The sequence below is a fragment of the Coregonus clupeaformis genome, chromosome 21 (genome assembly GCF_020615455.1).
Source record: "Coregonus clupeaformis isolate EN_2021a chromosome 21, ASM2061545v1, whole genome shotgun sequence".
Lineage (NCBI taxonomy): Eukaryota > Metazoa > Chordata > Actinopteri > Salmoniformes > Salmonidae > Coregonus > Coregonus clupeaformis.
The window spans coordinates 5,376,025-5,445,974 of record NC_059212.1 but is presented as its reverse complement, the minus strand read 5'-3'; the positions used below and the strand labels follow the sequence as shown (position 1 = coordinate 5,445,974).

The 69,950-nt window shown below is 42.4% G+C and overlaps 2 protein-coding genes across 2 annotated transcripts; one reads left to right on the top strand and one right to left on the bottom strand.

Annotated features, from left to right (window-relative positions):
* The first annotated feature begins 9,496 nt into the window (after positions 1–9,496).
* Positions 9,497–15,277, top strand: LOC121539042 (GTPase IMAP family member 9). The gene is made up of 3 exons (XM_041847244.2): positions 9,497–9,578; positions 11,433–11,471; positions 13,181–15,277. Exons 1-3 carry the CDS (start codon positions 9,551–9,553, stop codon positions 14,089–14,091), a joined length of 978 nt encoding a protein of 325 aa, XP_041703178.1. The 5' UTR covers positions 9,497–9,550; the 3' UTR covers positions 14,092–15,277.
* Positions 15,278–16,677: 1,400 nt separating this feature from the next.
* Positions 16,678–53,903, bottom strand: LOC121539043 (probable phospholipid-transporting ATPase IA). The gene is made up of 34 exons (XM_041847245.1): positions 53,591–53,903; positions 51,431–51,545; positions 51,206–51,305; positions 50,884–50,982; positions 50,619–50,664; positions 50,416–50,456; positions 49,971–50,044; positions 49,423–49,492; positions 49,067–49,194; positions 48,451–48,728; positions 44,212–44,339; positions 43,652–43,818; positions 41,759–41,831; positions 41,562–41,667; positions 39,238–39,320; positions 39,027–39,076; positions 38,837–38,906; positions 30,973–31,057; positions 30,385–30,524; positions 29,874–30,012; positions 29,227–29,291; positions 28,795–28,967; positions 27,544–27,727; positions 26,751–26,861; positions 26,221–26,295; positions 26,001–26,123; positions 25,634–25,712; positions 25,475–25,536; positions 25,209–25,265; positions 25,006–25,113; positions 24,733–24,821; positions 24,560–24,652; positions 24,320–24,414; positions 16,678–18,091 (listed from the first exon to the last, which is right to left on the bottom strand). The coding sequence occupies exons 1-34, from the start codon at positions 53,634–53,636 to the stop codon at positions 17,988–17,990; spliced, it is 3,456 nt and encodes a 1,151-aa protein (XP_041703179.1). The 5' UTR covers positions 53,637–53,903; the 3' UTR covers positions 16,678–17,987.
* Between the last annotated feature and the right edge of the window lie 16,047 nt (positions 53,904–69,950).

Sequence of the window (69,950 nt, the reverse complement as noted above, 5' to 3'; positions counted from 1 at the left end):
AGTTAAGTTGTAAACACATCTTACATTATCTGCTACCTTCTCAGACATGAATAAATCTAAAGGTATTGGTGCCAATGGCAACTTACAATATAACAATTATAATTTTTAAGTAATCAATGTATGTTATTTTACTGCATTGATAAAAAAAAAAAAATCTCTGTCCTGGTTTGGGGAGTATAAATGGATGGAAAATTAAGAAACTTGTTTTCCAAATCCACAATGAATATTTTCCTACTTCATATTTGGTCTTAAAAGTCCAATGCAGCCGTTTGTATTTCAATATCAAAATCATTTCTTGGTAACAATTAAGTACGTTACTGTGATTGTTTTCAATTAAAATGGTCAAAAAGAAACAAAAATAGCTTCTTAGCAAAGACCAATTTCTCCGTCATAATTTGCATTGCATTATAAAACGTATCCTAATAAACAAATCGTATTTTATTTAGGTTGTTTATTGTGACACTTGGACATTTTATTCATTATACTGCTGACAGTTTTTCAGAGATGAGGCAGCTATTACTAGAGTTTCTCAACAGGACGCTCTGAGGTTTGGTTTCTGCAACAGGTTGGAAAGAACATGAGGCTGTTGCAATCGTTTATTGCTGGGCTGCAGAGACATAAACACATAACCACAACGCCTTAGCAGAGACATAAACGCAAAGACATAAACACAGAGAAAGAGAGTTGGGAAAGTACAGAGAAACACAGATCTTATTTTGAAATGATTTGGCAGTACAGTAGTAGTGGCGTTCCACAAATAGTGCCTGGTAGTGTAATTTGGTCAAAATGTAACTATTTATTTAACCTAATTGTAACATTTTGTCATAAAGAGCACTTGTTCAACTTCATAACATGACATATTATGCTTGATGCAATCAGTTTTCCACCACAAAACACTAGAAAATGGCCAAATAGAGTAGAACCACCTCCCCTGCTTTTACACGATGGTTTGACTATTAGATGTTCAATGTTTCTTTAGATAAATAAAAAAAAAGTAATCGTTTTACCATATTCAAACGAGAGTTCAGTTCAAGTTACATGGTTGACCTTGAACCTGAGAGACCAATGTAAATTAACCGCTAATCACAATAAATAAACAGAAACCTTCAGGAATTACTTCCCCAAAGAAAGGAAATTACTTTTTACAATGATAGTGAAAACTTGGGGGGAAATTGTGGCATTAAGTGGGTTAAAATCTTCCTAGAAGTTGGACAAACGTGACCTGGGACATGCCTAAATTGGGATTTTGAGAGAAAACAAAAACACACTGCTATTGGAATTTTTAGTTAGACATGTACCGTGTGTGATCCAACTGTTGTGTTTTATAAAAATGTACAAACATTATGTCGTTGACTGACCCAGTAATAGTGACTGTTTTAGGTAGGCCTGTAATGAGGTAAACATGGGTGGGTCTCTTTTCCTGTGTGGTTAGTGAGTGTGGTGTTGTTATTGTTTGGTTCTGAGGGTTGGAGAGAGCTGGGTGGCATAAAGTCTTAGAATGTATTTTTTGTTAATGTCGAGTGTTTCCTTAAAAAAAAAAGTGTATTTTCTATGTTGGGGGTGGGGGGTGGGGGGGTGGGGGGGGTGGAGAGAGAGAAGGATGGGGGAGGGAGATAAAGGGACATTGTGTGACCTAAAAGCATTAACCTCTACGGGATCGGTGTCCCGTATACGGGACGGTTGAGCTAACGTGCGCTAATGTGATTAGTATGACTGTTGTAAGTAACAGCAAGCTTTCCAGGACATATTACAGTGAAAAATAGACCATGCTATTGTTTGAGGACAGTGCACAACAACAAAAAACGTATCACGGCAACTGGTTTGATACATTCACCTCTGAAGGTAAATAATGTACTTACATTCAGTAATCTTGCTCTGATTTGTCATCCTAAGGGTCCCAGAGATAAAATGTAGCAGTTTTGTTTGATAAAATCCATTTTTATATTCAAATGTAGGAACTGGGTTCTACAGTTTGAACCCCTGCTGTCTCTGGCTCCACACCCACCCCGCCCGGCCATCTAGATGTGTGAAAGTTAGTGTATAAGCTAATGACCCATCATGTATGACATTCCTGGGAGTGTGTAAACTAAAATTTTGTATTACCATATCATTTTTGTATGTTCTCTATAGTTATGTACTTGAAAATGTATCAATTGACCAATTCGGCACATTTGGGCAGACTTGATACAAAATAGTCCAGTATTGCAATGCTTCACTGGATCAATCTGAAACTTCGCACACACACTGCTGCCATCTACTGGCCAAAATCTAAATTGCGCCTAAACTGCAATATTATATTGTGGCCTTCCTCTTGCATTTCAAAAATGATGGAACAAAAAAATAAAAAAATACGCATGTTGTTTTGTTTTGTGTTATCTTTTACCAGATCTAATGTGTTATATACTCCTACATTAAATTCACATTTCCACAAACTTCAAAGTGTTTCCTTTCAATAATAATAATAATAATATGCCATTTAGCAGACGCTTTTATCCAAAGCGACTTACAGTCATGCGTGCATACATTTTTTTTTTTGTGTATGGGTGGTCCCGGGGATCGAACCCACTACCTTTCAAATGGTATCAAGAATGTTGATATCCTTGCTTCAGGTCCTGAGCTACAGGCAGTTAGATTTGGGTATGTCATTTTAGGCGAAAATTGAAAAGCAGGGTCCGATCCTTAAGAGGTAAAAAAAAAAACATAAAAAGGCAGAGGCTGTTTGTGGATCTGAAGGTAAACACTCCATTCCACCCTCGTCCCTCCCCCCATGAAGCCTCTTTCCCAGAACTGAAGATCCGAGTCAATTACTGCGCATGTATTTCTTTACCTCTACTTTACGCACACATTTTTGTGGTCACTCTCCCTTCAAAGTCAAATCAAGTTGTTTTCGTCACATGCTTCGTAAACAACAGGTGTAGGCTAACAGTGAAATGCTTACTTACGGGCCCTTCCTAACAATGCAGAGAGAAAGAAAATAGAGAAATAATAGAAAAGTAAAACACATAACAATAAAAGTAATAATAAGTACACAATGAGTAACAATAACTAGGCTATATACAAGGGGTACCAGTACCGGTCGAAGTGCAGGGGTACGAGGTAATTGAGGTAGATACAGTGGGCTCCAAAATTACTGGCACCACTGACTGGCAATGTACAAACAATACTTTAAAAAGTATAAACAATATCATTATAGAGATAAACTCAAAATACCAACATGTGAGAAATACTGTACTATATTAATGTTCCAATGAACCCACCAAAATCATTTATTGATTTAATTAAAAATCTATGTCCTCCAAATCAAGGTTTCACAATAAATGGCACCCTTAAAGATTATTGTAAACAACATCTACCAAAATTAAACCAGGAATTAAATTCCACTTATTTAAGTTGATCTAAGTCTTAAGGAACTATATTGAGCCAATACATCACTTCCTGTTTCACTAGGGTATAAAAATGAGGTAACACGCATGCAATATCCCTTTGTCATCCAACACCATGAAGAAAACAAAAGAAATGGCAGTTCAAAAGAGACAGATGGTCGTAGACCTTCATAAATCTGGTGGCTACAAGAAGATCCACAAACGATTGAATATATCACTGAGCACTGTCAGGGCAATTATAATAAAATAAAAAAAAGATATGGAACAGTTGAAAACCTCACGGGTAGAGGACACAAATGCATTTTGCCCCCCAGGATAGGGAGGAGGATGGTGAGAGAAGCAACAAAATCCCCAAGAATCACTGTGAAAGAATTGCAGACCTTGGTGGCGTCTTGGGGTCAAAAAGCACCATCAGACGCCACCTCCACAACCACAGGCTCTTTGGAAGGGTTGCCAGAAGAAAGCCCTTTCTGACCCCAAGACACAGAAGCAAGCGCTTGGAGTTTGCCAAACATAATTTAAATTATGACTGGAAGAAGGTGCTTTGGTCAGATGAGACCAAAATGGAACGTTTTGGTCAGATACAGCATCGGCATGTTTTGCGTCGAAACAGAAATGCATACAAGGAGAGGCACCTCATACCCACGGTGAAATATATGGTGGTGGGTCAGTGATGTTTTGGGGCTGTTTTAATTCCAGAGGTCCAGGGGCACTGGTTAAGATTGATGGCATAATGAATTCCACCAAGTATCAGGCAATTTTTGGCTGACAATCTGGTTGCCTCTGCCAGAAGGCTGGGACTTGGCCTTAGGTGGACTTTCCAACAAGACAATGACCCAAAACATACCTCAAGATCCACACAGAAATGGTTCTGTGACAACAAAATCAATGTTCTGCCCTGGCCATCTCAGTCGCCGGACCTCAATCCAATCGAAAATCTGTGGGCTGAGTTGAAGAGGGCAGTTGATAAGCGCAAACCCAAGAATGTGAAGGATCTTGAAAGGATCTGCATAGAGGAATGGTCCAAAATCCCTCCAAATGTGTTCCTTAACCTTGCCAAACATTACAGGAAAAGAATCCATGCTGTTATCCTTGCCAGAGGTGGTTGCACTAAGTACTAAATGAGGAGTGCCAATAATTATGAAACCTCGATTTTGGTGACATTTATTTTGAATTAAATAATTGAATGATTTTGGTTGGTTCCATTGAAATATTAATAAAGTACAGTATTTCTCACATGTAGGTATTTTGAGTTTAATTATATTGTTTATTTTGTTTATTTTGTTTATTTTTAAAAGTATTTTTAAAAGTATTTTTAAAAGTATTTTTAAAAGTATTGTTTTAAAGTTTTTGTAAAGTATTTTTTAAAGTATGTTTAAAGTATTTTTAAAGCATTTTTAAAAGTATTTTTTAAAGTATTTTTTAAAAGTATTTTTAAAAGTATTTTTTAAAAGTATTTTTTAAGTATTTTTTAAAGTATTTTTTAAAAACCTGCCCTGTTCGGGTAGGTTTCGCCGTTCGTCGTCGCCGGAGTACTAGCTACTGCCGCTCCCATTCTCATCACTCCACTTGTCTCGTCTTGTCAATCACACACACCTGGTGCTCATCCCCTAATTAGTCTGTGTATAAGTGTTCCCTCTGCCCCCTTGTCTTTGTGAGTGATTGTTCTATGTGGGAGGAGAGTAGCACGGTTGAGACACACTCTCGTTTATTTTGCCAGGGTTGATTTTCCCCTGTGTCATAACATTTATTGTATTTTCTGAGACTGTGTTTGGTCAGGGAGGATTGTTTCCCCTGTACCTGTTTCGATTGCCGTTGTAGGCGCATTGAATGTCTGGAAGGAATAAATCTGCATCCGGTTATTTTACTCCTGCGCCTGACTCCGTCCATCATTCACCACACTGGGTATCTATTTGGTTAACTATTTAACTAACTATTTAGCAGTCTTATGGCTTGGGGGTAGAAGCTGTTCAGGGTCCTGTTGGTTCCAGATTTGGTGTATTGGGACCGCTTGCCATGTGGTAGCAGAGAGAACCTCCCGAGAATCTCCCGAGTGGCGCAGTGGTCTAAGGCACTGTCGTAGCTGGCCGTGACCGGGAGACCCATGGGGCGGCGCACAATTGGCCCAGCGTCGTCCAGGGTAGGGGAGGGAATGGCCAGCAGGGATGTAGCTCAGTTGGTAGAGCATGGCGTTTGCAACGCCAGGGTTGTGGGTTCGATTCCCACGGGGGGCCAGTATGAAAAAATAAAAAAATATGTATGCACTCACTAACTGTAAGTCGCTCTGGATAAGAGCGTCTGCTAAATGACAAAAAAAAAAAAAAAAAAAAAAAGAACAGTCTATGACTTGGGTGGCTGGAGTCTTTGACAACTTTTAGGGCCTTCCTCTGACACCGCCTGGTATAGAGGTCCTGGATGGCAGGGAGCTCAGCCCCAGTGATGTACTGGGCCGTACGCACTACCCTCTGTAGCACCTTGCGGTCGGATGCCAAGCAGTTGCCATACCAAGTGGTGATGCAGCCAGTCAATATGCACTCGATGGTGCAGCTGTAGAACGTTTAGAGGATCTAAGGGCCCATGCCAAATCTATTCAGCCTCCTGAGGGGGAAGAGGCATTGTCGTGCCATCTTCACGACTGTGTTGCTGTGTGTGGGCCATGATAGATCCTCAGTGATGTGGATGCCGAGGAACTTGAAGCTCTCGACTTGCTCCACTACAGCACCGTCGATGTGAATGGGGGCGTGCTCTGCCCTCCGTTTCTTGTAGTCCACGATCAGCTCCTTTGTCTTACTGACGTTGAGGGAGTGGTTGGTGTGCTGGCTCCACACTGGCAGGTCTCTGACCTCCTCCCTGTAGGTTGTGATCAGTTGATTAGTCCTGTCACCGTTGTGTCGTCTGCAAACTTAATGATGGTGTTGGAGTTGTCTCTGGCCATGCAGTCGTGGGTGAACAGGGAGTACAGGAAGGAACTAAGCACGCACCCCTGAAGAGCCCCCGTGTTGATGGTGAGCGTGGCGGATGTGTTGTTACCTACCTGGGGGCGGCCCGTCAGGAAGTCCAGCATCCATTTGCAGAGGGAGGTGTTCAGTCCCACGGTCCTTAACTTAGTGATGAGCTTGGAGGGCAATATGGTGTTGAATGAACGCTGAGCTGTAGTCAATGAACAGCATTCTCACATAGGTGTTCCTCTTGTCCTGGTGGGAAAGGGAAGTGTGAAGTGCAATAGCGATTGCGTCATCTGTGGATCTGTTGGGGCGGTATGCGAATTGGAGCGGGTCCAGAGTGTCTGGGACGATGGCGTTGATGTGAGCCATGTCCAGCCTTTCAAAGCATTTCATGGCTACAGATGTGAGTGCTATGGGGAGATGCGTGGTTCAGTTTTGTTTGCCTTGAAGCATAAAAGGCACACGAGAGAAAACTGTGACCATTCGCACAATCATCCTAAAATCCCATTAAAAGATGGTGGTGTTTTTTTTGTCCCACAGAAACGTTAAATATGCTATTATATTCGGTTCTGTTAAGCAGAGACTGTGCGTAAAGTAGAGAATCCTGCACATTTGCAGAAGCTTCAGAATTTTCAGCTGTCGGGAAGAGGGTTCCAGAGAATTCAGATCGGCAGCCAAAGAAAGACTGTGCTCTCCCAGTATCTGCCTGCACACACCCTCCTCCTCTCCTGTCTTCACCATGCAGGACAACACCATGCAGGACAATAAGCAGAACTGCAAGGCTGTTATGGGTTTAGGTATTCTTTTGTTAATTAGGGTGCCACATGTCTTTAAATGTAAACAAATTATCTAAATTCCTACGCTTTTGCTTGCAGGTGTGGATAGTTGTGCACCTTTCTGTCCAATTTCTGGGACCCTTTTTAGATCACAGCTGCCTGACCAAGGGGGGTAGCAGACCAACATTACAGAGTCAGAGGGCTATGTACTGTATGAGGACCAGGAAGACAGAGAGGCCCAGGGGGACGCAGACCAGAGTCTAATGACTGACCTTTCCTGTAAACAAGCTCCTTTACTAGAGAAAAATACTTCACCTCTTTCTTATCTCTTTGGTTTCAAAGAGCTGTGGTGTTAAATTGCAGAAAAACAACAACTAAAAATGACATTGAGCGTCACCGACCATCCAGTCCATCACACAATACTGCATGACAATACTGCATGACGTACCACACCAAACAAGAAATCCTCCGCCTTCTGAAGACTGCATCAAAAGTAATTGTGCTACCTGTGGAACAGTGCTTCAACAGTAGTTACATCAAGAGCATGAACAGACTGGCATCAAAAATCTCCACTGACCCCAACCATGTCCTCCACTCAGAATACAAAGTCCTGCCCTCAAAAAGACGCTACAGAGAACCACTATGCAAAGTAAACCGATACAAGAACTCATTCAACCTCCAGTCAATCAAACTATTGAACTATGGGGTCAGATTAGGAAAAAGACCTAGACACCAGACACTGCTACATGATTTAAATCCTTCCTGATGTGATTCCTGATATGTAATGTTCTTTTATCACTTGTATAGTCCCCAACCGTCTATACAGTGCCTTCAGAAAGTATTCATACCCCTTGACTTATTCCACATTTTGTTGTTACAGCCTGAATTCAAAATGAATTAAATTGATTGATAGATGTTTTTTCTCACCCATCTACACAGAATACCCCAATGACAAAGTGAAAACATTGTTTAGAAATTGTTTCAAATTTATTGAACGTGAAATACTGAAATATCTCATTTACATAAGTATTCACACCCCTGAGTCAATACATGTTACACCTGTGAGTCTTTCTGAGTCTCTAAGAGCTTTGCACACCTTGATTGTACAATATTTGCACATTATTATTTTTAAAAGTCTTCAAGCTCTGTCAAGTTGGTTGTTGATCATTGCTAGACAGCCATTTTCAAGTCTTGCCATAGATTTTCAAGCCAATTTAAGTCACAACTGTAACTTGGCCACTCAGGAACATTCAATGTCATCTTGGTAAGCAACTCCAGTATATAAATTACCTTGTGTTTTAGGCTATTGTCCTTCTGAAAGGTGAATTTGTCTCCCAGTGTCTGTTGGAAAGCAGACTGAACCAGGTTTTACTCTAGGATTTTGCCTGGGCTTAGATCTATTCTGTTTATTTTTATCCTAAATAACTCCCTTGCCAATGACAAACATCCCCATAACATGATGCAGCCACCACCATGCTTGAAAATATGAAGAATGGTACTCAGTGATGTTTTATGTTGGATTTGCCCCAAACATAACGCTTTATATTCAGGACATAAAGTTAATTATTTGCCACATTTTCTGCAGTTTTACTTTAGTGCCTTATTGCAAACAGGATGCATGTTTTGGAATACATTTATTATGTACAGGTTTCCTTCTTTTCACTCTGTCATTTAGGTTAGTATTATGGATTAACTACAATGTTGTTGATCCATCCTCAGATTTCTTCTATCACAGCCATTCGTCACTATTGGCCTCTTGGGGAAATCCTTGAGCAGTTTCCTTCCTCTTCAGCAACTAGAATCACTATTATCACACAATGTATGTCCATACAATGTATTATGTGATTTATTAAGCAAATTTTTACTCCTGAACTTATTTAGGCTTGCCATAACAAAGGGGTTGAATACTTATTGGATAGGCTCTCTGCAAGGTTTTGTACAGCTTACCTATCATATGAATATCATTTTCTGACTCAAATAGGGTTCCCTCAAGATTGCTCTGATGTCCAAAAGATTTAAAATAGAAATGTCTTGATATGAAACTTTTAAAGTTGCATGTATTTGAAAATATCTACATTGTTCAATCCAAAATTGCATGAGAGATCTGTGTTGATGTGTCATCATTAAGGATAAAAAGGAGGAGGAAGACAAAGATGATGAAGAAGATGATGATGATGATGTTGATCATGTTGATTATTGTAAAAAATTATTACTAAGACGTTAGGACAATGAAATAAACCTTGTCAACATCAAGTGTTCACAAAACTGAAACTAAAACCTCTGCTTTGTACATATTTGTCTCTCTGCACCTGCATTGAAACACGGGGTTGGCCACAATAACGTCACATGCCAGTTCTGATACCATACAGTATATCTATAGAGGAAGGAATGAGTCACATCCTTCATTATTATTACCTTGGTGTGTGTTGAATATCGGAGATAAAGAATGGCTGAGAGAATGGCTGAGGACGAGAGTGAGTACTGAACAGCAACTGTACATAATAAATATTTACATTTCGCAATATTATCAGTGTTAAACTGTATCAATGACGTCAATGGTTCCACATGTACTGAACTGAATGGTTTAAATGGGATCTCTTATATTGAGCATAAAACAGAGCCGAAAGTCAAGCCAGGACATGTTCAACTTATCTGATTCTGAGTATTGCCATGTGTAATGTATTTAAAATGTAATAAGATTTTATTCATGTTTTTTTGTTTTGTTTTTTACAATACAAAACATACACCTACGACAACATACAGACGCACACAAGCATCATCTACATCATCCCTGCACAGACCCACCTGCTCACATCCCCATATTCAGCGCCCGTATCACAGTCCGCAACATGGCCTCAAACTTCACCGTTTTGTTTCTCTCCGTTGCCCACGTTTTTTTTTCAACATATAGATAATAAAGCATTTACCTTTCCATTGTGTTTATGATGGAGGATTCGTTTTTCAAGATGATTGACGAGAAAAGTATCGCCCAACACATCCGGTATTTCACTGCACCCTCATATGCCATGTCTTGAAATATGCAGACAGACACATTAAAAGTAGGCTACATTTGCATTGTAATACTTATTGAGTCATTGTTAGTTTTACACTTAAGACATAACTCAGCCGTTGTGCTGTAGAATTTGTGAATGTTGCGTCTTCTGTAATGAATTATATACATTAGTTTATACTGGATTAAGCAACATTTTCGTTAACTGTAATTTCGTTAGTTTTTTCTAGCATTCCCCCTATCTTGTGCCAATATCTTTTTAAGTCTTGGTTCCAGTAGTTTATATATTTTTTCTAAGAGATTGTCAGTTGGATAGGCTCTCTGCAAGGTTTTGTACAGTTTACCTATCATATGAATATCCTTTTCTGACTCATATAGGGTTCCCTCAAGATTGCTCTGATGTCCAAAAGATTTCAAATTGAAATGTCTTGATATGAAACTTTTAAATTGCATATATTTGAAAATATCTACATTGGTCAATCCAAAAATTGATTTTTAATTCTGTCTTGGAAATAAATGTATTTCCTGTTACCAAGTCATTTACGGTTTCTATACCTTTAGTTTTCAATGTGGACCAATTTATCGGTGAATTCTGAAAAGCTATCCAAGGATTGTTCCATAGGGTTGTGTTTTTATGGAGTGATATTGGTTCTTGTAGAATACGTTTCATTTTCTTCCATATTGTTTTAGTGTTATTAGCTATGAAGTCGGTAATGTTCTTAGCTTTATCCTTTGAAAACAGATGCCATGAAAAATATTATGTGGATGAGCATGCGCATCTTTAATATGTACTCATTGTTCCTCTTTAGTGCATTTAATGATATGTCGCAAGTAAAAGCCCTGGGAGGCGAGTTGATACAATTCCAAGTCTGGAAGGTTAAAACCACCCTATGACGTAGGAAGATGTACATTTGTCCTTTTTAGTCTACGAGTTTTATTTGCCCATATAAAGTCTGTTATAACCGAGTATACTTTTTTAAATAATGTCCTAGGTGGGGTAATTGGTATTACCGAGAAACAAATATAAACACTTTAGAAGTCACGCCATTCATGATGAGGTTTATTCTACCTGTAAGATATACTGTATGGGAAGATTGTTCCATTTAATTACATCTGCTTTAGTATTGTTGAGTGATGGGATAAAGTTATCTTTATATATGTGTTGCTTGTTGTCACTTATTAAGCATCCTATGTATTTGATATTTGTTGTGATCCACATAAAGGATTGCTGTAGATAATGAGTTATTATTTTTATTTTTCCTATTGCCATTATATAAAAAATGTCTCACTGTGTATTATTTTGTCTTACACCATTCAGTTGTTCCCTTGGTAGACCAAGACAAGACCTCAACTACAGGTGAGTAAATTCATCTCCAAAAATACCACCCCAGATTATAAGGACTTTAATATTTTCCATTGCCATCAACTGAGCAGATTCAGATCTATGCTCAATCTACAGTACATTCGGAAAGTATTCAGATCCCTTGACTTTTTCCACTTTGTTACGCTACAGCCTTATTCTAAAATGGATTTTTTTTTTTTAAATCCACATCTACACACAATATCCCACAATGACAAATTTATTAAAATAAAAGATAGAAATACCTTATTTACATAAGTATTCAGACCCTTTTCTATGAGCTCCGAAAATGAGCTCAGGTGCATTCTGTTTCCATTGATCATCCTTGAGATGTTTCTACAACTTGATTGGAGTCCACCTGTGGTACATTCAATTGACTGGACATGATTTGGAAAGGCACACACCTGTCTATATAAGGTCCCACAGTTGACAGTCCATGTCAGAGCAAAAACCAAGTCATGATGTCAAAGGAATTGTCCGTAGAGCTCTGAGACAGGATTATGTCGAGGCACAGATCTGGGGAAGGGTACCAAAAAATGTCTGCAGCATTGAAGGTCCTCAACAACACAGTGGCCTCCATCATTCTTAAATGGAAGAAGTTTGGAACCACTAAGACTCTTCCTAGAGCTGGCCCCCCGGCCAAACTGAGCTATCGGGGGAGAAGGGCCTCGGTCAGGGAGGTGACCAAGAACCGGATGGTCACTCTGACAGAGGTCCAGAGTTCCTCTGTGGAGATGGGAGAACCTTCCAGAAGGACAACCATCTCTGCAGCACTCCATCAATCAGGCCTTTATGGTAGAGTGGCCAGATGGAAGCCACTCCTCAGTAAAAGGCACATGACAGCCCGCTTGGAGTTTGCCAAAAGGCAGCTAAAGGACACTCAGACCATGAGAAACAAGATTCTCTGGTCTAATGAAACCAAGATTGAACTCTTTGGCCTGAATGCCAAGTGTCATGTCTGGAGGAAACCTGGCACCATCACTACGGTGAAGCATAGTGGTGGCAGCATCATGCTGTGGGGGTGCTTTCAGCGGCAGGGAGACTAGTCAGGATCGAGGGAAAGATGAACGTAGCAAAGTACAGAGAGGTCCTTGATGAAAACCTGCTCCAGAGCGCTAAGGACCTCAGACTGGGGCAAAGGTTCACCTTCCAACAGCACAACAACCCTAAGCACACAGCCAAGACAACGCAGGAGTGGCTCCGGGGGACAAGTTTCTGAATGTCCTTGAGTGGCCCAGCCAGAGCCTGGACTTGAACCCAATCGAACATCCCTGGAGAGCCCTGAAAATAGCTGTGCAGCGACGCTCCCCATCCAACCTGACAGAGCTTGAGAGGCTCTGCAGAGACGAATGGGAGAAACTCCCCAAATACAGGTGTGCCAAGCTTGTAGCGTCATACCCAAGAAGACTCAAGGCTGTAATCACTGCCAATGGTGCTTCAACAAAGTGCTGAGTAAAGGGTCTGAATAGTGAATATTTCCGTTTTTTTAATTTTTAAACTAAACTCCTGTTTTTGCTTGTCATTATGGGTTATTGTGTGTAGATTGATGAGGAAAAAAAACAATTTAATACATTTTAGAATAAGGCTGTAACATAACAAAATGTTGAAAAAGTCAAGTGGTCTGAATACTTTCCGAATGCAATGTACTTCTCTAAGGAAGCATAAAACAACAGAACACCTTTATGTGAACAGTCCTATGTTTTTAGATGTGTTTAGGATAGTTCTGGTGGGTAAGACTGGAGCAGGGAAGAGTGCAACCGGAAACACCATCCTGGGGAAAAAGGTGTTTGAAGTGGACCCCTCCCTTAATTCTGTGACTGACAAGTGTCAAAAAGAAATGGGAGAGGTTTGTGGGATGCGGGTGCATATCGTTGACACTCCAGGCATCTTCGATACAGCGAAGACGGATGAGGAAGTGAAAAAGACAATAGAGGAGTGTGTCAACATGTCTGTCCCGGGCCCCCACACATTCCTGCTGGTGATCAGGCTGGGGGGGAGGTTCACAGAGGAGGAGAAGAATGCCGTGAAGTGGATCCAGAAGAACTTTGGAGAGGACGCCTCCTTATACACCATCTTGCTGTTCACCTGTAAAGATCAGCTGATGGGGAAAGAAGTGGACAACATTCTGAAAGAGTGCAAGGAGCTCCAGAAAGTGCTGAACGTCTGCGGGGGCAGATATCACTCGTTCAATAACAACGACGATGACGATCCAGGTCAGGTCACAGGCCTTCTGAAGAAGATAAAAGACATGGTGGAGTTTCGCGGAGGAGATTACTACACCAATGAGATGTACAAGAAGGCTCAGGAAAAGATCAGAGAGGAGGAGAAGATGAGGAAAGCTGAGGAAGAAAGGCAGAAGCAGGAGCAGGAAAGAATGATAGAGCAAAGAATAAGAAGGCAGGGGGAAGAGAATGGGAGAAGAAAGATAATGTTCTGTTTGTTATTGGCTTTTGCAATTCTGTTAATCATAGTAGGGGGGTATATACTAGGTCATGTAAGGGGAACAGTGGGAAATGCTATTGGAATACCATTAATTCTTGTAGGAGTCGTAATGGCAGGTGTCATGATAGCTATGATTTTCAAGACACAAAGAAGTGGAGCTGACACAAATGTGTAACATTGGGCCTGGTCCAGACAGATCTGAAACCTGGCGCCTATGAACCTAATGAGAGCCAGTCAGAGTTGAGCCCTTGCAGCTTTGGTTTAGCGAATTTAGAATTATAATGAATTTCTTTGGTCCACATTAATTTTTCCAACAACACAAGTAATCAACTGCAAAATCAGACAACCCCATAGTAGAATAGTTCACCTATTCAATTGGTCAGCTTGTCGCATTCTATGTGAGAAAATAATATTTATCTTGAGGCGCTTTCAAATTGAGTGCCACAAGGAGAGAAACATGCATGCCCAGTCATTACACAACATTCAGCGTTGATGGCTACTGTTAAAAGAGGAGGATCACAGCTTTCTAGTGCTTTTACATTTATTTCTCAACTGCGAAATGCACACTTTTAAAACCTGAGTTTTTAGCCGCAGCATGGATTAGCTGTTTTAGCGCTCACCAATGGCGTTGAATGCATAGCGGAGACCGATGCTAAATGTAACTTGACTGAGTGCCAGTGGAACATTTTTTGGGGACATTCAATTCATCAATATGTTGCTAACTAGCAATAAGATAAGGTTTATAGTTTGTGACCTAGCTAATGATATAGCCACTATGCTGCATCAGTTGGGCTACAGGTAATACTTGTTATTGATAAATAGCACACCTGCTTGATAATATGGACCAATATGTTATTGGCAAATTTCTGGAGGGGGTATTTATATATTAGATGGTGTCAGAATAATTGTATTTTCATTCATTTTGGAGTAGAATGTCCTTTTGAAAAAGTCACCAGAACGGACCTTCGTTCTACAAAACATTTTTTAGGTCCCTCTGTGACCTTGCCATCATTGCTACAAAAAATCCAGGGAAACACTGACCAACGATGTTTTAGTTGTTACAGCTTGGATACTTACTTTTGTTTACCACTATGTTAGATTATTCTTTAATCCTTTACCAGTGCCTTCATTTTAATAAAAATAATAATGAACATATTTTGGGTGTAGAAGCTTAAATAGCAATGAAGTTACCAAGTAAACATCCCTGTGTGCAAATAGTTTAGTAAAAACAGGAAATTCATCATTATTTTTTAACAAAAGGGAATTATGAACATGTTTGTAACTTTAGCTGAATTTCCAGTGGACTATGTTTCATATATCTAGTTGCAAATGGTTAAAAACAAATAAAAAGTGAAACTGTTTCTGTTGTCTCCTGTGTAAAACTCCTGCTACTGAGCTTTCAGGGGTCAAGATAGGTCCCTGTACAGGTCAAAAGGTCAACATTGGTGACAGTTCTATTCTGTCCCCAGGTGTAGCCTTGATGTAGTTGTAGCCAGGATTAAGGATACACCATTGAACATTCAAGGCCAGATGTGGGTAGCTTTCACTGCCGTTACAGGTGGCCATACAACAAAAACAAAACACCTAGAATTAGTACATTCGTACGTTAGTCGCACGCAATATTTCATACAGCACCAGCCCGATTTTGACGAAACTTATGTGAATGATGCGTCTTGCCATAGATATCCGGCATTTACAAAATTACACTGATTGGTCAGACGGTGGCGCTATAACAAGAGATTTAAAATGCTACCTTTGAAAGGTCACGCCGCTCACCCCGTTTGACCTTAAGTCATGAAATTCAGTATGAAGGTCCTTCTACTCATAAAGGAATACATTTTCCTCAGGGACCCATGATGGATATTCAGGCATTTAGAATTTTGTGAAAAACACTTAAAACGCTACTCTTCTGGCACCGAATGACCGATCTGCACAAAACTTTATATGTGGCATCTATGGACAGTGGTCTCTCAATGCAATATTTTCCAGACTAGTACCTATAAGCATTCACGTGGGCGTGGTCTGGCACATAACTGCATATAAATCAGTGGTCTGGCACATAACTGCATATAAATCAGTCAAGGATATTCTTATTGTAACAAAATTCGGTACTCGTGTTGCAAACACTGTCAAGACTCAACATATAACATTCCTATCGACCACACGGTGGCGCTATAACGGGCACGTTTATATCTCTTGGTCTGTTTGACTCAGTAACGAAATGGCACACATGCTCAGGGATATGAGTCTAGCTAACCCACGTGATATGTCAGACACTATTGGCCTGATTTTGATGAATCTTGGGTGAATGTGTCTTGCCGTAGAGATCCGCCATTTACAAAATTATACTGATTGGCCCAAGGGGGTGCTCTGCATCATTCGTGGGTGACGACATGTTTGCTGTTGCCTTGGTTTAAAAATCAATTCACTGTTTTGCAAAAGGCCAGTGAGTTCTGTGTCTTGTGAAAAACGTTTTCGAAAATTGACATTGTTTGGTTCAATGCTTGTACGCGATTGAGAAAAACTAACAATGAATGTTCACACTATAAAAGTTAAACTAAACTCTACTCTGTACAGGTTCTGGGCTAAACATGTGGTTGGATAATGCCACATCTTGTGCAAGCACAGCATACCTCCCACTCTATCAGCACACACTGCTTATACAACATATGTGAGTGAGGGATGCTCGTATACTTCATCGTTATAGTGTTTTAAATATCAGTGAAAAGTGTGAGCAAAGAAAGTCCACACAGACTAGAAGAAAGGTTGCATTTTAGTGTAGCAGTGGTTTTATTCAGTAGTCCCTTATGCATCTGAGAATGAAATATTAAAAAAAGTAAACTTGTTAAATTATGAATTCCTTATTTGGACTCAAGGAACACAAGAACACATTAATACATTAATACATTTTTTTTTCTCTGAACGAAAACCAAGCTATATCCAGCTTTCACGGACATTCAGTTTGAGTGGTATTTCTGTGTAAATGGGTATCCATTTCCCCAAAAATACTCTGATCTATTCAAGTCACAAACACTCACTCACACAACATGGATAAAATTCAAATGAACCAATTAATGCATACTTCCTTTTCCTCGGTCAGTGAGAATATATTTGCATTGCAGTGAAAAGAGCCATGGACGGATTTTAAACCATTTTTTTACTAAGAACATGCACACATGCTATAGCATTACTGGATGAGAGAAACTTTTTGAAAGGCACTGTTGGGATGGATCGACTGGAGAGAGAAACATGGAATGCAAAGAATCTTTCAGAGATATATTCTTAAAATGAGAAGCCCATCATCAAGTCAACAACCTGTAACGCATGCGATATCATTCTGGAGTGCAATGATCGAGTGCAAATGGCATTCAATCATCATGGACTACATTCATAGCCCCCGCCCATTGGTTACACACATTACTCTTTGGCAAGCAACATCACAGGGTTTCCCATTCTCTTACACAGTTCAGGTTTAGGGATGATTTGTGGATCATTTTGGTCCAACATGGCTCTTTATGTGGCATGTACACCTTGTTGAGTTTGGTCTTACGCCACACCCAAAAATAAAATATGAGACGTTCCTTTTCCAAGGCCACCCCCGTTGCTTAGAATTGAACTCTTCCGCAGACAAATATAAAAACAGGTAAAGTCTTCAGGACAAAGACACATTAAAAAGTCAGTGCTTGGGACAAACTTAAAATGAATAAACACTTTCTGTAAATGTTTTTTTCCTCTCTTCGGTGCTCTCCAGAAACAGCCCTTAGCTCCTCCTCCTACCTCCTCTTGTGTAGATCTGATAGGACAGGTAAAACCAATATGATATACATACCACCTTTCCCTGAGTGGAATTCGCCCCATATTGCTGACACCTATCCAGTCTTCTCAGATCAACAGAAGTTCCTCAGGGGGTTCTGGGCTTTGGGGGTTGTTTCTGGACGAGGCCTTCACTCCAGACTTTCTGGAGGAAGTTGACCGGCCCACTTTGTGGGGTGACTTCCTGTCAACCTCCTCCAATAGGGAGGGCTGTGTGCAGCATGTGATAGGAGGGCATCGCTGAGGAGGAGAGAGGCTTCACCACTGGGGCTGATCGGGCCTCTGCTTGGTGGTGTCGTACGACCGGATCACGTCGGACTGTGACACCGCTCCGTTTTCATCCTGAGAGAAGGCATAGCCGTCTAAGGGAAAACAAGCATATTATACTTATATTCATCTCAGACGCCATTACAAAATCTCACGCTGGCCACCTAGTGAGGTTTTCAAATCTGGACTAACTAGTAGGAAGTATAACCCCACCCCCCTCTCAAAGGGCTTGTTCAGCCGACTGCCTACTGACTGATCTACAAACCACCTTGCATAATAAATAACTACTCATTGTTATTTGTAGATCAGTCAGTCTGTCACAATTTACCCACAATGCATCACAGATGCAGTCAACTCAAACACACTCAAAGCCCGTACCAAAGCTTGTTCCCTGCAGACGAAGCACTACTGCACACACTACATTATCACAAACTGAAGGTGCACAAAGCCAGGACAGTTAGATCAACAACCCACAACTAAATTACAGATATAATAACAAGCTCAATATTAGGTCAAGGGAAATGTCTCTAACACAGGATGTGATGGATGGGTCGGTTAGGAAAGAGATCAGGACTGGGGACGGATCCAGCAGCTACCTACCCAATATACACTACATGACCAAAAGTATGTGGACACCTGCTCGTCGAACATCTCAGTCTAAAATCATGGGCATTAATATGGAGTTGGTCCCCCCTTTGCTGCTATAACAGCCTCCACTCTTCTGGGAAGGCTTTCCACTAGATGTTGGAACATTGCTGCGGGGACTTGCTTCCATTCAGCCACAAGAGCATTAGTGAAGTCGGGCATTGATGTTGGGCGATTAGGCCTGGCTCGCAGTCGGCGTTCCAATTCATTCCAAAGGTGTTCGATGGGGTTCAGGTCAGGGCTCTGTGCAGGCCAGTCAAGTTCTTCCACACCGATCTCGACAAACCATTTCTGTATGGACCTTGCTTTGTTCATGGGGGCATTGTCATGCTGAAACAGGAAAGAGCCTTCCCCAAACTGTTGCCACAAAGTTGGAAGCACATATTCGTCTAGAATATCATTGTATGCTGTAGCGTTAAGATTTCCCTTCACTGGAACTAAGGGGCCTAGCCCGAATCATGAAAAATAGCCCCAGACCATTATTCCTCCTCCACCAAACTTTACAGTTGGCACTATGCATTGGGGTAGCGTTCTCCTGGCATCTGCCAAACCCAGATTTGTCCATCGGACTGCCAGATGGTGAAGCGTGATTCATCACTCCAGAGAACGCGTTTCCACCGCTCCAGAGTCCAATGGTGGTGAGCTTTACACCATTCTAGCCGACGCTTGGCATTGCGCATGGTGATCTTAGGCTTGTGTGCAGCTGCTCGGCCATGGAAACCCATTTCATGAAGCTCCCGACGAACAGTTATTGTGCTGACGTTGCTTCCAGAGGCAGTTTGGAACTCGGTAGTGAGTGTTGCAACCGAGGATAGACAATTTTTACGCGCTACATGCTTCAGCACTTGCCGGTCCCGTTCTGTGAGCTTGTGTTGCCTACCACTTCGCGGGTGAGCCGTTGTTGCTCCTAGACGTTTCCACTTCACAATAACAGCACTTACAGTTGACCGGGGCAGCTCTAGCAGGGCAGAAATTTGACAAACTGACTTGTTGGAAAGGTGGCATCCTATGACGGTGCCACGTTGAAAATCACTGAGCTCTTCAGTAAGGCTATTCTACTGCCAATGTTTGTCTCTGGAGATTGCATGGCTGTGTGCTCGATTTTATACACCTGTCAGCAACGGGTGTGGCTGAAATAACCGAATCCACTAATTTGAAGGGGTGTCCACATACTTTTGTATATATAGTGTATATCCCAAACAATACTTATCCTACATAATACATATTCTACACAATAGTTTATTCTCATATTAAGAACAATTAATTTTATTCTAGCCCGGGGACTACAGTAAGGTCCGTCTTTCAATCTACAGGGAAGATTCTAACCTAACCACGGTCAAAGCTCTATGACTCTAGGGAAGTTTTCAAACTAAAGGGAAGATTCTAACCTAACCACTGTCAAAGCTCTATGACTCTAGGGAAGTTTTCAAACTAAAGGGAAGATTCTAACCTAACCACTGTCAAAGCTCTATGACTCTAGGGAAGCTTTCAAACTAAAGGGAAGATTCTAACCTAACCACGGTCAAAGCTCTATGACTCTAGGGAAGTTTTCAAACTAAAGGGAAGATTCTAACCTAACCACGGTCAAAGCTCTATGACTCTAGGGAAGTTTTCAAACTAAAGGGAAGATTCTAACCTAACCACTGTCAAAGCTCTATGACTCTAGGGAAGTTTTCAAACTAAAGGGAAGATTCTAACCTAACCACTGTCAAAGCTCTATGACTCTAGGGAAGCTTTCAAACTAAAGGGAAGATTCTAACCTAACCACGGTCAAAGCTCTATGACTCTAGGGAAGTTTTCAAACTAAAGGGAAGATTCTAACCTAACCACTGTCAAAGCTCTATGACTCTAGGGAAGTTTTCAAACTAAAGGGAAGATTCTAACCTAACCACTGTCAAAGCTCTATGACTCTAGGGAAGCTTTCAAACTAAAGGGAAGATTCTAACCTAACCACGGTCAAAGCTCTATGACTCTAGGGAAGTTTTCAAACTAAAGGGAAGATTCTAACCTAACCACTGTCAAAGCTCTATGACTCTAGGGAAGTTTTCAAACTAAAGGGAAGATTCTAACCTAACCACGGTCAAAGCTCTATGACTCTAGGGAAGTTTTCAAACTAAAGGGAAGATTCTAACCTAACCACGGTCAAAGCTCTATGACTCTAGGAAGTTTTCAAACTAAAGGGAAGATTCTAACCTAACCACGGTCAAAGCTCTATGACTCTAGGGAAGTTTTCAAACTAAAGGGAAGATTCTAACCTAACCACGGTCAAAGCTCTATGACTCTAGGGAAGTTTTCAAACTAAAGGGAAGATTCTAACCTAACCACGGTCAAAGCTCTATGACTCTAGGGAAGTTTTCAAACTAAAAGGAAGATTCTAACCTAACCACGGTCAAAGCTCTATGACTCTAGGGAAGTTTTCAAACTAAAGGGAAGATTCTAACCTAACCACGGTCAAAGCTCTATGACTCTAGGGAAGTTTTCAAACTAAAGGGAAGATTCTAACCTAACCACGGTCAAAGCTCTATGACTCTAGGGAAGTTTTCAAACTAAAGGGAAGATTCTAACCTAACCACTGTCAAAGCTCTATGACTCTAGGGAAGTTTTCAAACTAAAGGGAAGATTCTAACCTAACCACTGTCAAAGCTCTATGACTCTAGGGAAGTTTTCAAACTAAAGGGAAGATTCTAACCTAACCACGGTCAAAGCTCTATGACTCTAGGGAAGTTTTCAAACTAAAAGGAAGATTCTAACCTAACCACGGTCAAAGCTCTATGACTCTAGGGAAGTTTTCAAACTAAAGGGAAGATTCTAACCTAACCACGGTCAAAGCTCTATGACTCTAGGGAAGTTTTCAAACTAAAGGGAAGATTCTAACCTAACCACTGTCAAAGCTCTATGACTCTAGGGAAGTTTTCAAACTAAAGGGAAGATTCTAACCTAACCACGGTCAAAGCTCTATGACTCTAGGGAAGTTTTCAAACTAAAGGGAAGATTCTAACCTAACCACGGTCAAAGCTCTATGACTCTAGGGAAGTTTTCAAACTAAAGGGAAGATTCTAACCTAACCACGGTCAAAGCTCTATGACTCTAGGGAAGTTTTCAAACTAAAGGGAAGATTCTAACCTAACCACGGTCAAAGCTCTATGACTCTAGGGAAGTTTTCAAACTAAAGGGAAGATTCTAACCTAACCACGGTCAAAGCTCTATGACTCTAGGGAAGTTTTCAAACTAAAGGGAAGATTCTAACCTAACCACGGTCAAAGCTCTATGACTCTAGGGAAGTTTTCAAACTAAAGGGAAGATTCTAACCTAACCACGGTCAAAGCTCTATGACTCTAGGGAAGTTTTCAAACTAAAGGGAAGATTCTAACCTAACCACGGTCAAAGCTCTATGACTCTAGGGAAGTTTTCAAACTAAAGGGAAGATTCTAACCTAACCACGGTCAAAGCTCTATGACTCCAGGGAAGTTTTCAAACTAAAGGGAAGATTCTAACCTAACCACGGTCAAAGCTCTATGACTCTAGGGAAGTTTTCAAACTAAAGGGAAGATTCTAACCTAACCACGGTCAAAGCTCTATGACTCTAGGGAAGTTTTCAAACTAAAGGGAAGATTCTAACCTAACCACGGTCAAAGCTCTATGACTCTAGGGAAGTTTTCCTACTTTACCTTACATTACGTACACCGAGATCCAACCTTGTGAGGGGCTCACTAACCTTCACACCTCGAGTGACAATGACAATCTCACCCCCTCCATGCCTGCGTGTGTATGGGGGCAGTGAGGGAGGGACAAATGGCATTGTGGGAAATTTTGTCAAAAATGTTGTCAAAGACAGTACAGTATGAAGATGGACATAAACTGCTTCTCCAATAGAAATCCCTGATCACGCTTGTAGGCGATGTCATGGCGACGTTGGGTAGCTAAGCTCATGCGTAGAAACACGTCATCGGGTCTAACAGTCGTCTATCTATCCCATGTGCAGGCCGTCAAATCAAAGGCACTCCTTCGATATAAAGTTTTTTTTTTTGGAAAATTAAAACGTGTCAGTTTGTCACTTTCACGACGTTGGAGTAATAACATGTTCAACTACTTAAGACATTGTCTCGAATCTAAGTTGTGCCTTTAGATTTCGAGAAAATGAACTACTAAGGAAGCATTTTTCACTTCTCTCATTGACTTCTCAAATCCCAAATCCCAAACCCCTGCTTGGTCTGTTTGGTCTGCTTGGTCTGCTTGGTCTGCTTGCTCTGTTTGGTCTGTTTGGTCTGTTTGGTCTGTTTGGTCTGTTTGCTCTGTTTGCTCTGTTTGCTCTGTTTGGTCTGTTTGGTCTGTTTGGTCTGCTTGGTCTGTTTGGTCTGTTTGGTCTGCTTGCTCTGTTTGGTCTGCTTGGTCTGTTTGGTCTGTTTGGTCTGCTTGGTCTGTTTGGTCTGCTTGCTCTGTTTGCTCTGTTTGGTCTGCTTGGTCTGTTTGGTCTGCTTGCTCTGTTTGGTCTGCTTGCTCTGTTTGGTCTGCTTGCTCTGTTTGGTCTGCTTGGTCTGTTTGGTCTGCTTGGTCTGTTTGGTCTGTTTGGTCTGTTTGGTCTGCTTGCTCTGCTTGCTCTGTTTGGTCTGTTTGGTCTGTTTGGTCTGTTTGGTCTGCTTGCTCTGCTTGCTCTGTTTGGTCTGTTTGGTCTGTTTGGTCTGTTTGGTCTGTTTGGTCTGTTTGGTCTGTTTGGTCTGTTTGGTCTGCTTGCTCTGTTTGGTCTGTTTGGTCTGTTTGGTCTGTTTGGTCTGCTTGGTCTGTTTGGTCTGTTTGGTCTGCTTGCTCTGTTTGGTCTGCTTGGTCTGCTTGCTCTGTTTGGTCTGCTTGGTCTGTTTGGTCTGTTTGGTCTGTTTGGTCTGTTTGGTCTGTTTGGTCTGTTTGGTCTGCTTGGTCTGCTTGGTCTGTTTGGTCTGCTTGGTCTGCTTGGTCTGTTTGGTCTGCTTGGTCTGTTTGCTCTGTTTGGTCTGCTTGGTCTGTTTGGTCTGCTTGCTCTGTTTGGTCTGCTTGGTCTGTTTGGTCTGTTTGGTCTGCTTGGTCTGTTTGGTCTGCTTGCTCTGTTTGCTCTGTTTGGTCTGCTTGGTCTGTTTGGTCTGCTTGCTCTGTTTGGTCTGCTTGCTCTGTTTGGTCTGCTTGCTCTGTTTGGTCTGCTTGGTCTGTTTGGTCTGCTTGGTCTGTTTGGTCTGTTTGGTCTGTTTGGTCTGCTTGCTCTGCTTGCTCTGTTTGGTCTGTTTGGTCTGTTTGGTCTGTTTGGTCTGCTTGCTCTGCTTGCTCTGTTTGGTCTGTTTGGTCTGTTTGGTCTGTTTGGTCTGTTTGGTCTGTTTGGTCTGTTTGGTCTGTTTGGTCTGCTTGCTCTGTTTGGTCTGTTTGGTCTGTTTGGTCTGCTTGGTCTGTTTGGTCTGTTTGGTCTGCTTGGTCTGCTTGCTCTGTTTGGTCTGCTTGGTCTGCTTGCTCTGCTTGGTCTGTTTGGTCTGCTTGCTCTGTTTGGTCTGTTTGGTCTGTTTGGTCTGTTTGGTCTGTTTCGCAAGCGTTTCTGGAAGTCTTGCAATGTTGTGCCTCTGGGTTTAGAAAGTGTGGTGTTGTTGATGTTAATGTTCTACAGTACAACTGATGAACACATAGAAGGAACACAAAGAGATGGACAATTGTGTGTGACTCACGTAGCATGTTCTGAGGGACGGACTCAGTGCTGTACGCTGACGATATGCTGTTCTTCTTAAATGTGTTCTTCAGGAGCTGAGCTCTCTCTGACAAGCTGCACACACACAGAGAAGAGTCAGACAAACACACCACACACACACACAGAGAAGAATCAGACAAACACACCACACACACACAAGTATGTCAAACAAAAAGCATGCACACACGCACAATAATACAGTTAGACGGTATAAAAACACCTTTTCCCATGAACCACTACTCCAGGGTCCTGAGCATTAGCCTCCAGCTCCTGCACCTCATCCACCAGGTTCTTCCAGAAAGACCTCTTCACCCTGAGAGAGAGATCGAAGTTATCTTAAAGGGTAGTTGTTCCTCAGATGCTAGTACTGTATGCTTTAAGGTCTGGACTCACACTCTGAACGCCACGTCAAACAGCAGCGAGGTGACTGGGATGAAGAGGAGACTCATCCAGAACACTCCTGAGGTGAACAGCATCTCTGCCTGCAAAACACACACACACACACAACACACACACACAACACACACACAAAACACACACACACACACACACATACATTTAAAACTTTCGACAGGTGAATAGTAAGTTTGCTTCTTTGTTGCAAATTGTGCAACATATTTATCCGACAAATGCATATTGTTGGAAATGGAGCGATCAGTACTTTACCTGCCCAGACATGTCTGGTGCAATAGGTATAACTGGCCACAAGGTGGAGTAGAGCCAGAAGAACAACACCCACAGGCAGACACTGCCCCAGATGGCTATGTGACTGAACTACGGAGGAGGAGGGAGCACCAGAGAGTGTCAGGTAAACATCACACTTGCCAACTGTTTCTGAATGACAGAAATGGGAAGCCTATTGAACCCACCAGTGTCCAGGATGAAGTCTCCAGTCCAGCTTTGAGACAAACGGTTATCACCACAAACTGGGGACGAAGAAGAGAGAGAACGCTAAATCACTTTACATGAGGATATGGAAAATCAGAGGTATCTCTATTGAACTCTTGCTGCTGTGTGTACACGAAATTCAGTGACAATTTTACCAAAGTGTTTTCAGACATTTCATTGAGAGCTGGGAAGGCTATCCAAAAACAAACCAGACTTTTTTTTTGGGGGGGGCATTCAGTCAACCTACCGTGTAAACCATATTTCCTAATAGAAGATAGTCTGGAGTCTTCCCGTTCCAAGACACAGTGTCTGGAATAAAGAAACCAAACATGCAGGACTGCTTAATACTAGAACGGACTGAGACAGACAGCCAGACAGACAGACAGGACAGACACACACAGCGTACCGTGCTGGAAGGCCTGCAGGGGGAGCCAGAAGAGGATGACAGAGTGGAGGAGGCCGTTGAGACAGTGAGCCCAGAACACCTGCAGCGGGACAGGGGAAACATAACTAAGAGGGCCTAGCTCCAAATACCAAATGGACCTTTAGCCCCTAACGCTATGCACATGTTTTTATTGTACAGGCATTGTCCGGTTATCTGTTTAGCTTTGAAAACTTGGTAAATGCCCAAATGTTGAACTGTGAAATAGATTATGCGAACGTTACACGCCCAAATTCGTGCTGCTCACGATTGATAAATGAGTAAGGCCCCCCCCCCGTCTCCTTTACACAAGGCATTAATGAAGACAGGGGTTAAGGAGTGGAGGGTGTACCTTAGTGTTGAAACCCAGTGCGTTCTGGGAGGTCTTGTAGAGTTCTGGGTATTTTAGCATGTTCTCTTTCCTGCAGCAGCGCTCAAATATACCCAGGGCCAGAGGAGGCATCGCTGTGAAGATCTGTCACACACACACACAATACATAGACAAAAAATGATACATTCACGTGTACCAAGCGGTAAATCAGGGAGTGAATAAGGAGTGTACACACACTTACCACATTATAAAGACCAATGCACCAACGTTCGAATAGAATCTGACCAGAGAATCCGTTCACGATCGCAAACCAGATCTGAAATACAGGATGAATGAGTGAGTTTCTCTATTATGCACTGATATCCAGGTTGATGACATAGGGTTGCACAATTCCGGTAACTTTCTCAAAATTCACAGGTTTTCCCCAAAATCCCAATCCCAAATTTAAAACTCATGGTTGGAGGATTTTGGATTTCCTGCTTATTCCTTCCTAATTCTGGGAATCTTCCAAACGGGACTTCTGGAAAACCTGGGAATTTTGTGAAAGTTACCGGAATTGTGCAGCCCTACTGAAGCAGCCCTACTGAAGCAGCCCTACTGAAGCAGCCCTACTGAAGCAGCCCTACTGAAGCAGCCCTACTGAAGCAGCCCTACTGAAGCAGCCCTACTGAAGCAGCCCTACTGAAGCAGCCCTACTGAAGCAGCCCTACTGAAGCAGCCCTACTGAAGCAGCCCTACTGAAGCAGCCCTACTGAAGCAGCCCTACTGTACCTCTATGATGTACAACACTATGTTCTTGTAGAAACAGTACAGGATGCATTTGGACACTCGGTTGTAGTTCCACGCCCCATGGACTAGGAGCAGATTCCTCAGGTACTTAAACTGAAAAGACAGGGAACGAGACAGAGAGAGACAGCGAGAGAGAGAGAGACAGAGAGAGAGAGAGAGACAGAGAGAGAGACAGACAGAGAGAGAGACAGAGGACACAGAGAGACACAGAGAGAGACAGACAGAGACAGAGAGAGAGACAGACACAGAGAGAGAGACAGAGAGAGAACGAGAGAGAGAGAGACAGACAAAGCGAGACACAGAGGACACACAGAGAGAGAGAGAGAGAGACACAGGGAGAGACACAGCGACACAGAGAGAGACAGAGACAGAGAGAGACACACAGAGCGAGAGAGAGAGAGAGAGAGAGACAGAGACAGAGACACAGAGAGAGACAGAGAGACACAGGGAGAGACACAGCAACACAGAGAGACACACAGAGAGAGAGAGAGAGGGAGAGAGAGAGAGAGAGAGAGACAGAGACAGAGAGAGAGGAGAGAGAGAGAGACAGAGAGAGAGAGAGAGAGAGAGAGAGAGAGAGAGAGAGAGAGAGACAGAGAGAGAGACAGAGACAGAGACAGAGAGACGCCACTTATTAGGGTTGGGTGATATCCACATTATCATACAGTCGATTTGCCTTTGTTAAATAATGCGATAAATGATATTATCGCCCCCTAAAAACCGGTCCTCAAATACATTCAGAAGCAATGCTACGTTAAAGGGATAGACGGGTTACCTGGGCGATGGAGTAGTCGGAGGAGTTAGCGGCCTGCAGGCCCTCGTTGCCAGAGATGCCCACACCAACGTGAGCCGTCTGGATCATGCCCACGTCGTTGGCACCGTCACCGACGGCCAGGGTGATCACCTTCACCTGCCTCTTGACCAGGTCCACCACCTCCGACTTCTGCAGTGGAGACACCCTGGGGACACACGTGATATTGTATCATGACTGAATATGATGGTTTATAGCAGGGCTCTCCAACCCTGTTCCTGGAGAGCTACCCTCCTGTAGGTTTTCACTCCAACCCTGTTCCTGGAGAGCTACCCCTCCTGTAGGTTTTCACTCCAACCCTGTTCCTGGAGAGCTACCCTCCTGTAGGTTTTCACTCCAACCCTAATCTAGTGCACCTGATTCTAATAATTAACTGGTTGATTAGCTGAGTCAGGTTAGTTACAACTGGGGTTGGAGTGAAAGCCTACAGGAGGGTAGCTCTCCAGGAACAGGGTTAGAGTGAAAGACTACAGGAGGGTAGCTCTCCAGGAACAGGTTGGAGTGAACACCTACAGGAGGGTAGCTCTTCAGGAACAGGGTTAGAGTGAAAGCCTACAGGAGGGTAGCTCTCCAGGAACAGAGTTGGAGTGAACACCTACAGGAGGGTAGCTCTCCAGGAACAGGGTTGGAGTGAACACCTACAGGAGGGTATCTCTCCAGGAACAGGGTTGGAGTGAACACCTACAGGAGGGTATCTCTCCAGGAACAGGGTTGGAGTGAACACCTACAGGAGGGTATCTCTCCAGGAACACGGTTGGAGTGAACACCTACAGGAGGGTATCTCTCCAGGAACAGGGCTAGAGAGGCCTGGTTTATAGTGTCTCATTACTCTGTCGTCTGTCTGTCAGATGTTGTTATATGGAGGAGGAGTAACATTTACATGAACTTTGCTGCTATTTATTGTCTACTCTACAGCCCAGTGTTAGTACTGTCCTACTGACTTTATTATGTTTATGGAGGGTTCTCATTGGTTGAAATTGCTTGATTGTCATTTTGAATCCTTGAAACCGTGAGATGACCACACCACTTGAAGTAATTGTTTGGCTGTTTATGACTGATTAATAACTAATCTTTGAACCAATGATTTGGTCTATAAACTGCTTATCAACTTTCTATGAACCCTTTGTAAAGTACTGTACCATGCTACTGTAACATCTTTAGTTGTAATTCATAGCAGCTGTCTGAATGGAGGGCTACTTTGCTGTGATTGGCTACCTGCAGCAGATGACGGCCTTGCAGGATAGGGCCAGGTCCAGGAAGTACTGGCGCACCTCGAAGCTGAGGGCGTACTTCAGCGTCTCGCCGTCCATCACCAAGGCAACGTCGTTCTCCCTGTGTAGCGCCTCTCCCAGCATGCCACAGTGATGTCTCAAGGCCACTCGCGTCCCCTAAGATATGATAATAACTTATTGAATGTATGCCATTTAGCAGACACCTTTATACAAAGCAGCTTACAGTACAGTGAGTGCATATATTTTTTGTACATGTGGTTCCTGTGGGAATGGAACTCCCGGCCGTGGTGTTGCTAGCGTCATAATAATACATTTATGAATGACATGCTCAGAACAGAAAAGGCCTCATATCCAGTTCTTGTGTTTTGTTTCCCGTTGTTGACAACAGGAGGGAGAGGTTGGGATTGATACTTACTTCCAGTGTCTCCTCGTTCACGACCAACAGCCCCATGTTCTTCCTCAGCAGCCTACACGAGTGACCTTGACAGGCAGAGGGCAAGAAGGATTTCATTTGACGGTACTGATCTATAGTGGACCCAAGTGGGTCTGAGCACTTTTAGCGTGTATTTGCAGGTGGAGGTGTGTGAGTGGTGCCAGCCAGTCAGCCAGTCAGTCAGTCAGTCAGCCAGTCAGCCAGCCAGCCAGCCAGTCAGCCAGTAGCCAGTCAGTCAGCCAGCCAGTCAGCCAGTCAGTCAGTCAGCCAGTCAGCCAGTCAGCCAGCCAGCCAGTCAGCCAGCCAGCCAGCCAGCCAGTCAGGCCAGCCAGTCAGCCAGCCAGTCAGCCAGTCAGCCAGCCAGTCAGCCAGTCAGCCAGCCAGTCAGTCAGCCAGTCAGTCAGCCAGTCAGCCAGTCAGTCAGCCAGCCAGCCAGCCAGTCAGCCAGCCAGTCAGCCAGCCAGTCAGTCAGTCAGTCAGCCAGTCAGTCAGTCAGTCAGTCAGCCAGTCAGTCAGTCAGCCAGTCAGTCAGCCAGTCAGTCAGCCAGTCAGTCAGCCAGCCAGTCAGCCAGCCAGTCAGCCAGCCAGCCAGCCAGTCAGCTAGTCAGTCAGTCAGCCTGTCTCCTCACCTATATTGATGGCAGTCTCCTGCTTGTCTCCGGTGAGGATCCAGATCTTGATGTCAGCTCTGAGCAGAGTCTCTATGGTTTCGGGGACTTTGTCTTGTAGCTTGTCCTCTATGGCTGTGGCACCAAGCAACTGCAGGTTCTGGAAAGAAATACAAGTCAAATACTTTCAAATACTTGAGGTGCACTTGATATAGCTTACCTGGTACAACGGAACCAATGGAGCAGTGGCAGAAGTGCAAATTCTTCCCACCCTGCACTCCGTCAAGCTTAATCAAGCACATAAAGATATGGAGCCAGGCTACACCAATGCCAAATTGTAGCTACATTTAGAATCAAAATCCTGAAAACTCTTGAAAGAATGTATTTTGTACCGTCTCATCATGGGAAATACTGTCGCTTTATGATAGTATTTTCTGACAGCCAGAGGGCAGGGATCCTTTGGAAAAACAAGTTATAGGTCTACGGTGTGTGTCTTTATTTTATTGTAAAGATGAGTTTTCCTATTGTTTACCCTCTCGATGAGCTCGTAACTCTCCTCCATTTTCAGAGCTCGGTTGGTTAGGGATGTGGTGGCTCTCTGGTACAACTCGGCCCACTGCTCGTATGACTCATCTGAGATGTTGGCCACAGTGTAACACAACGTCCTTAGTCCTGACAAAACACACACAGCAAGAGAGAGAGAGACAGAGAGAGAGAGAGAGACACACACACACACAGAGAGAGACACACACACAGCGAGAGAGAGACACACAGAGAGAGACACACAGACAGAGAGAGAGAGAGAGAGAGAGAGATGATACAATGCTCCTGTAGATACAAGCCCCGCCCCCTACTTGAATAGATCTGAGAGGATTGGATAAGTATAAGAAACATGGTGAAAATTCTGCCCAGCCTATCAGAGAGCAAGATGGAGCTACTCCCATATAGGTGAACCCCATCAGATCCTCTCAGATCTACACAAGGCCAGTATAACCAGATACTTATGACAACGTTAAACAACAACACTATACTTGTATGTAAAAAGGTTCATTGGCTAGATAGTCCTACTCCATAACAACACCATTGGAATGCGTGAGAGAACAGTGTAATGATAGCTCACCCTCTGTAGCAAACTGCTCCAGGTGGTTAAGAGTGATGTTTCTGTACTTGGAGCTGTCCGCCAGTCTCTCGTAGATGACAGAGTCCTGTCAGAAAACCCATCCAGATTGTTGCAACAAACGTGGCTATTTCTTTGAATGTGCAAGAAGATATCATAACTGTTTCTTAGAAGATATCATAACTGTGTCTTAGAAGATATCATACCAGTTTCTTAGAAGATATCATACCAGTTTCTTAGAAGATATCATACCTGTTTCTTAGAAGATATCATACCTGTTTCTTAGAAGATATCATACCAGTTTCTTAGAAGATATCATACCAGTTTCTTAAAAGATATCATACCTGTTTCTTAGAAGATATCATACCTGTTTCTTAGAAGATATCATAACAGTTTCTTGGAAGATATCACGGTTTCTTGGAAGATATCATAACGGTTTCTTTGAAGATATAACGGTTTCTTGGAAGATATAACGGTTTCTTGGAAGATAACTGTTTTTTTTTCACAAATGGACATTGCACTGGTGAAAACTCTTTATTTTTTGTATATTTCGAACATTTAACTTTGAGCTAATTTACAACATGCATATAATTTACACTGAACTATATCCAAACAGTCATCATCAATAGTTTGTAATAGAATAAGTAAACAAGCGTGCCTATCATGAGAAAGAACAATATGGCAAAGATTTAAAAAAAATGCACAAATGCATTGTCTGAAAGCAACAAAATACATAATTTACACTCAGTGGACCAGTTTATTACGTACCGGGTCGGTCCCCCCTTTCCCTCCAGAACAGCCGGAATATTTCGGGGCATGGATTGTATGTTCAGATACGCTGTGGAGTTCAAACGTTGCTCAATTGGTATCAAGGGACCTAACGTGTGCCAGGAAAACATTCCCCAAACCATTACACCACCGCCACCAGCCTGTACCGTTGACACCAGGCAGGATGGGGCCATGGACTCATGCTGCTTACGCCAAATCCTGACTCTGCCATCAGCACGACACAACAGGAACAGGGATTCGTCAGACCAGGTGATGTTTTTCAACTCCTCACTTGTCCAGTGTTGGTGATGGCCTGTCCACTGGAGCCGCTGCATCTTGTTTTTAGCTGATAGGAGTGGAACCCGGTGTGGTCGTCTGCTGCAATAGCCAATCCGTGACAAGGACCGACGAGTTGTGCGTTCCGTGATGCCGTTCTGCGCACCACTGTTGTACTGCGCCGGTATTTGCCTGTTTGTGGCCAGCTCTATAGAAGCTTCATCCCCTACCCTGATACTTTAAACACTTGCAGTCAACTACTGTCTGCTCCCCAATGCACTGTCAGTAAGACTTCCAAGACCTCACCACTTCAACCTACTGCGCCGTGGGTGATGCAACAATGGCCTCGAGAACAGCAGGACTTGTAGTCGCTCTCTTCTCCGTGGCAATGTGTTCTGGGGCAAAACGATGTGAGGAGTATCTGTGTCTTGAAGGGGTCATCAGTGGATCTGCCCTGTCCTCTTACTAATCCCAGTTGGAGCCGAGTCACAGAAAAAGTCTGGTGTAATAAATGGGTGAAGGTTGGACCTTCTGATCTGAAACAGGATCGACAGTATGCAGCATATCACTTCAGATATAAAACATACAACTCGGGTTGGAAAGATGACTCCGGTGGAGTCGCCCTCTCTGTCACAGACCTGCAGGTTAAGGTGACAGTGAGGTACTATCGGAATAAACTGACCTGTTGCACCACTTGCAATCTGATTGGTAACCCCTCCTACATCTGGTACAAGAATGGACAACATGAATATGAGGGCACTTCCCATTACCTAATCTCGAACTACCCTTTGTGGACATTTGTTTAAATCCAGCTACTCCTGTGTTGTAAAAGTCCATGAATATCTCCACTCTCCTGCAGTGTGTCTTCATGATCAGGACTGTTGGAGAGTGGCTTACACCAAGAGGAGTATCTGTGCCTTGAAGGGCTCATATGTGGCCATATCCTGTACTTGCACACATCCCAGTCGTTACACAGAACAAGGTTCATTCTGGTTTACAAAGAAGAATTCTGAAGATCTGAGGCTGGACCCAGACTACGCTGGTCTTGTGGAATACCGTGGGAACAATGGGAGTGACTCCATCCTGGCAATTAAAGGCCTGAGGAATATGCTGGCAGTCCTGGGGTGATCCTGACTGTCACAGTCCTCCTGTTAGAGATGGATCCTACGTCTGTGTCCGAGGAGGAGAGAGTGGGCCTTAGATGCGGTATCAAATGTACCCTGGATCTCAATACAAACTTTGAAGAACAAACAATGATGCCTACTGCAACAGCCTGTACCTAGACCCAGTAAGCGTTGAGGATACAGGCCGCTACTCCTGTGCTGTAAAGGGCCGTGAGGATCTCCACTCTCCTCAAGAGACTCAAAATGTCAGATATGGCCCCAAAAACACCTTTGTGTCAATCAGTCCCTCTGGTGAAATAGTGGAGGGCAGTTCAGTGACTGAGCTGCAGCAGTGATGCCAACCCACCAGTGGACATTTATACTTGGTATTTCAATAATACTCAGATGATCATTGTAGCAGCTCTCCAGACTCCAGTGTTTCCCTGGGATCCTGTGGTAGTGGGGGCGGGGTCTGTCCTGGCTGCTGGAGCTCTTCTAGTCCTCATCAACTGGATTCCACAGGAGGAGGTGATACCGTAACAGGCACAAACTGTGTCCACCCTGACCCCAACAATGACACGTACACAGCTCTGAACATAATGACCAGGTCCCCTGAGTACGACACACTAGCAAGTGTGAGAGACTCCGCCAGTGACACGTACACAGCTCCTCAGAGAGATGCTCAACCCCCAGTGTATGAGAACATACAGAGGAGAGAATCACCACAGAACCTAGAATGAAGAGGATTACCACAGAACCTGGACTGAAGAGGATTACCACAGAACCCGGACTGAAGAGAATCACCACAGAACCTAGAATGAAGAGGATTACCACAGAACCCGGACTGAAGAGAATTACCACAGAACCCAGACTGAAGAGAATTACCACAGAACCCGGACTGAAGAGAATTACCACAGAACCCGGACTGAAGAGAATTACCACAGAACCCGGACTGAAGAGAATTACCACAGAACCCGGACTGAAGAGAATTACCACAGAACCCGGACTGAAGAGAATTACCACAGAACCCGGACTGAAGAGAATTACCACAGAACCCGGACTGAAGAGAATTACCACAGAACCCGGACTGAAGAAGATTACCACAGAACCTGGACTGAAGAGGATTACCACAGAACCTGGACTGAATGGCCTTGGCGGTGGCACAGAGGGTTACTACAACAAACCAAAGCTAGGCCTAACACCTCTCTACTCCTGCTATCGTAATGACCTACAGTGAGGGAAAAAAGTATTTGATGACCTGCTGATTTTGTACGTTTGCCCAATGACAAAGAAATGATCAGTCTATAATTTTAATGGTAGGTTTATTTGAACAGTGAGAGACAGAATAACAACAACAAAATCCAGAAAAAACGCATGTCAAAAATGTTATAAATTGATTTGCATTTTAATGAGGGAAATAAGTATTTGACCCCCTCTCAATCAGAAAGATTTCTGGCTCCCAGGTGTCTTTTATACAGGTAACGAGCTGAGATTAGGAGCACACTCTTAAAGGGAGTGCTCCTAATCTCAGTTTGTTACCTGTATAAAAGACACCTGTCCAGAGAAGCAATCAATCAATCAGATTCCAAACTCTCCACCATGGCCAAGACCAAAGAGCTCTCCAAGGATGTCAGGGACAAGATTGTATACCTACACAAGGCTGGAATGGGCTACAAGACCATTGCCAAGCAGTTTGGTGAGAAGGTGACAACAGTTGGTGCGATTATTCGCAAATGGAAGAAACACCAAATAACTGTCAATCTCCCTCGGCCTGGGGCTCCATGCAAGATCTCACCTCGTGGAGTTGCAATGATCATGAGAACGGTGAGAAATCAGCCCAGAACTACATGGGAGGATCTTGTCAATGATCTCAAGGCAGCTGGGACCATAGTCACCAAGAAAACAATCGGTAACACACTACGCTGTGAAGGACTGAAATCCTGCAGCGCCCGCAAGGTCCCCCTGCTCAAGAAAGCACATATACAGGCCCGTCTGAAGTGTGCCAATGAACATCTGAATGATTCAGAGGAGAACTGGGTGAAAGTGTTGTGGTCAGATGAGACCAAAATCGAGCTCTTTGGCATCAACTCAACTCGCCGTGTTTGGAGGAGGAGGAATGCTGCCTATGACCCCAAGAACACCATCCCCACTGTCAAACATGGAGGTGGAAACATTATGCTTTGGGGGTGTTTTTCTGCTAAAGGGACAGGACAACTTCACCGCATCAAAGGGACGATGGACGGGGCCATGTACGGTCAAATCTTGGGTGAGAACCTCCTTCCCTCAGCCAGGGCATTGAAAATGGGTCATGGATGGGTATTCCAGCATGACAATGACCCAAAACACACGGCCAAGGCAACAAAGGAGTGGCTCAAGAAGAAGCACATTAAGGTCCTGGAGTGGCCTAGCCAGTCTCCAGACCTTAATCCCATAGAAAATCTGTGGAGGGAGCTGAAGGTTCGAGTTGCCAAACGTCAGCCTTGAAACCTTAATGACTTGGAGAAGATCTGCAAAGAGGAGTGGGACAAAATCCCTCCTGAGATGTGTGCAAACCTGGTGGCCAACTACAAGAAACGTCTGACCTCTGTGATTGCCAACAAGGGTGTTGCCACCAAGTACTAAGTCATGTTTTGCAGAGGGGTCAAATACTTATTTCCCTCATTAAAATGCAAATCAATTTATAACATTTTTGACATGCATTTTTCTGGATTTTTTTTGTCGTTATTCTGTCTCTCACTATTCAAATAAACCTCCCATTTAAATTATACACTGATTATGTCTTGGTCAGTGGGCAAAGGTACAAAATCAGCAGAGGATCAAATACTTTTTCCCCTCACTGTAAATGGAAGGTATTTTCAGACCATTAGTTTTAACCTTCTCTTGAAATTCTCATTTCCTATGTTGATGAATACAGTATGTAGCCTCCCTATTTATGTCTATAGTAGTTTATGTTCTAACTTTGGGATTTGCTATTTCCGCATTTTTTTATTACAATGTACTTTTCTCAGATTCTAAAATGTATTATATTAGTAAAAGCTTTTAATGTTTTTTGCTTCTGGATCAAATTGCTCTTGATATACACTCAGTGGCCAGTTTATTAGGTACACCACCCCGGTCAACGAAAATGATTCGCTCCTACAGACATTGAGTCACATGGCTGTGGCTTGCTATGTAAAGCAGGCAGACAGGCATCGAGGCATTCAGTTACTGTTCGTTTGAATGTTAGAATGGGCAAAACGAGTGACCTAAGGGACTTTAAGCGCGGTATCATCGTCGGTGCCAGGTGCCGGTTCACAGAAACGGACGACCTCCTGGGCTTTTCACACATGACAGTGTCTAGGGTTTACAGAGAATGGTGCGACAAACAAAAAATATCCAGTCAGCGGCAGTCCTGTGGGCGAAAACAGCTCGTTGACGAGAGAGGTCTAAGGAGAATGGCAAGAATCGCGCAAGCCAACAGGTGGGCCAGTGACACTTACACAGCTCCTCAGAGAGACGCTCAACCCCCAGCGTTTGAGACGAGAGAATTGCCACATTTGCCCATTTATTACACCAGACTTTTTCTGACTCGGCTCCAACTGGGATTAGTAAGAGGACAGGGCAGATCCACTGATGACCCCTTCAAGACACAGATACTCCTCACATCGTTTTGCCCCAGAGCACATTGCCACGGAGAAGAGAGCGACTACAAGTCCTGCTGTTCTCGAGGCCATTGTTGCATCACCCACGGCGCAGTAGGTTGAAGTGGTGAGGTCTTGGAAGTCTTACTGACAGTGCATTGGGGAGCAGACAGTAGTTGACTGCAAGTGTTTAAAGTATCAGGGTAGGGGATGAAGCTTCTATAGAGCTGGCTTCCCCTTTTATATGTATTTGAGTACATAACAGGGTTGTTCCATGAAATGAGTGCCTTTGAATGAAATTATATTTTAAGTAGAAATTGTTCACAAATATTGATAAAAAAAAAAAGCCTGTTATATTAAATGAAGTGCACTTCAATATAGACCACATGGGAAATTCAATAAATCTGATTTTAATATGACTCAAGGCTTGCTCAAATGCAAAGATTCTGCATTTTGACATGTCCTTCTGTGCATGGGGCGGCAGGTAGCTTAGTAGTTAAGAGCGTTGTGCCAGTAACCGAAAGGTCGCTGGTTCTAATCCCCGAGCCGATTAGGTGAAAAATCTATTGATGTGCCCTTGAGCAACGCACTTAACCCTAATTGCTCTTGTAAGTCGCTCTGGATAAGAGCGTCTGCTAAATGACTAAAAAATAAAATAAAATAAAATAATAATAATCCTCTGTGACTTCAAGAAAGATTTTAACCTACTTAACACTAACATTTATCCATGCTTTCAAAACCATTGGAAAGCTCCAGTTCTTTTGTTGCTTTGACAAAGTCATTTCTGTAGATTATTATTTATTTCATATGATTAGTGATTCATTTTAAGGTAAAAAAAAAAAACCTGCTCCTCATTTTTAAAGTCAACCATGTTAAGTGAACTGAACTCAGGTTTTAATATGCTGAAACTATTCATTTCTTAATACATTTTCAAAAGAAACATTGAACATCTAACAGTCAAATCATAGTGTAAAAAGAAGTGAGCTGGTTCACTCTTTTTGGCCATTTTCTGGTGTTTTGTGGTGGAAACCTAGCGGGTCGAGTAACCTAGCGGATTACCCATAAATAAACAGGCTAGAAATGTTTTAACAATTTAAGTGTTTTTGTGAAGCCTGCATTCAATTGGCCCTCCCTGTTGCACACACCAAGCTTCCATTCCCCCTGTCACGAGGGGATTTATGGATGATTAAAGATGTTATGGTCAACCCTGTTTCTTTATTTGGCACTTATAGGCACTTAATATATTTATGACGGCACCTAATTGGCGGTACGACCCAACAACAAGCACGTCAGTTAGTGCTTTAAAGAGCGACTGCCCCTAAAATGTAACTTCACGTTTTGAAAACGGCCTACGTGTCATCAATATGAGTCAGAAACATGTATTCTAGTGTCAAAATTGACTACAAAGTGTACACTGCAAAAAGGATAATTGTGGTCATAAAGTCAGTCTCATACAAAACAGATTTGCGAGATCATAGCATTTTTTCTATGTAATGCCCATGGTCAATTTGGTTTTACATTCTATATCCCTATGGGGCTAGTTAGGGACCATCAGTAAATTACACAATGTACATGAGACAATATTTTAAAAGTTCAATAGCTCCAAATTTCAAATCACTTAAAAACCTCAAACCAACTATAAATTGTAGAAATTCATATACAAATATTGAAAGCATGTAATGAGAAAACTAGAAGATGTGCAACATGAAAATATTGTCCCATTTACATTGAGTAATTTATTGATGGACCCTAACTATGCCCAGAGATGTGCTATCCAAAGTCAAACCAACTTTGCCACGGTCGCACACCAACTGGCTGAAGCTAATTGGCGAAATGATTTGACTAACTCTTCCCACCTGCGAACACACACAAGAGACACCCACATCAAACCACCCCCCCCGAAACCAACTCACGTTTTAATTCAGTCATGGTCGCTAGCATTTCTTAATGAGCGAAATCTAAAATGAGGCCGAATCAGGAAGTGCAGTCGCCCTTTAAAGAACGTGTGAAAAGCAAACTCTGGAGTTGCATTATCTTCATTTGAGGAACACATTTTAAAAAAAATAGACAATGTGTGTAGTCTTAGTTCTCCATACTAACCGCTCCTTTGCAGTAAAGTCGGATCCGCCCGGACGGTGTACGCATGATGACTGACATCCTTTTGCGATCGCTAAAAAATGAGAAAAGATACGGCTTTTCAAAAGAGAACCAAGAGTCAAATACAGTCCGACAATAGACTGGACACTTACAAGACATCTACAAGACTCATCAAATGCATACAAAAAACTACCTTGTAAATTCGAGGACATTCAGCAACTCAAACCTTTGCTCAGTTCCCAGCTGTAACAAAGACAAACAATGCCATGTGTTCCTATACAGTAATATGTAGCACTAATAGCAGCTAGAATTCCAAACCTTTAATCTAAAATGTATGGCTCTGATTCAAACAAACATTGTTTTTACTCAAATTCTACATAACATAATAAGTTGGTTCCACTTACAGCGTGTATGATGACTGAGTCTGGGGTTCGTCCAGAGAATACAAAGCCCAGGCTGCTGGCTGCTCTCACCAGGGCCCCTTCATCTAGACAGGGGAAGAAAACATCATAATAAGTAACCTTGAAGTGGTTGAGGATGTTCATATTCAGGAGTGAAGGTGTAGAATCAAAGAGGAAACTGTACAACGTCATTAAGGCAATAGTAGAAGAGGTGTAATATAGTAGAAGAGGTGTAATATAGTAGAAGAGGTGTAATATATATAGTAGAAGAGGTGTAATATAGTAGAAGAGGTGTAATATAGTAGAAGAGGTGTAATATAGTAGAAGAGGTGTAATATAGTAGAAGAGGTGTAATATAGTAGAAGAGGTGTAATATAGTAGAAGAGGTGTAATATAGTAGAAGAGGTGTAATATAGTAGAAGAGGTGTAATATAGTAGAAGAGGTGTAATATAGTAGAAGAGGTGTAATATAGTAGAAGAGGTGTAATATAGTATAAGAGGTGTAATATAGTAGAAGAGGTGTAATATATATAGTAGAAGAGGTGTAACATATATAGTAGAAGAGGTGTAACATATATAGTAGAAGAGGTGTAATATAGTAGAAGAGGTGTAATATAGTAGAAGAGGTGTAATATAGTAGAAGAGGTGTAATATAGTAGAAGAGGTGTAATATAGTAGAAGAGGTGTAATATAGTAGAAGAGGTGTAATATAGAGAAGTAGTGGTAATATAGTAGAAGAGGTGTAATAGAGTAGAAGAGGTGTAATATAGTAGAAGAGGTAGAGGTAGTAGTAAGAGGTGTAATATAGTAAAGTAGAGAGGTGTAATATAGTAGAAGAGGTGTAATATAGTAGAAGAGGTGTAATATAGTATAAGGTGTAATATAGTAGTAAGAGGGATATAATAGGTATAAGAGGTGTAATATAGTAGAAGAGGTGTAATATAGTAGAAGAGGTGTAATATAGTAGAGGGTGTAATATAGTATAAGAGGTGTAATATAGTAGAAGAGGTGTAATATAGTAGAAGAGGTGTAACATAGTAGAAGAGGTGTAATATAGTAGAAGAGGTGTAATATAGTAGAAGAGGTGTAATATAGTATAAGAGGTGTAATATAGTATAAGAGGTGTAATATATATAGTAGAAGAGGTGTAATATAGTAGAAGAGGTGTAATATAGTAGAAGAGGTGTAATATAGTAGAAGAGGTGTAATATAGTAGAAGAGGAGGTGTAATATAGTATAAGAGGTATAATATATATAGTAGAAGAGGTGTAATATAGTATAAGAGGTGTAATATATATAGTAGAAGAGGTGTAATATAGTAGAAGAGGTGTAATATATATAGTAGAAGAGGTGTAACATAGTAGAAGAGGTGTAACATAGTAGAAGAGGTGTAATATAGTAGAAGAGGTGTAATATAGTAGAAGAGGTGTAACATAGTAGAAGAGGTGTAATATAGTAGAAGAGGTGTAATATAGTAGAAGAGGTGTAATATAGTATAAGAGGTGTAATATAGTATAAGAGGTGTAATATAGTAGAAGAGGTGTAACATATATAGTAGAAGAGGTGTAATATAGTAGAAGAGGTGTAATATAGTAGAAGAGGTGTAACATATATAGTAGAAGAGGTGTAATATAGTAGAAGAGGTGTAATATAGTAGAAGAGGAGGTGTAATATAGTAGAAGACGTGTAATATATAGTAGAAGAGGTGTAATATAGTAGAAGAGTGTTATAGTAGAGATGTAATATAGTAGAAGAGGTGTAACATAGTAGAAGAGGTGTAATATAGTAGAAGAGGTGTAATATAGTAGAAGAGGTGTAATATAGTAGAAGAGGAGGTGTAATATAGTAGAAGAGGTGTAATATAGTAGAAGAGGTGTAATATAGTAGAAGAGGTGTAATATAGTAGAAGAGGTGTAATATAGTAGAAGAGGTGTAATATAGTAGAAGAGGTATAATATAGTAGAAGAGGTGTAATATAGTAGAAGAGGTGTAATATAGTATAAGAGGTGTAATATAGTAGAAGAGGAGGTGTAATATAGTATAAGAGGTGTAATATAGTATAAGAGGTGTAATATAGTAGAAGAGGTGTAATATAGTAGAAGAGGTGTAATACAGTAGAAGAGGTGTAATATAGTAGAAGAGGTGTAATATAGTAGAAGATGTGTAATATAGTAGAAGAGGTGTAATATAGTAGAAGAGGTGTAATATAGTAGAAGAGGTGTAATATAGTAGAAGGGGTGTAATATAGTAGAAGAGGTGTAATATAGTAGAAGAGGTGTAATCCAATGCATTGGAGAGCTAGAGAATGGTATTGTAGACGTGTGTACCTGGGGAAGATGCCTGATAGACTATGGTGTCCTCAGTCTTCTCAGGAACAACAGTGTGGCACACAGCCATCATGGTCAGAAACTCTTGGATAACGGTAGCTGTGAGCTGGACACACACAATTAATACATGACACAAAAAATAAAAATAATAATGTTGATACTGACAACTAGTACATAGTCTAACGTTATGTACTCACATGATCATTGTGGAGATTCTCCAGTAAGGATGGATCACCAAAGCCCTCTTCCTCAGGACCGTCTGTGTTGTGCCTTTCAGACACAAAAACAACTAATGTTACATATTTAAATGTTTGGTTTATCTACTATTTTAAATATGTTTACAACTGAGATGAGAATAAACATCTGTACTACACCACATAACTGTGTGGATAAGCACTACAATAAAAATACAATGAGATACATATCTAGCAAAGTACATACAGTGGCTTGCGAAAGTATTCCCCCCCCCTTGGCATTGGTCCTATTTTGTTGCCTTACAACCTGGAATTCAAATTGATTTTTGGGGGGTTTGTATCATTTGATTTACACAACATGCCTACCACTTTGAAGATGCAAAATAAATAAAAAATTGTGAAACAAACAAGAAATAAGACAAAAAAACTGAAAACTTGAGCGTGCATAACTATTCATCCCCCCAATGTCAATACTTTGTAGAGCCACCTTTTGCAGCAATGACAGCTGCAAGTCTCTTGGGATATGTCTCTATAAGCTTGGCACATCTAGCCACTGGGATTTTTGCCCATTCTTCAAGGCAAAACTGCTCCAGCTCCTTCAAGTTGGATGGGTTCCGCTGGTGTACAGCAATCTTTAAGTCATACCACAGATTCTCAATTGGATTGAGGTCGGGCTTTGACTAGGCCATTCCAAGACATTTAAATGTTTTCCCTTAAACCACTCGAGTGTTGCTTTAGCAGTATACTTAGGATCATTGTCCTGCTGGAAGGTGAACCTCCGTCGCAGTCCAAATCTCTGGAAGACTGAAAGGTTTCTCTCAAGAATTTCTCTGTATTTAGCGCCATCCATCATTCCTTCAATTCTGACCAGTTTCCCAGTCCCTGCCGATGGTGTTCTCGGGGTGATGAGAGGTGTTGGGTTTGCGCCAGACATAGCATTTTCCTTGATGGCCAAAAAGCTCAATTTTAGTCTCATCTGACCAGAGTACCTTCTTCCATATGATTGGGGAGTCTCCCACTTGCCTTTTGGCGAACACCAAACGTGTTTGCTTATTTTTTTCTTTAAGCAATGGCTTTTTTCTGGCCACTCTTCCATAAAGTCCAGCTCTGTGGAGTGTATGGCTTAAAGTGGTCCTATGGACAGATACTCCAATCTCCGCTGTGGAGCTTTGCAGCTCCTTCAGGGTTATCTTTGGTCTCTTTGTTGCCTCTGATTAATGTCCTCCTTGCCTGGTCCGTGAGTTTTGGTGGGCGGCCCTCTCTTGGCAGGTTTGTTGTGGTGCCATATTCTTTCCATTTTTAAATAATGGATTTAATGGTGCTCCGTGGGATGTTCAAAGTTTTTGATATTTTTTTATAACCCAACCCTGATCGGTACTTCTCAACTTTGTCCCTGACCTGTTTGGAGAGCTCCTTGGTCTTCATGGTGCCGCTTGCTTGGTGGTGCCCCTTGCTTAGTGGTGTTACAGACTCTGGGGCCTTTCAGAACAGGTGTATATATACTGAGATCATGTGACAGATCATGTGATACTTAGATTGCACACGGGTTAACTTTATTTAACTAATTATGTGACTTCTGAAGGTAATTGGTTGCACCAGATCTTATTTAGGGCCTTCATAGCAAAGGGGGTGAATACATATGCACGCACCACTTTTCCGTTATTTATTTTGTATAATTTTTTGAAACAAGTAATTTCTTTCATTTCACTTCACCAATTTGGACTATTTTGTGTATGTCCATTACATGAAATCCAAATAAAAATCTATTTAAATTACTGCTTGTAATGCAACAAAATAGGAAAAACGCCAAGGGGGGTGAATAATTTTGCAAGGTACTGTAGAATTATTAATGCTAATTCATGCCTATATGGTTGGATTAACGCACGTCCTTCTCACCCGTAGGCGACTCCGGCGATGGTGCACTTTTTAAATTGCATCACGTTGCAGGTGAGGGTGCCTGTTTTGTCAGAGAAGATGTATTTGACCTGGCCCAGTTCCTCGTTTAGGTTGGATGTCCGTGCCATGGCAGAGGTATCCGTAGGCTCATAGTGCATGTCCATGTCCTGAACAAACACAAACACATTCACTTCCCCCAATAGGCTTTGCAGCACAAACAAGATGTGGAGAAATTCATTGCATAAATTGAATGTCCTAAATCTATCATAGCACGGGCATCCATTTGTATGCATTTACATTACATTACATTTACGTCATTTAGCAGACGCTCTTATCCAGAGCGACTTACAAATAGTATGCTCACTCACGTATACTATATCAAATTCCATATTTGCCAAAACTGCTCACCAAGCTTTTTGAAGTAGATACATTTACCCTGTGGTATTATTCCATTTAAACTTCTACTCAAGAGTGTTCGCTACCAGAATTAAATTCAAATTGACTGCTGCTCTGAGATACCAAGTTAGAGGCTGTGTAGTGCAGTGATTTTTTTCCCCCACCCAGTTGATGAAGTAAGCCTGGACGAACTTGATGACCTCCAGGGTGACCAGCAGACTGATGGGGATGAGGTTGTTGAAGAGGATAATGAAGGTGAGGAAGTTGAGGCCAAAGTTGGCAGCGCCACCATCTGGTAGGAAGGAGTTAGAGCAAGTTACACAGAGCGGGAGAAATGACCTTCAATCTAATCTGAAAGTCAGGTGCCACAACAAACCCTTTCTTTAGACCTGGGACATGTTCACTAGGGATAAAACGGTGCAAAACAGAGTTCAAACAGGGAGTTGTTCTAATTTTTTTAGTTCTGAACACTCATTTTTGTTTTACTACGGTATGCCGTTTAAAACAGTATTTAAAACATGACTAGCTAGTACACACGAGGCACATTATTGACCATGGAATTCACATATAAAATAATCTACAGCTCTACTTCTATGTTCTCAGACAAAATCTATTTTAATGAAGAATGGGGTCTAATTCACTCGTCTGGGGGATACAACCAAAAACATTTCTACAGGCCTCTGAGAAAGGTTGTTACCTGGAGCTGTTAAGAGTACAGTGGTAAAGAAATAAAAACAAATGTCGTCACATTTAATGAGAGGGTAATGGTTAATGTAAATGATTATATATCAGATATTTACTGGGTACTAAATTGGGATCAAACACAAGTTACAGATACAAACATTACATTGGTATAATACAATAATACAGTTGAAGTTGGAAGTTCACATACACTTAGGTTGGAGTCATTAAAACCCCACAAATTTCTTGTTAACGAACTATAGTTTTGGCAAGTTGGTTAGGACATCTACTTGTGCATGACACAAGTAATATTTCCAACAATTGTTAACCGACAGATTATTTCACTTCTAATTCACTGTATCACAATTCCAGTGGGTCAGAAGTTTACATACACTAAGTTGACTGTGCCTTTAAACAGCTTGGAAAATTCCAGAAAATGATGTCATGGCTTTAGAAGCTTCTGATAGGCTAATTGACATCATTTGAGTCAATTGGAGGTGTACCTGTGGATGTACACTGCTCAAAAAAATAAAGGGAACACTTAAACAACACAATGTAACTCCAAGTCAATCACACTTCTGTGAAATCAAACTGTCCACTTAGGAAGCAACACTGATTGACAATAAATGTCACATGCTGTTGTGCAAATGGAATAGACAACAGGTGAAAATTATAGGCAATTAGCAAGACACCCCCAATAAAGAAGTGGTTCTGCAGGTGGTGACCACAGACCACTTCTCAGTTCCTATGCTTCCTGGCTGATGTTTTGGTCACTTTTGAATGCTGGCGATGCTTTCACTCTAGTGGTAGCATGAGACAGAGTCTACAACCCACACAAGTGGCTCAGGTAGTGCAGCTCATCCAGGATGGCACATCAATGCGAGCTGTGGCAAGGTCTGCTGTGTCTGTCAGCGTAGTGTCCAGAGCATGTAGGCGCTACCAGGAGACAGGCCAGTACATCAGGAGACGTGGAGGAGGCCGTAGGAGGGCAACAACCCAGCAGCAGGACCGCTACCTCCGCCTTTGTGCAAGGAGGAGCAAGAGGAGCACTGCCAGAGCCCTGCAAAATGGCCTCCAGCAGGCCACAAATGTGCATGTGTCTGCTCAAACGGTCAGAAACAGACTCCATGAGGGTGGTATGAGGGCCCGACTTCCACAGGTGGGGGTTGTGCTTACAGCCCAACACCGTGCAGGACGTTTTGCATTTGCCAGAGAACACCAAGATTGGCAAATTCACCACTGGCGCCCTGTGATCTTCACAGATGAAAGCAGGTTCACACTGAGCACATGTGACAGACGTGACAGAGTCTGGAGATGCCGTGGAGAACGTTCTGCTGCCTGCAACATCCTCCAGCATGACCGGTTTGGCAGTGGGTCAGTCAATGGTGTGGGGTGGCATTTCTTTGGGGGGCCACACAGCCCTCCATGTGCTCGCCAGAGGTAGCCTGACTGCCATTAGGTACCGAGATGAGATCCTCAGACCCCTTGTGAGACCATATGCTGGTGCGGTTGGCCCTGGGTTCCTCCTAATGCAAGACAATGCTGGAGTGTGTCAGCAGTTCCTGCAAGAGGAAGGCATTGATGCTATGGACTGGCCCGCCCATTCCCCAGACCTGAATCCAATTGAGCACATATGGGACATCATGTCTCGCTCCATCCACCAACGCCACGTTGCACCACAGACTGTCCAGGAGTTGGCGGATGCTTTAGTCCAGGTCTGGGAGGAGATCCCTCAGGAGACCATCCGCCATCTCATCAGGAGCATGCCCAGGCGTTGTAGGGAGGTCATACAGGCATGTGGAGGCCACACACACTACTGGGCCTCATTTTGACTTGTTTTAAGGACATTACATCAAAGTTGGATCAGCCTGTAGTGTGGTTTTCCACTTTAATTTTGAGGGTGACTCCAAATCCAGACCTCCATGGGTTGATAAATTTGATTTCCATTGATAATTTTTGTGTGATTTTGTTGTCAGCACATTCAACTATGTAAAGAAAAAAGTATTTAATAAGATTATTTCATTCATTCAGATCTAGGATGTGTTGTTTAAGTGTTCCCTTTATTTTTTGAGCAGTGTATTTCAAGGCCTACCTTCAACCTCAGTGCCTCTTTGCTTGACATCATGGGAAACCCTAAATAAATCAGCCAAGACCTCAGAAAAATAATTGTAGACCTCCACAAGTCTGGTTGATCCTTGGGAGCAATTTCCAAACGTCTGAATGTACCACGTTCATCTGTACAAACATTAGTACGCAAGTATATACACCATGGGACAACGCAGCCGTCATACCGCTCAGGAAGGAGACGCGTTCTGTCTCCTAGAGATGAACACACTGTGGTGCGAAAAGTGCCAATCAATCCCAGAACAACAGCAAAGGACCCTGCGAAGATGCTGGAGGAAACAGGTACAAAAGTATCTTATCCACAGTAAAACGAGTCCTATATCGAAATAACCTGAAAGGCCGCTCAGCAAGGAAGAAGCCACTACTCCAAAACCGCCATAAAAAAGCACATGGGGACAAAAGATCGTACTTTTTGGAGAAATGTCCTCTGGTCTAATGAAACAAGAATAGAACTGTTTGGCCATAATGACCATCGTTATGTTTGGAGGAAAAAGGGTGTGCTTACAAGCCGAAGAACACCATCCCAACCGTGAAGCACGGGGGTGGCAGCATCATGCTGTGGGGGTGCTTTGCTGCGGGGGTGCTTTGCTGCAGGAGGGACTGGTGCACTTCACAGAATAGATGGCATCATGAGGAAGGAAAATGATGTGGATATATTGAAGCAACATCTCAAGACATCAGTCAGGAAGTTAAAGCTTGGTCGCAAATGGGTCTTCCAAATGGACAATAACCCCAAGCATACTTCCAAAGTTGTGGCAAAATGGCTTAAGGACAACAAAGTCAAGGTATTGGAGTGGCCATCACAAAGCCCTGACCTCAATCCTATAGAAAATGTGTGGGCAGAACTGAAAAAGCGTGTGCGAGCAAGGAGGCCTAAAAACCTGACTCAGTTACACCAGCTCTGTCAGGAGGAATGGGCCAAAATTCACCCAACTTATTGTGGGAAGCTTGTGGAAGGCTACCCGACACGTTTGACCCAAGTTGAACAATTTAAAGGCAATGCTACCAAATACTAATTGAGTGTATGTAAACTTCTGACCCACTGGGAATGTGATGAAATAAATAAAAGCTGAAATAAATCATTCTCTCTACTATTATTCTGACATTTCACATTCTTAAAATAAAGTGGTGATCCTAACTGACCTAAGACAGGGAATTTTTACTAGGATTAAATGTCAGGAATTGTGAAAAACTGAGTTTAAATGTATTTGGCTAAGGTGTATGTAAACCTCCGACTTCAACCGTATATCAGTCTGATTTAAAGTGCCTCCATGATCGTATACATCCTACATCACATTGTACTAATAGAATAAAGTAACGTAAAGTAAAATAAAGTAGAATTACGTAAAGTAAAGTAGAATTACGTAAAGTTAGCATAATGTAAAGTAGCATAACGTAAAGTAATTTAACATAAAGTAACTTAACGTAAAGTAACACAACGTAAAGTAGCATTACATAAAGTAATTTAACATAAAGTAATTTCACATAAAGTAGTATAACGTAAAGTAGCATAACATAAAGTAATTTAACGTAAAGTAACTCAACGTAAAGTAACATAACGTAAAGTAAGGTAACATAAAGAAAAGTTAAGTACTCACAGTTGAGGTCCATGTACCAGGCGAAGTCCCCGTGCTGGGTCTTCCAGAGGGTCTGTCCGGCCGAACAGACCAGGGAAATTGCCAGCAGGCAGCCGAACAGCGCCAGGATCAGGGTGTTGGTGATGCGCTCCACGCTGGACAGCTTGAGCGGAGGCCGTGTGCTGTTCTGCATCAGCTTGGTGTCGTGGCCCGTGTACACCACCATGCCGTGGACCCACTGGGTGTTCCGGAGCCGGGCCCCACGGAGAAGGATCTGCTCCGGACCCAAAGGGACGGGACTGGGGAGAACGGATCGGGGGACATCAGGGGTTAGAGACGGAATTAGTAGGGTTGCAATATTTCAGGAACTTTCCCAAAATGCCCAGGTTTCCAGAAATACTAGTTGGAGGATTCCTTGTGAAAACCTGGGAATTTTGGGAAAGCTACCGGATTTCTGCAACCCTAGGAATTAGCGATTCACACTGACTATTTAAGCTGTGTCAGAGGGTGGAAACTTTTCCTTGGCACTGTGCTGCTGAATGCTCGATGGGGGTCTAGGCTAGGTTACTGTTGCTGTAGAAAGGGCTAGGACCTATATATGATATAACTGATTGATAGACAGGTAGATCTCTCTCACCTATGACCCTCTAATCGGATGACGCCCACAAAGTCGTAGAGGTGGCGATTGGGGTTTTCGCACTCCATGCGCCCGCTCAGCCGCGACAGACTATCAGCATCCTTGTCCTCCGCTGTGACCTGGAGACCCTGGTTGGAGGAAGGAGGAGGAAGAGATGCAGGGGTGAGTTGATGAGCTGAATCCTCCTATCTGGGCCACAATGTAACGTAATAAGTGGTATGTTTTTGTGTGTGTGTGTGTGTGTGTGTGTGTGTTGTGTGTGTTGTGTGTGTATTTGTGTGTGTGTGTTGTGTGTGTATTTGTGTGTGTGTGTGTGTGTGTGTGTGTGTGTGTGTGGATGAATTAAGAACCTTCACCTGTCGGATCTTTAGGTTGGTCTCCCCGTCTAAATTCGAGGTCTCGATGTAGCACATAGCATGTGGCTCGCTGGTGGAAAGAAAGTGACTGTCAAACAATCTAGAAGGTATCTATAATGGTCCAGATGTGATCTAACAACAGGGAAAGAGATTGGGGAAGAAAAGAGATCCAGGGAGAGAACAGCGATGCTACTGTCGCCATAGCACTGGGCAGACAGTAAAGTACTAAACTCCAAGACGAGTGCTCTGTGGTCTAATAGCTAGGTTTATTATCAGTAAAACACCTAGATAGACCTTTCACTTTAGACAGTAATGTAAGGAGGAAGGGATGAGTGCCTGGTACAGACAGAGAACAAGGGGGGTAGTCCCGCTCACAAGGATTCAAGTATGACACGGGGCATTTGGCATTGAGAATTAAGTAGGATCCTTTTTTTGTCCCCCTTGTGTCCTTTACAACCACATGGGCTAGTCAAAAGGTGATAGGTGCAACACTGTACCAATGGGTTTGATTTTTTGGCCCCATAGCCAGTAGACTACTAGACCCTGACCTGGACGCCAGCAGGACGAGGTCCGCCGGGAGGTGGTCCCCGTCGCTGGATCTGACTACGTCCCCGACCGTCACCTAAGTTACCCGCAAAAGAACGTACCAGGAGCGACCAGGGAACGGTCGGGGTAGGGGACAGAAACATGGGCACACAGACAGACAGATATAGATAAACACATACAACCAATGCTGTTTTTCTTCTGAACCCGTGAAATACATGTGTTTAAATCAGTAGCTAGGTCTGAATCTTAAGTCTCTCCCCCCCCAATGAAGAATAAACTACTAGGCCACTTAAAATATGACAACTTTAAATGTACACCCTATTCAGTGAGAGACTGTGGCTCAACTTAACCATTGAATCACTAGACATCAATTAGGATTTAGTCCATCTGAAGGCAGAGAAAGTAAGTAGAAAATACCCGCCTCTGGCCTGAGACTGAGCGACATACCTTCTCCCAGTGAACTGTCTCCCACGCTCCATTTCTCAGAACTGACAAAGAGAGAGACAGGGAAGAAATAGGGAAACGGGAAGAAGAGAGGAGAGGGGGAGACAGAGAGAACTATGTTAGCAAATCCAGATCCTAAAATCTGTCCAATAACCTACACCTGTTTGAAAAGCAGTAATGGAGATATCATTTCAACCGTTTCTTACCTTGGGCCTCCTTCCTGTTGACCACCCTGTCTGCTTTGTGACGTTTCTGTTGGAAAGAACATTCAAACGTGACATTTGCTCTGTCCACTAGCTTTATTACATGTCAAGCATCCTTCCTCCAAAAGGACCTTTCTATGGAATCAGTTTCAAGAAAATCAAAAGCTGCACGGTCAGCGAGTAGAAGAACGACTTTCAGACACGTTTTCAGAGAGCAGACACATAACGGAGATATATTTAAATGTCATTCTAGTTCTATGGTCCTCACCAGATCCTCAACGATCTCCTTCAGGGCTGCCACCAACAGGATGAGGATCAAGGGAACCAGGGTAGTCCACCGTCCTGTCGGAGAAACATCCGGAATTTGCTACCAGGAGAAGGGAGAATGCAGACATAGTTAGTCAGTGTGTTAAAGTGATAGTTACCTAAGGTTTGGTAAAAAAGGGTTTAGTCGATTAATAAGGTAAAACCTAAAAAAAAGTTAACTATCCATTTAACAACCACGATTTGTGTGTCTGATAGGTGAGAATTTCTGTCTTCTAAACAGTGCTGAAATGTGCAAAATATACTATATAATTACTTAGACCAACCTGCAGCAGTGCAATGAACAGGAAGAATGAGTTAGCAGCCCTCCTGAACTGAGCGTACAGGAATCGAGGCAGGAAGGTAAGCACATTGTATTTGGCTGTGCTGGAAAAGGCGAGAGAGAAATCCGCAACAATATTCAGCAGCACGGTACCGATATGATCAGGTGTTTACGAAGAAATGACATGGTAAAATGGTAATTACAAACTAATAACAAGTGTAAACACTACCTGACATGATTGGTGCAGAACTTAGTAGATTGAGGCTGATTGATGAATATATGTCTGGTATCCTCACGGTCAGCTATAGAGGTCCTCGATGTAGCTTCCTCAATCTTCTCATATCCTATGGGATAATGGGAAGAAAGACATCTTACCCTATTAGGCTTTACAACAACTGATAGGCCTTTAACTGTTATGATGAGTTTCTAGGGTATCAAGTGATTACGAATGTAAGGATGTACTTAGTCACTTTTGATGGGGAGTTCATGTAAATGTTTTATTAGTCGGTACCGGGTTAGTTATAACAGACATTGGGACATAGCCCAGCCTCTCTCATCTTTCTTTTCCTCCCGAACAAAGATTCACTCTCTCTTATATAGCCTGTTAAAAACGTCTCCACAAACATCTGTTAGCTGATAGGCCTTTAACATACCAGGTTTCTGTGTGTAATTACCATCTCCTGCACATTCAACAATGGCGCAAGACCATCGGCGCCCTGAATGGCACTGGCCTATAGCCTAAACGGATTAGAGTGTCTAAGGAAAAACAGTGCATCTTCTCGCACTCCTACAGAGTGTAAACTCATTTAGATTTAGAGACTAAAGAGATTATTAGCCTAAGGTTATTAGCCTAAGGGCACAATCAATGACGTATATAAACCCTAGATTGCTATTTGCTATGTATTGGCCATTGAGAGGCTTTGACTGCACCGGTCGGCCATATTGGCAACCCCCAGTAGGAGCAGTCCTCCATAGGAATACATTGAATTCTACAGTATTTCAATTAAACGAAGGACCAAATCACATGTACAGTATTTAAGTATTGTTTGTTGTTGTAGTGGGGACAGTAACATTAGTAATCTCAGAAAAATATACATTAAGAAAAATATATATGTTTTTTCATTTAAAAAAAATGTTTAGCTCATATAATATCATTTAAAAAGTATGCATTAAGGTGTTTGTAATAGAATAAACGTGGCAAAAACGAATGTAGACATTAATAAATGCATTTTGGGGGAGTGCCAAGATGGCGGCACGGTGGCATCAACACAGCGGCCCCTATCAGTCATCTAGTGTATATATAAATCATTGGGCCTAATACCCTGACTCAGATCTGCAGGAGTAACAGAAGCTTACGCTACACACAAATCTTCCATTGACATCAATGCGAACCTGAATTATAATAATCATTTTCATTTAAATCTTCAGACAGGCCAACAACACTTTCACTACAGGCTGTGGGAACCTTCAAAACCTAACTAGGCCTAATTAACAGTCAGACACAACAAAAGTGCTTAATTCAGTGGTCATGCCCACAGAAACATTGTGTGATCTCATGACACACTAAGAGCGATTTTGCCCACACAGCATCCACATACAGTACAGTGTAACCAAGGCAAAGACAAAGACCATTGATTCCACTGTTACTCGTGCATAACTCTGTCACTGCACAGTCTTCAAAGAGGAAATTGGGGGAGAAATCAAGGGGCTCTGTCATTAGCTGGTATAGCCCTTATTTTCTTAGTGAATGCAAGATTTGGAGACAACAAGTGGGAGTTGAATAGATGATCGTGGGCATCAACATGACCATGGAAAAGCAGCCAATGACTTCTGGGGGTTTTGTGCTTCAGTTCAGAAAATCATTTATAGGAAATAATGATCTTGAGAGTCAGTATAGACACGTGCGCTGATGACAGTCTGCTACAACTGAACAGCATTTCCTCATCTGACTGGTTCAGTGACCTCTCTGACAAACACAGGGAAGAGCAGCAGGGTTTAGGGGCATGATCCTCCAGATGAATCAGTAGTGGAGGAGCCTTTGCCATTTGACCCTAAAGGTGTGGGTTGGAAAAGCAGGACAGAGATAGGCTAGACGCTAGATAGAAAGTGTAGTGCAGGTGAGTTGAAATGGTGTATATTGTTCAATTCTCAAGCAACAGCATGCATACTACATTTCACTGTCAATGATGTGATAAGAAAAGCCATTTTATATAAACCTAGCTAGCTAGCTATTTCACAATCATATCTAGCTAGCGAACGGTAACTAGCTAGTCAGGGGAACATTCTCTTCATTTAGATCCTTTTAAAACGTAGCCTAAAACTGGCTAGTCAGTAGTAACTAGGAGTTGTAGGCCATCAATTAAGTATGTGATAGACAAAGAACACCTACCCTCCACCCGCGAACGGAGGTCCGAGAGAGTTCTTTCGATAGGCATCTCACCACAGTGACAGGTCGCTAGATGGCTTGTTTACAGTAGCCTAGCTAGCAACTAGCTACGTCAGAGCAGTCCTTTCTGAACTAGCACTAACGTTACTAAATTGGCAAGAAGCTAGTCGGAATTTATTCGTTCCAATTCCATGTCCACCACATCTAGAGGGATATGTATCACATCGACCTGAACTGTTAATTATTTTTTTCTTTCCCTTCAGTTACCAGATTTTGGAAAATGCGTTATCTTATCAGCACCTTGTCAACAACACTAAAAAAGTACTTCCGTGTCACGGAATTCCGGAAATGTTCAAAATAAAAGTCCCCTACGTAATAGTAGAAAAGTGTAAATAACATGTATTTATTCATGATATAGGAAAAATAATTGTCTAAACATTAACAATGATTCATATTTGTTCATATTTAAGTAACATTTGCAATGTTCCAAGGTCAAATAAATGCCCCCAATGCAAATCACTGTGTATGGAAAACATATTGGTGTGTAGAGCAAAAAGTATGCTAGGTGCCACATTGAAAGTATTGTAGGGAATACTCAGTAGTGTATACATGGTGTCATTTCATGGGGCACTGAATAATACGGAGTGTTGCTGGCCTTTTACTCCACCCATTCGATTGGCCACCATGCGATTCCCTTTATATGGAATACATATTGGCTTCTGTCTTTCGGATGGGTGCCGTCTTTCGGATGGGACGTTAAACAGGTGTCCTGACTCTCTGTGGTCACTAAAGATCCCATGGCACTTGTTGTAAGAGTAGGGGTGTTAACCCAGGTGTCCTGGCTAAATTCCCAATATGGCCCTCATACCATCATGGCCTCCTAATCATCCCCAGCTTCCAATTGGCTCATTCATCCCCCTCCTCTCCTCTGTAACTATTCCCTAGGTCGTTGCTGTAAATGAAAATGTGTTCTCAGTCAACTTACCTGGTAAAATAATGCTACAATAAAAAACTATTATAGAGCAAAAACTATTCTAGGTGCCGAAGTAAAAGTGGGGTTGGGATTACTCACTAGGGTCTGTAGAATCTATATACAGTGGGGGAAAAAAGTATTTAGTCAGCCACCAATTGTGCAAGTTCTCCCACTTAAAAAGATGAGAGAGGCCTGTAATTTTCATCATAGGTACACGTCAACTATGACAGACAAATTGAGAATTTTTTTCTACAGAAAATCACATTGTAGGATTTTTTATGAATTTATTTGCAAATTATGGTGGAAAATAAGTATTTGGTAACCTACAAACAAGCAAGATTTCTGGCTCTCACAGACCTGTAACTTCTTCTTTAAGAGGCTCCTCTGTCCTCCACTCGTTGCCTGTATTAATGGCACCTGTTTGAACTTGTTATCAGTATAAAAGACACATGTCCACAACCTCAAACAGTCACACTCCAAACTCCACTATGGCCAAGACCAAAGAGCTGTCAAAGGACACCAGAAACAAAATTGTAGACCTGCACCAGGCTGGGAAGACTGAATCTGCAATAGGTAAGCAGCTTGGTTTGAAGAAATCAACTGTGGGAGCAATTATTAGGAAATGGAAGACATACAAGACCACTGATAATCTCCCTCGATCTGGGACTCCACGCAAGATCTCACCCCGTGGGGTCAAAATGATCACAAGAACGGTGAGCAAAAATCCCAGAACCACACAGGGGGACCTAGTGAATGACCTGCAGAGAGCTGGGACCAAAGTAACAAAGCCTACCATCAGTAACACACTACGCCGCCAGGGACTCAAATCCTGCAGTGCCAGACGTGTCCCCCTGCTTAAGCCAGTACATGTCCAGGCCCGTCTGAAGTTTGCTAGAGTGCATTTGGATGATCCAGAAGAGGATTGGGAGAATGTCATATGGTCAGATGAAACCAAAATAGAACTTTTTGGTAAAAACTCAACTCGTCGTGTTTGGAGGACAAAGAATGCTGAGATGCATCCAAAGAACACCATACCTACTGTGAAGCATGGCGGTGGAAACATCATGCTTTGGGGCTGTTTTTCTGCAAAGGGACCAGGACGACTGATCCGTGTAAAGGAAAGAATGAATGGGGCCATGTATCGTGAGATTTTGAGTGAAAACCTCCTTCCATCAGCAAGGGCATTGAAGATGAAACGTGGCTGGGTCTTTCAGCATAACAATGATCCCAAACACACCGCCCAGGCAACGAAGGAGTGGCTTCGTAAGAAGCATTTCAAGGTCCTGGAGTGGCCTAGCCAGTCTCCAGATCTCAACCCCATAGAAAATCTTTGGAGGGAGTTGAAAGTCCGTGTTGCCCAGTGACAGCCCCAAAACATCACTGCTCTAGAGGAGATCTGCATGGAGGAATGGGCCAAAATACCAGCAACAGTGTGTGAAAACCTTGTGAAGACTTACAGAAAACATTTGACCTGTGTCATTGCCAACAAAGGGTATATAACAAAGTATTGAGAAACTTTTGTTATTGACCAAATACTTATTTTCCACCATAATTTGCAAATAAATTCATTAAAAATCCTACAATGTGATTTTCTGGATTTTTTTTCTTCTCAATTTGTCTGTCATAGTTGACGTGTACCTATGATGAAAATTACAGGCCTCTCTCATCTTTTTAAGTGGGAGAACTTGCACAATTGGTGGCTGACTAAATACTTTTTTTCCCCACTGTATGGTGTTATTTCATGGGGGACTGAGGTCTATATGCCCAGCAACACTTTCTACTCCACCCACTCTTTTGGTCCCAATGCAATACACTATACTGAGTGTACAGAGCATTAGGAACACCTTCCTAATATTGAGTTGCACCCCCTTTTGCCCTCAGAACAGCCTAAATTCCATAGGGATGCTGGCCCATGTTGACTCCAATGTGTTCCAAAGTTGTGTTAAGTTGGCTGGATGGGTGGTGGACCATTCTTGCAGTTCTTGACACACTCAAACCGTTGTGCCTGGCACCTGTTACCATACCCCGTTCAAAGGCACTTCAATCTTTTGTATTGCCCAATCACCCTCTGAATGGCATACATACACAATCCATGTCTCAATTGTCTCAAGGCTTAAAAATCCTTCTTTAACCAGTCTCCTCCCCTTCATCTACACTGATTAAAGTGGATTTAACATGTGACATCAATAAGGGATCGTAGCTTTCACCTGGATTCACCTGGTCAATCTATGTCATGGAGAGAGCAGGTGTTCCTAAGGTTTTGTACACTCAGTGTATAGGCCTATAAATTACATATTGGCATATAGAGAGAAAACTATTCTAGATGCCAAAGTATTAGTGGGGTTGGGATTATTCAGTAGGGTCTGTAGAATCTTTATATGGTATTCTTTCATGGGGAACTGAGGTCTATATGTCCAGAAACACTTTCTAATCCACCCACTCCAGGATGTAGAATCTGCTACTTTTCTATGAAACTCCCACTGCTCTGCATCTGACCTCGTGCTCCTTGACCTTTGTGCCGCTCTGCATCTGACCTCGTGCTCCTTGACCTTTGTGCCGCTTTCCACACCATCGATCACCACATTCTTTTGGAGAGATTGGAAACCCTAATTGGTCTACGTGGACAAGTTCTTGCCTGGTTTAGATCTTATCTGTTGGAAAGATATCCGTTTGTCTCTGTGGATGGTTTGTCCTCTGGTAAGTTTTAGTGTTCTTCAAGGTTCCGTTCTTTTACTATATATGCTACCTCTTGGTGATGTCATTCTGAAAACACAATGTCAACTTTCACTGCTATGCAGTTGACACTTCGATGAAGCAGATGACATTTCAATGAAACATGGTGAATCCTCAAAATTGCCTTCCCTGGAAGCCTGTGTTTCAGACATAAGGAAGTGGATGGCTGCAAATGTTTTACTTTTAAACTCAGACAAAACTGAGATGCTAGTTCTAGGTCCCAAGAAACAAAAATATCTGCTGTTTGAGCTGACAATTAATCTTGATGGTTGTACAGTCGTCTCAAATAAAACTGTGAAGGACCTCTGCGTTACTCTGGATCCAGATCTCTCTTTTGACGAAGATAGAGCAGCTTTTTTTCTGTTTTCGTAACATTTCAAAAATCTTAAAAGTTTTGTCCAAAAAGCTAATCCATGCTTTTGTCACTTCAAGATTAAACTACAGCAAGGCTCTACTCTCCGGATACCCGGCTGCTAGAATCTTGACTAGAACCCCAAAATTTGATCATAATATTACTCCAGTGCTAGCCTGTTAAGGCTAGGGCTGATTTCAAGGTTTTACTGCTAACCTACAAAGCATTACATGGACTTGCTCCTACCTATCTCTCCGATTTAGTCCTTCCGTACATACTTATACGTACGCTACAGTCACAAGACGCAGGCCCCCTTATTGTTCCTAGAATGTCTAAGCAAACAGCTGGAGGCAGGTGTTTCTCCTATAGAGCTTCATTTTTATGGAATGGTCTGCCGATTCATGTGAGAGTCGCAGACTCGGTCTCAACCTTTAAGTCTTTACTGAAGACTCATCTCTTCAGTAGTTCCTATGATTGAGTGTAGTCTAGCCCAGTGGTGCCAAGGTAAACGTCAAGGCACTGGAGTGACGAACCACCCTTCCTGTCTCTGCCTGGCCGGCTCCCCTCTCTCCACTTGGGATTCTCTGCCTCTGACCCTATTACGGAGGCTGAGTCACTGGCTTGCTCACGCTCTCCCATGCTGTCCCTAGGAGGGGTGCATCACGTCGTGCCATGCTTTTTTCGCTACACTCGACTTGAGTGGGTTGAGTCACTAAAGTTATCTTTCTGTTCAGGTTTGCACCCCCTCGGGCTCGTGCGGTGGAGGAGATCTTCATGGGCTTTACTCAGCCTTGTCTCAGGGTAGTAAGTTGGTGGTCTGTTGATATCCCTCTAGTGGTGTGGGGGCATGCTTTGGCAAAGTGGGTGGGGTTATATCCTACCTGGTTGGCCCTGTTTGGGGGTAACTTTGGACAGGGCCACAGTGTCCCCCGACGCCCCCTGTCTCAGTCTCCAGTATCGATGCTGCAATAGTCTATGTGCCGGGGATCTAGGGTCACTCTGTCCTATCTGGTGTAATTCTCATGTCTTATCTGGTTCCTGTGTGATCTTAGGTATGCTCCCTCTAATTCTCCCATCCCGGAGGACCTGAGCCCTAGGACCATCTCCCCTGACGAATCCTGGCTGTTCCCATCCCCAGTCCACCTGGTCGTGCTGCTGATCCAGTTTCTGCTGTTCTGCCTGCGGCTATGGAACCCTGACCTGTTCATTTACATTTACATTTACATTTCAGTCATTTAGCAGACGCTCTTATCCAGAGCGACTTACAGTTAGTGAGTGCATACATTATTTATTTTTCTTCTTTTTATTTTGTTTTCATACCGTGGGAATCGAACCCACAACCCTGGCGTTGCAAACGCCATGCTCTACCAACTGAGCTACATCCCCTGCCGGCCATTCCCTCCCCTACCCTGGGCCAATTGTGCGCCGCCCCATTGGTCTCCCGGTCGCGGCCGGCTACGACAGAGCCTGGATTCGAACCAGGATCTCTAGTGGCACAGCTAGCACAGCAATGCAGTGCCTTAGACCACTGCGCCACTCGGGAGACGGCTCCCGAGATGGCCATGTACTCTTATAATCTCCACCCGGCACAGCCAGAAGAAGACTGGCCACCCTTCAGAGCCTGGTTCCTCTCTAGGTTTCGTCCTAGGTTTCTGCCTTTCTAGGGAGTTTTTCCTAGCCACCGTGCTTCTACATCTTCATTGCTTGCTCTTTGGGGTTTTTAGGCTGGGTTTCTGTATAAGTACCTTGTGAAAACTGCTGATGTAAAAAGGGCTTTATAAATAGATTTGATTGATATTATTTATCTTATATCTTATTTAATTCTCGTTAGTTGAGCTTTTCCCTGATGCAGTTATAATTTTGTAATACAATTTTAACATAATGAACTATGTAAAGCTGCAAAAATGATTGGTTTCTTACCATACACATAGATTTTTAATGCAGACTATTATTTTGAAGGCAAAATCTGAAAACCAAAAGTCTTAATCTTGCTCCCAGGATGAATGTTGCTGCCATGATGCTAATATCACAGATAAAACATATTTGCTAATATTATCTACTTCTTCTTCTGTTTTGGTTTTGACTAGAATCATTTCCGGGTCATAGCTACATACATTAATTCACCCTTCAAAATAAAGGTTTCCGGTTTCCTAGTCAAAATTGATATGGCTTAACTTATTAGTGTCTGGTTTCAATATTAATTTCTATTTAGCATAGCTAAGTGATGCTTTTATACTGAACAAAAATATAAAAGCAACATGTAAAGTGTCGGTCCCATGTTTCATGAGCTGAAATAAAAGATCCCAGAAATGTTCCCTAAGCACAAAAAGCTTATATCTCTAAAATTCTGTCACAAATTTGTTTGCATCCCTGTTAGTGAGCATTTCTCCTTTGCCATCCACCTGACAGGTGTGGCATATCAAGAAGCTGATTAAACAGCATGATCATTACACAGGTTCACCTTGTGCTGGGGACAATAAAAGACCACTTTAAAATGTGCAGTTTTGTTACACAACACAATGCCACAGATGTCTCAAGTTTTGAGGGAGCGTGCAATTGGCATGCTGACTGCAGAAATGTCCACCAGAGCTGTTGCCAGAGAATGTCATGTTAATTTCTCTACCATAAGCTGCCTCCAATGTCGTTTTAGAGAATTTGTCAGAATGTCCAACCGGCCTCACAACCGCAGACCACGTGTAACCACGCCAGCCCAGGACCACCACATCCGGCTTCTTCACCTGCGGGATCATCTGAGACCAGTCACCCAGACAGCGGATGAATCTGTTGGTTTGCACACCCAAAGAATTTCTTCACAAACTGTCAGAAACTGTCTCAGGGAAGCTCATCTGCCTGCTCATCGTCCTCACCAGGGCCTTGACCTGACTGCAGTTCGGCATCGTAACCCACTTCAGTGGGCAAATGCTCACCTTTGATGGCCACTGGCACACTGGAGTGTGCTCTTCACGGATGAATCCCAGTTTCAACTGTATAGGGCAGATGCCAGACAGCGTGTATGGTGTCATTGGGGTGAGCGGTTTGCTGATGTCAACGTTGTGAACAGAGTGCCCCAATGGGGCGGTGGGATTATTGTATGGGCAGGCATAAACTACGGACAAGAACACAATTGCATTTTATTGTTGGCAATTTGAATGCACAGAGATACCGTGACGAGATCCTGAGGCCCATTGTCGTGCCATTCATCTGCCACCAACACCTCATGTTTGGTATTTGGTATTTTATTAGGATCCCCATTAGCTGCAAAAGCAGCAGCTACTCTTCCTGGTGTCCACACAAAACATGAAACATGACATAATACAGAACATTAATAGACAAGAACAGCTCAAGGACAGAACTATATAAAATATTTTTTAAAGGCACACGTAGCCTGCATATCAATAAATACACACAAACTATCTAGGTCAAATAGGGGAGAGGCATTGTTCCGTGAGGTGTTGCTTTATCTGTTTTTTGAAACCAGGTTTTCTGTTTATTTGTGCAATATGAGCTTTCTTGAATTTGTTCTGGAAATGGGGACTGAAAAGACCTCTGGTGGCATGTCTGGTGGGGTAAGTGTGTGTGTCAGAGCTGTGTGTAAGTTGACTATGCAAACAATTTGGGATTTTCAACACATTAATGTTTCTTATAAAAACAAGAAGTGACGCAGTCAGTCTCTCCTCAACTCTTAGCCAAGAGAGACTGGCATGCATAGTATTTATATCAGCCCTCTGATTACAATGAAGAGCAAGACGTGCCACTTTGTTCTGGGCCAGCTGCAGCTTAACTAGGTCTTTCCTTGCTGCACTCGACCACATGACTGGACAATAATCAAGATAAGACAAAACTAGAGCCTGCAGAACTTGCTTTTTGGAGTGTGGTGTCAAAAAAGCAGAGCATCTCTTTATTACAGACAGACGTCTCCCCATCTTTACAACCATTGAATCTATATGTTTTGACCATGACAGTTTACAATCTAAGGTAACGGCAAGTAATTTAGTCTCCTCAACTTGATCAACAGCCACACTATTAATTACCAGATTGAGCTGAGGTCTAGAACTTAGGGAATGATTTGTACCAAATACAATGCTCTTAGTTTTAGAGATGTTCAGGACCAGTTTATTACTGGCCACCCATTCCAAAATAGACTGCAACTCTTTGTTAAGGGTTTCAGTGATTTCATTAGCTGTGGTTGCTGATGCGTATATGGTTGAGTCATCAGCATACATGGACACACATGCTTTGTTTAATGCCAGTAGCAGGTCATTGGAAAAAAACAGAAAAGAGTAGAGGGCCTAGAGAGCTGCCCTGCGGTATACCACACTTTATGTGTTTGACATTAGAGAAGCTTCCATTAAAGAAAACCCTTTGACTTATTTTAGATAGATAACTCTGAATCCACGATATGGCAGAGGTTGAAAAGCCATAGCACATACGTTTTTTCAACAACAGGTTATGGTCGATAATATCAAAGGCTGCAATGAAATCTAACAGTACAGTTCCCACAATCTTTTGATTATCAATTTCTTTCAACCAATCATCAGTCATTTGTGTCAGTGCAGTACATGTTGAGTGCCCTTCTCTATAAGCATGCTGAAAGTCTGTTGTTAATTTGCTTACAGAGAAATAGCATTGTATTTGGTCAAACACATTTTTTTCCAACAGTTTGCTAAGAGCTGAAAACAAGATGATAGGTCTGCTGTTAGAACCAGTAAAGGCCGCTTTACCACTCTTGGGTAGCGGAATTACTTTGGCTTACCTCCAGGCCTGAGGACAAAGACTTTCCTCTAGGCTCAGATTAAAGGTATGACAGATAGGAATGTCTATAGAGTCAGCTACCATCCTCAGTAGCTTTCCATCTAAGTTGTCAACACCAGGAGGTTTGTCATTATTGATCGCTAACAATAAAGTTTCCACCTCTCCCACACTAACTTTACAAAATTCAAACCTGCAATGTTTTTCTTTAGTTATTTGTTTTTTTATGCATGAATACGATGGCGCACTGTTCGTTGTTGGCATTTCCTGCCTAAGTTTGCCCACTTTGCCAATTAAGTAATCATTAAAATAATTGACAACATCAAATGTTTTTGTGATGAATAAGCCATCTGATTCGATGAAAGATGGAGTTGAATTTGTCTTTCTGCCCATAATTTCATTTAAAGTACTCCACATTTTTTTTCCATTATTCTTTATATCATTGATCTTGGCTTCATAAAACAGTTTATTTTAATTTTTGTTGAGTTTAGTCACATAATTTCTCAATTTACAGTAAGTCAGCCAGTCAGATGTGCAGCCAGACTTATTAGCCACTCCTTTTGCCCCATCTCTTTCAACCATACAGTTTTTCAATTCCTCATCAATCCATGGAGCCTTAAAAGTTCTAACAGTCAGTTTCTTAATTGGTGCATGTTTATCAATAATTGGAAGAATCAATTTAATAAATTAATCAAGTGCAGCGTCTGGATGCTCCTTATTAATCACATCAGACTAACAAATATTTTTAACATCATCCACATAAGAGTCACAACAAAATCTTTTGTATGATGTCTTATACACTATTTTAGGCCCAGCTGTTGGAACTTTGGCTTTCCTGGATATAGCCACTATATCGTGATCACTGCATCCAATGGGTACGGATACAGCTTTAGAACAAAGTTCTACAGTATTAGTAAAAATGTGACCAATACATGTAGATGATCTTGTTCCTGTAGTGTTTGTAAACACCCTGGTAGGTTGATTAATAACCCGAACCAGATTACAGGCACTGGTTCCAGTGAGAAGCTTCCTTTTGAGCGGACAGCTTGATGAAAACCAGTCAATATTCAGGGTCCAAGAAAGTAGACCTCTCTGTTTACATCACATACACTATCAAGCATTTCACACATATTATTTAGATACTGACTGATCGTACTTGGTGGCCTATAGCAACACCCCAAAAGAAAAGGCTTTAGATGTGCCAAGTGAACCTTCACCCACAACACTTCAATAACACTTGACATAAGATCTTCTCTAAGCATTACAGGGATATGGCTATGAATATATACAGCAACACCTCCCCCATAAGCATTTCTGTCTCTTCTATATATGTTATATCCTTGTATTGCTACTGCTGTATCATCAAATGAATTATCTGAGTCTCAGAAATGGCTAATATATTAATGTTATCTGATGTTAGCAAGTTATGTCCTCTCTCAATGACTTACTGATTGTGGTCATCTTGCCGTTCTCCTGTTTCAACTCATCGAGCTGACCCTGGGAGAACTGCAAACTGTTCTTCAGGTCCTGGACCTCTCTGGTCAGATTGTCCATTCTTTTAGTAGTTGAATCCACCAATATTTGGACAAAACACTAGAAGCTATTTTCTTGTTGTTGTAACAACTGCTTGTAGAACTCTTTTTGTTTGTTTAAAAGATCCTTCACCTGTGATAGAGAAATACACTGTCCTCAACGGTACTCCCACCGGCTTTGGTCTTTGTCATGGTAGTAACGTAGGCTACGCTGTTACTCCTCGCAGTTCCAGACAGGGCAGGTCACAGGGAAGATTGAAAACAACAAACAGCAGGGCTCTAGACAGCCACAAACCCGGGACAATCCGCGGTCCCAGCCACAATGGCTAACCGCATCACAGGCTGTGTTCAAGCCCTCAAGAAAACCCTGCTAGCTTGATAGGCAGCTAGCTAGCAGCTAGGCTAGCTGCGACGCCAAATAGCTCATCAGTCCCGTCCTTGGTCGGCAGGATCACTGGACAGATACTAGCAGTCCCAGCAACTGATGCCAACTGCGTCGCAGGATCCAAACTAAAAAGTTAGCAAGCTACTAAGAACTAAGAACTTTCCAATACACTTTCAAAACAACAAACTTTTCAAAACAACAAAACCGAGCTCTCCCTCAGTCTCCCTCAGTATTATAATGCATGGCACCATGTCGCAAGGATCTGTACACAATTCCTGGAAGCTGAAAATGTCCCAGTTCTTCCATGGCCTAAATACTCACCAGACATGTCACCCATAAAGCGTGTTCCACTTCCCCCCGATATCCAGCAACTTCGCACAGCCATTGAAGAGGAGTGGGACAACATTCCACAGGCCACAATCAACAGCCTGATCAAATCTATGCGAAGGAGATGTGTCGCGCTGCACGAGGCAAATGGTGGTCACACCACATACTGACTAGTTTTCTGATCCACGCCCCTGCTTTTTTTTTAAAGGTATCTGTGACCAACAGTCATGTGAAATCCATAGATTAGGGCCTAATGAATTTACTTCAATTGACTGATTTCCTTATAGGAACTGTAACTCAGTCAAATCTTTGAGTCGGAAGTTTACATACACTTACAGTGAGGGAAAAAAGTATTTGATCCCCTGCTGATTTTGTACGTTTGCCCACTGACAAAGACATGATCAGTCTATAATTTGAATGGTAGGTTTATTTGAACAGTGAGAGACAGAATAACAACAAAAAAATCCAGAAAAATGCATGTCGAAAATGTTATAAATTAATTTGCATTTTAATGAGGGAAATAAGTATTTGACCCCCTCTCAATCAGAAAGATTTCTGGCTCCCAGGTGTCTTTTATACAGGTAACGAGCTGAGATTAGGAGCACACTCTTAAAGGGAGTGCTCCTAATCTCAGTTTGTTACCTGTATAAAAGACACCTGTCCACAGAAGTAATCAATCAATCAGATACCAAACTCTCCACCAATGGCCAAGACCAAAGAGCTCTCCAAGGATGTTAGGGACAAGATTGTAGACCTACACAAGGCTGGAATGGGCTACAAGACTATCGCCAAGCAGCTTGGTGAGAATGTGACAACAGTTGTGGTCCTCTGTAGCTCAGCTGGTAGAGCACGGCGCTTGTAACGCCAAGGTAGTGGGTTCGATCCCCAGGACCACCCATACACAAACATTTATGCACGCATGACTGTAAGTCGCTTTGGATAAAAGCGTCTGCTAAATGGCATATTATTATTATAGTTGGTGCGATTATTCGCAAATGGAAGAAACACAAAAGACCTGTCAATCTCCCCCGGCCTGGGGATCCATGCAAGATCTCACCTCGTGGAGTTGCAATGATCATGAGAACGGTGAGGAATCAGCCCAGAACTACACGGGAGGATCTTGTCAATGACCTCAAGGCAGCTGGGACCATAGTCACCAAGAAAACAATTGGTAACACACTAAGCCATGAAGGACTGAAATACTGCAGCGCCCGCAAGGTCCCCCTGCTCAAGAAAGGACATATACAGGCCCGTCTGAAGTTTGCCAATGAACATCTGAATGATTCAGAGGAGAACTGGGTGAAAGTGTTGTGGTCAGATGAGACTAAAATGGAGCTCTTTGGCATCAACTCAACTCGCCGTGTTTGGAGGAGGAGAAATGCTGCCTATGACCCCAAGAACACCATCCCCACCGTCAAACATGGAGGTGGAAACATTATGCTTTGGGGGTGTTTTTCTGCTAAGGGGACAGGACAACTTCACCGCATCAAAGGCACGATGGACGGGGCCATGTACCGTCAAATCTTGGGTGAGAACCTCCTTCCCTCAGCCAGGGCATTGAAAATGGGTCGTGAATGGTTATTCCAGCATGACAATGACCCAAAACACACGGCCAAGGCAACGAAGGAGTGGCTCAAGAAGAAGCACATTAAGGTCCTGGAGTGGCCTAGCCAGTCTCCAGACCTTACTCCCATAGAAAATATGTGGAGGGAGCTGAAGGTTCGAGTTGCCAAACGTCAGCCTCGAAACCTTCATTACTTGGAGAAGATCTGCAAAGAGGAGTGGGACAAAATCCCTCCTGAGATGTGTGCAAACCTGGTGGCCAACTACAAGAAACGTCTGACCTCTGTGATTGCCAACAAGGGTTTTGCCCCCAAGTACTAAGTCATGTTTTGCAGAGGGCTCAAATACTTATTTCCCTAATTAAAATGCAAATCAAATACTTTTTTTCCCTCACTGTAGGTTGGAGTCATTAAAACTCGTTTTTCAACCACTCCACACATTTCTTGTTAACAAACTATAGTTTTGGCAAGTCAGTTAGGATATCTACTTTGTGCATGACACAAGTAATTTTTCCAACAATTGTTTACAGGCATATTATTTCACTTATAATTCACTGTATCACAATTCCAGTGGGTCAGAAGTGTACATACACTAAATTGACTGTGCCTTTAAACAGCTTGGAAAATTCCAGAAAATGATGTCATGGCTTTAGAAGCTTCTGATAGGCTAATTGACATCATTTGAGTCAATTGGAGGTGTACCTGTGGATGTATTTCAAGGCCTACCTTCATACTCAGTGCCTCTTTGCTTGACATCATGGGAAAATCAAAAGAAATCAGCCAAGACCTCCGAAAAAGAATTGTAGACCTCCACAAGTCTGGTTGATCCTTGGGAGCAATTTCCAAACGCCTGAAGGTACCACGTTCATCTGTACAAACAATAGTACACAAGTATAAACACCATGGGACCACGCAGCCGTCATACCGCTCAGGAAGGAGACGCGCTCTGTCTCCTAGAGATGAACGTACTTTGGTGCGAAAAGTGCAAATCAATCCCAGAACAACAGCAAAGGACCTTGTGAAGATGCTGGAGGAAACAGGTACAAAAGTATCTATATCCACAGTAAAACGGGTCCTATGTCGACATAACCTGAAAGGCCGCTCAGCAAGGAAGAAGCCACTGCTCCAAAACCGCCATAAAAAAGCAAGACTACGGTTTGCAACTGCACATTGGGACAAAGATCGTACTTTTTTGAGAAATGTCCTCTGGTCTGATTAAACAAAAATATAACTGTTTGGCCATAATGACCATTGTTATGTTTGGAGGAAAAAGGGGAATACTTGCACTTCACAAAATAGATGGCATCATGAGGAAGGAAAATGATGTGGATATATTAAAGCAACATCTCAAGACATCAGTCAGGAAGTTAAAGCTTGGTCGCAAATGGGTCTTCCAAATGGACAATGACCCCAAGCATACTTCCAAAGTTGTGGCAAAATGGCTTAAGGACAACAAAGTCAAGGTATTGGAGTGGCCATCACAAAGCCCTGACCTCGATCCTGTAGAAAATGTGTGGGCAGAACTGAAAAAGTGTGTGCGAGCAAGGAGGCCTACAAACCTGACTCAGTTACACCAGCTCTGTCAGGAGGAATGGGCCAAAATTTACCCAACTTATTGTGGGAAGCTTGTGTAAGGCTACCCGAAATGTTTGACCCAAGTTAAACAATTTAAAGGCAATGCTACCAAATACTAATTGAGTGTATGTAAACTTCTGACCCACTGGGAATGTGATGAAATAAATAAAAGCTTAAATAAATCATTCTCTCTACTATTATTCTGACATTTCACATTCTTAAAATAACGTGGTGATCCTAACTGACCTAAGCCAGGGCATTTTAACTAGGATTAAATGTCAGGAATTGTGAAAAATTGAGTTGAAATGTATTTGGCTAAGGTGTATGTAAACTCCAGACTTCAACTGTAGTTTAGTTCATTTTTGTTACTTCCTTCCCTCAGGTAGGCTAAAGTAATATAAAACAGGGACCTTGTAGTCTCAAGAGCAGGAAATCAGCAGAAGGCAAGATAAAACCTATTTAATATATATTGTGGTAAACCTTGGGGTGTTGGGTTGAGCGTGCAGAGATTAACACAGAGACAGTAAGGTTCTAGTCAGAAAACAAGACTTTACTAGGCAACAAAATAAACATAACAACAAAACAACTTAGGTTTGTCTCGGTCCTTCTTCTCAGATTCAGCTCTGTGTCTCCGGGAGCTTCGCTCCCCTCCATAGGCTCACTCCTTGCCTCTCTCTCTGTCTTCCTCGCGGTGTGCGACGGTGATCCCTTTATGTGGCTTGCACGGCTGGCTGGCACTCCACCCATATTACCTCTACTAGGGTCCATCAGCGTCGGGGTGCTCAGCCTGTGTACTCCCAGCAGAGGGAGCCAACGTCGCGGCACGTACCTCCCCTCTATCACCAGGTAGACCTCCTGGGAAACCACTATATATTTATAGCCTACCATTGATTAGGCTACCAAATTGACAATTACAACCAATATACTGCTTCTACAATATAAGACAATTTCTCTATCCTTCATCACATTGTTAAATTTAAGAATAATATGGTAACTACTGTCTAATAGTAATAATAATAAAAATAATAATAATAATAATAATAATAATAATAATAATAACAATAACAATGACATAATAATAATTAATAACAAACATTTACATTAACAGCTAAAAAAAGTAGTTGTACACCTTCAGCCCCGCTACCTCCCACGGCTATGCCCTCCACATCTCTCTTGTTTCCCTCCAGAATCTTAATAATTGGAGTGAGCAGCGTGAGTTTGGTTGACGGCCAGAGGGACAAATGGAAAGCCCCCTCGCCCACCCCCCTACGAGGAGGACAATGTGATCCCAAGTTCCCTGAAGAACAGAGACACAAACTGTGAGTGTCCTCTGTCTTCTCCCTCAGTACATTCTGATGATCAGTGTCTACTAGCTGTTTTGGGCCAGTTTGGGGTCATTTTCTAACCCCAACTCACATCAAACTTTCATTAATCTGCAGTCTACGACAACTTATAATAAACATTGCTAATAAATACAACTGATATTTGTTGTCTGTTTTGGAGATTTCCATCTTTTAGATGGAACAGTTTGGGCTACACACCAATATGACCCCTCTATGGACAGGTGTTTTGCTCTAGGACACCCGCAAGCCTCACAAGACTGGTCTGAAGGTAGCCTAGTACCAGTTAAAAAAATTATGGAAGTACAGTGAATTCAGAAAGTATTCAGACCCCTTGACTTTTTCCACATTTTCTTACATTACAGCCTTATTGTAAAATGTATTAATTAAATGTTTTCCTCATAAATCTACACACAATACCCCATAATGACGATGTGAAAACAGCTTTTTATAAATTTTTGCAAATGTATTACAAATAAAAAACAGAAATACCTTATTTACATAAGTATTCAGACCGTTTGCTATGAGTCTCGAAATTTACCTCAGGTGCATCCTGTTTTCATTTATCATAATTGAGATGTTTCTACAACTTGATTGGAGTCCACCTGTGGTAAATTCAATTGATTGGACATGATTTGGAAAGGCACACACCTGTCTATATAAGATCCCACAGTTGACAGTGTATGTCAAAGCAAAAACTAAGCCATGAGGTCGAAATAATTGTCCGTAGAGCTTCGAGATTGTGTAGAGGCACAGATCTGGAGAAGGGTACCAAAACATTTCTGCAGCATTGAAGGTCCCCAAGAACACCTTGGCATCCATCATTCTTAAATGG

Excerpts from the sequence above, each read along its gene's own strand:
- LOC121539042 (XM_041847244.2), top strand. The coding sequence starts at position 9,551 with ATGGCTGAGAGAATGGCTGAGGACGAGA. Across the intron at positions 9,579-11,432 it reads GAGAATGGCTGAGGACGAGA|TTGTTCCCTTGGTAGACCAA; the intron begins GTGAGTACTGAA and ends TACACCATTCAG. Across the intron at positions 11,472-13,180 it reads AGACAAGACCTCAACTACAG|ATGTGTTTAGGATAGTTCTG; the intron begins GTGAGTAAATTC and ends CTATGTTTTTAG.
- LOC121539043 (XM_041847245.1), bottom strand. The coding sequence starts at position 53,636 with ATGCCTATCGAAAGAACTCTCTCGGACCTCCGTTCGCGGGTGGAGG. Across the intron at positions 31,058-38,836 it reads GACTTTACTGCAAAGGAGCG|GACTCTGTCATCTACGAGAG; the intron begins GTTAGTATGGAG and ends GTTTTCTGACAG. Across the intron at positions 25,266-25,474 it reads TAGGAAATATGGTTTACACG|TTTGTGGTGATAACCGTTTG; the intron begins GTAGGTTGACTG and ends CTTCGTCCCCAG.